Source organism: Leptidea sinapis, chromosome 1, assembly GCF_905404315.1.
Source record: "Leptidea sinapis chromosome 1, ilLepSina1.1, whole genome shotgun sequence".
NCBI classification, from domain to species: Eukaryota; Metazoa; Arthropoda; class Insecta; order Lepidoptera; family Pieridae; genus Leptidea; species Leptidea sinapis.
The window spans coordinates 13,379,413-13,451,501 of NC_066265.1; the positions used below are offsets into that span (position 1 = coordinate 13,379,413).

The 72,089-nt window shown below is 36.4% G+C and overlaps 3 protein-coding genes across 4 annotated transcripts in view; 1 reads left to right on the plus strand and 2 right to left on the minus strand.

Moving 5' to 3' along the window:
• The first annotated feature begins 5,308 nt into the window (after positions 1-5,308).
• On the plus strand, positions 5,309-19,551 carry LOC126966921 (splicing factor ESS-2 homolog). Of its 2 annotated transcripts, XM_050811224.1 has the most exons (9): positions 5,309-5,450; positions 5,548-5,813; positions 6,001-6,154; positions 7,077-7,208; positions 9,841-10,034; positions 12,732-12,905; positions 15,514-15,707; positions 17,136-17,267; positions 19,230-19,551. In XM_050811224.1, the coding sequence occupies exons 2-9, from the start codon at positions 5,658-5,660 to the stop codon at positions 19,522-19,524; spliced, it is 1,431 nt and encodes a 476-aa protein (XP_050667181.1). In that variant the 5' UTR covers positions 5,309-5,450; positions 5,548-5,657; the 3' UTR covers positions 19,525-19,551. The 2 variants fall into 2 exon arrangements, with proteins under 2 accessions (XP_050667181.1, XP_050667171.1); XM_050811214.1 differs by having other exon boundaries at positions 5,315-5,813.
• Positions 19,552-21,196: 1,645 nt separating this feature from the next.
• Positions 21,197-34,906, minus strand: LOC126966975 (uncharacterized). The gene is made up of 6 exons (XM_050811295.1): positions 34,805-34,906; positions 33,952-34,075; positions 31,787-31,993; positions 26,785-27,021; positions 26,186-26,472; positions 21,197-25,268 (listed from the first exon to the last, which is right to left on the minus strand). The coding sequence occupies exons 1-6, from the start codon at positions 34,818-34,820 to the stop codon at positions 24,865-24,867; spliced, it is 1,275 nt and encodes a 424-aa protein (XP_050667252.1). The 5' UTR covers positions 34,821-34,906; the 3' UTR covers positions 21,197-24,864.
• Positions 34,907-62,084: 27,178 nt separating this feature from the next.
• LOC126966982 (uncharacterized) overlaps positions 62,085-72,089 on the minus strand; it is a 17,079-nt gene continuing 7,074 nt past the window's right edge. The window contains exons 2-6 of the mRNA XM_050811300.1: positions 70,634-70,757; positions 69,391-69,597; positions 67,168-67,404; positions 65,295-65,581; positions 62,085-64,059 (exon numbers count right to left, since the gene is read on the minus strand). Of these exons, the coding sequence (XP_050667257.1) occupies positions 63,656-64,059; positions 65,295-65,581; positions 67,168-67,404; positions 69,391-69,597; positions 70,634-70,757 (1,259 nt within the window). The 3' untranslated portion in view covers positions 62,085-63,655. The remainder of the gene's footprint in view (positions 64,060-65,294; positions 65,582-67,167; positions 67,405-69,390; positions 69,598-70,633; positions 70,758-72,089) is intronic.

A 72,089-nucleotide genomic window follows, 5' to 3' on the forward strand; every position in this document is an offset into this window, starting at 1 on the left:
CGCTAAAAGTATTTTACCAGAATGTTCTTGGGCTACGTACGAAAACAAGCGATCTTGATCGAACGGAAAAGATTTCAATAATGAGACCGAGATATGCTCTGCTTTTAGTCAACACTTCAAAAGTGTTTTTGAAAATCCCGCACATTCTTTCTTCTCCGAACTTCCATCGGGTTGCCTAAACAACGAACTTATATCGAAAATATCAGTAGATGCACATGAAATAAAACGCATTCTGAAATCACTCAAAATAAATAAGGGCGCGGGCAGTGATGGAATACCTCCAGTGTTTCTTAAAAATTGTGCCGATACTTTAGCTTTACCTTTATCAATTATATTTACCTTGTCTGTTAATCGTTACGGAGAGTTCCCTGTAAAATGGAAAGAGTCCCTCATTGTGCCAATATACAAAACTGGACAACGAAACCAGATCGTTAACTACAGACCTATATCAATCCTCAACTCGATGGCAAAAACTTTCGAGATTGTAATACAGAAGCGTATTACACCTCTCGTACATAAATTTATGCCACCAGAACAACATGGTTTCATGAAGAGGCGCTCTACTGTTACAAACTGTGCTTGTTAATTACACTGTCGATAAAATGAGTAAAGGAAAACAGGTGGATGTTATCTATACGGATTTTGAAAAGGCTTTTGACCGCGTGGATCACATTATTCTGCAAAAAAAAATATATGCGCTTGGTATAAGAGGTGATTTACATAGATGGCTTTACTCCTACATAATAAACAGAAGACAGGCTGTAGTTCTGGGTGGTGCCAAAAGTGATTTTATATATGCGTTATCTGGAGTTCCACAGGGATCTATTTTAGGACCATTGCTGTATAACGCATACTTATTTGACATATTTACCTGTTTTAAATACGCACGTTTCTTGATGTATGCAGATGATAAGAAAATTTACTATGCCATTGATTCAACTACAGACTGTCATCTCATACAAAAGGATTTGAATAATCTGGCAGTATATTACACGAAGAATCGCATATGTATAAATGGCAGCAAATGCCAAAAAATAACATTCACGAGGCAAAAATGTCCGATTAAATTTACGTACAAGATAGGGGACTCCTTAATAAAAGAAGTAAAGTCAGTTCGGGATCTTGGTGTTACACTGGACTCTAAATTAACTATGTCTGAACACATTGAAATTATAACTAATGGAGCTCTTAAACGACTCGGATTTATCAAACGTACATGTAGTTCTTTTACAAATATAACATGCATAAAAACTCTGTACTCAACATACGTAAGGAGTATCCTTGATAATGCATCATGTATTTGGTCACCTCACTATGCAGTTTATATGTATCTGTATAGAAGAAGTTTGTCAGAATCTTGTGCTTCAAGGATTACTCTCATTTCGACACCTATGACGATGTCTGTGTACGCTTTAGAATGGAACCTCTGTTTATACGGCGGAAAAAAAGCGATATACTGTTACTCTATATGTTATGGAATAACCTTATAGACTGTTCGGAATTATTAGAATCTATATATTATCTAAGCGTACCGGACTACAGAACCCGTCACACTTCCTTGTTTCACGTCCCCCAAGTAACTACAAATTATGCCCAGAGCAATATTTTAAAACGTATAACATACTTATATAATACCGAGTACGCAGGTACTGACATTTTTGCGTCTAAGCAACGCTTTTTACACGAAATCTCAATACTTAAAACACACGAAAATAAAATTGTATAACATAAACACGAAAACACTCAATCACCTACACCCTCACTCACCTACACTATACACACACACACACACACACACACACACCTCTTAAATAATATTATTATTAACGTATGTAATAATATTAGCATTAAATAACATATGTATACCTATTAAAGTTTTGTAACTATTATTCTTAATCCTAAATTGGCATATTTGTAAAATTATTTGTAAGTCTATTGTAATGGTATATAAAGCTGTTGGATTATTAGTAAATAAATAAATAAAAAAAAATACCAAATAATACCACGTATCTTCTCTTTTCATCAAATGGATAAAGATTACTAATATGGGCATCACATTTGGTGATAACATATATATACATAAGTGTATCCTGAAAATCACTGTTTTCCGATGGCAACACTGTGTAGAACGACATCGGCGCGGTATTTTGTGTTGATGAACAAGAACCTTCAATATTGAAAGATGAAGTTCGTGCTTCAGTCCTGCGTCTTAAGAGCAATAAGGCCGTGGGAGTTGATGACTTGCCTATAGAAGTTTTTAAGGCCATGGGAGAAACGGGGGTTGAGGTCTTACACACCATCTGCTGCAAAATTTGGGAAACAGGGTGTTGACCAATAGAATGGTCACATTCCTTATTCATTCCGCTGCATAAGAAAGGCTCTACGAAAAAATGCAATAACTATAGACTAATTTCTCTTTTATCCCATGCCAGCAAGGTACTGCTCCACATCTTGAATACAAGACTTTAGGTCTATTTGTCACATCAAATCGCACCCGAACAAGCTGGTTTCGTTAAAGGTAGAGGATCACGAGAGCAAATACTTGTGATCCGTCAAATCATAGAGAAAGCTAAGGAGTTCAATACCCCTCTATACATCTGTTTTGTTGATTTTCGGAAAGCATTTGATACTGTTAAATGAACAAAACTTTGGCACGTACTATCACAAATGGGAGTACCTCTGCATTTGATACAACTCGTCAAAAGATTATACATAGATGGTACAGCAGCTGTTCGGGTGGACGAAATAGACTCGAAAAATTTCAAAACAGAGGGTGGCGTTCGACAGGGGTGTATCCTTTCACCTTTACTATTTAACATTTACACCGAGCACATAATGCGGATTGTTCTCGAGGACTGCGTTAAAGGCATGTCTGTCGGAGGGCGCAAAATTTGTAATCTCAGATAAGCGGACGACACTACACTACTTGCCCAATCAAAGGAGGATATTGAAGAACTACTAACAAGTTTGGAAATAACCGGCCTTGAATTCGGACTGGCCATCAACAGAGTTATAACCAAGATGATGATAGTAGACCGCGTAAATAACAACAGGGTAGAATTTCAACACATTGCCAACTGTGAGGTGGTGCCAACCTACACCTATCTTGGTTCTACTATCTCCAATACCGGAGGTTGCGAGCTGAAAATCCGAAGGCGATGTGCTATAACCAGATCTGCGGTAGAGAAGCTCAATAAGATCTGGAAGGACAGAAGGATCACCAAAACCACCAAGGTTCGACTTATGAGGTGTCTTGTGTTTCCAATCTTCGTATACGGGGCTGAAACCTGGTCCCCTAGACTTCAAGACCGCCGCAAAATTGATGCCTTAGAGATGTGGTGTTGGAGACGACTCCTGAAGATCCCTTGGACGTCTTTCCGAACTAACAATTCCATCTTAAAAGAACTGAAGATAAAAGAAAGGCTATCGTCGACTGTGCAACTACGAATTCTGAAGTTCTTTGGTCACATCTCCAGAAATGAAGGATTGATTGAGCGGTTGATAGTGCAGGGCAAGGTGGAGGGGAAAAGAGCGAGAGGACGCTCACCCACGCGATGGACGGACCTTATCAAAACAGTGACCCAGACACCTGTTGTGGAGTGCTCCCGCAATGCTGCAAACCGTCAAAAGTGGAGGAGCATCGCGAGGGAGGCAGTGCAACCCATAACTGTGGAGACCAACGGTGACTAATGTTGCGTCATCTTGGCAACCACGACCACTCTGACAAGAGTGAACGATTGAGAAGAAGATCCTGATAATAAAAATCACCACATTAACATATATTTGCTGATTTTGATTCAGATAAACTTGAAACAGATAATTTAACTAACGTGGAAAAGAAATTAAAATCTTTGACCACTTGAGATACAGCACCATTTATCTCTTTTACACTAGTGTGTTATAGTGTATCACTTGCAATAATTGTCATTTCCTCGTAAAGTATTTCAAATAGCAATTATTTTATTATCTGTCGTCTTTAGCGTACTGCAAACCTTTGATTCCATCGCCATTTCTTCCAAATTCTTAGATTCTCCTTCAACTCCAAAAAAAACATAAAGTGATCTGTACAGATCGGCGGCAGGGATCACATCTATATAGAACAAATGTATAACGATATAGAACGATAGTAGACGCAGAAAGGATAAAGTATGTTTCACGCAGCATACAACGGCAATATTTGGTAATAGCATAAGTATTTAAAATATATATAAACTACCAGTATCACTAGCTGACCAAAACTTTAAACTATTTTTACTTTTTTAGGGCATTTTTAATGACGAAGTAATATTATTCAACTAGTTGACCAGGCAAACGTTGTTTTGCCTTATAAAGTATTTTAGTGTTCGGCCGGTTTTTCTCCGACATATTTTTTAAATCAGACTATCACGAAAAAGTCTTTTCATCTTTCGAGTTAATATTGACATTCACAAAAATGTGGCTTTCTATTGGTTACAGACATGATCAAATAAACTTCATTTAAATAGTTTTAATAATATAAATTATTTCACGACAAGTACCTAATAAATAATTAAATATTGTATTAATATAAATTATCGTATATTGGAGGATTGCTTCGTGAACATGGTGGTCGTGATTACTGTCACAATTAGTAATTGTATCCAACAAATACAAAGATTCATTAACTATAACAGGTCGAACTAGCGCCACAAGCAGCACTACTATAAACTGATAAACGATTTATTTAAGAGAGCATTAACATACATATATTGTAATTTAGAAACGTGTGAGCAAGCCACGCATGCATGGTACCTCCCTGCGATTTCTTTATAGTGATTGAAGATGCTACTTTTAATGGGTACTTCAGGCATTTGAAATTAATAACTAAATTTATAATAATTAAATTAATAACACGGTGCACGCGCAGTGCGCACGCCCTTTAAGTTATTAAATTTCATATGAGCACTATGCTCCCCTATCGTTACAAAATTAAAATTTGTTAAATAACAAGGAGTTCAAAACTTAAGAGGATATATTTAAAGGTAATGGGAAAAATATCATTACAATTAAATGTTATAGTTATAAGGAAAAATAAATGACTTGAAAATTATTTTGCTGTTTTATTATTTTATTCAATAGTTGGTAGCATAATTTTAGTAGGTATAATAAAAACAAGCTACTTATGGCGGTACTTCTATCTTTCCCATTTCAGTTGAGTTAATTATGTCCCTATTACTAGTATAGACAAAGGTATATACTCTGTGCTTGAAAGTCGTGGTCCGTCTTTTGTTTGTTGATAAGTTGATGACAGGAGTTTGACAATTCACATTAATTAAATTTGTCATTTTTCTTATATCAAAACATCACCTGATTACGATTGAGTTGATCTCGTTCAAAATTTAGAAGTTTACAAGTATAAAAATAAAATAAAGCATTATCTTTAAAATAAATTTGGATCTCAACTCTCAATTAGTGATCACTTCAATTTATAAGTAATTAAGTAGTAGTTTTATCCAGTAGTGTGCCTTTATCGTAACTGACTTGTGCTATGAATTGTCTTGTGGTTTGTGATGTTTTTACTAATTGCAGATAAATATTTCTGAATCTCATCTACTAGAAGCTTTAAAACCTACACCCCGAATAATTCTAAGCAATTATTTCGAGTAATATGTATTTATGATCTTATTCAATTTAAAACAATGGAGGAAAACGCAATAGCTCCGCGACCTGGAGAGGCTGCCTTAAAAAATATGCAATTACTAAAGACAGAAAGTTCTGTGTTTAAAGTTCCAAAAGTACCTAAGAAAAAACAGCCTAAGAAAACACAGGTGTTAGAAGAAGAAGAATATGTGGAAGTATGTACTAAACATCATAATTAATAAAACAATTCTATGTCTATGCCGTCTATATTTCGAGTTAGATAAGTTTTTTTACGTTGAAAGTAATATTTGATTTAATATTTTATAAAATATAGTCTTAGTTATTTTTTCCCACATTAAAATCATTAACTTAATGAAAAATTAAACAAATATATTGTTTTAGGGGATTGCGAAAATAATCCAAAGAGATTTCTTTCCTGATCTTGAGAGATTGAATGCCCAAAATGAATTCTTAGAAGCGACAGAAAATAAAGATTATTCAAGATTGAGAGAGATTGCTAGAAAATACAGCGGTATCAGGCCATCAACAGAACCATGTAGGTTGAATGTTTTCTATATCCTTGGTGTATGAATTGATATCTCTTTATAGGAATGTTAAGTTAGTAAAGTAGTCTGATTAGAAATCATATGACCATTTACAAATGTCAGGGTTATGAAGTTGCTCATTTCAGCCTTATCTCTGTAGTATTAACTTAGGGTCCTGTATCCTGTAGATCAGTCAGATGGTCAGAGAGATCCACAGTGTTCCGTAGCGTCATTCTGGTCAATGTGGAGTTTTCTTGGCTTTTGATAAGTAATACCATTATCTGATAAGTGGATGCTATATTTTTCAAGACATTCTAGTGAATTGACTATCTACCTGCTTTGTTAGGAATTCTTTTGCATGCATATTTTTCATAGACCTTCTTAATTTCTTAACCTTCCAAAATTGGCAGTGCCCCAGAGCATTAGATTTTGCAGATACACTAAAACCAAGAGTGCCTATTACACTATTCCCTGACCAAGTTCTGACCCTTATTTTGTTTATAAGATGGTTTATTTTACATGGTCTTGTTTCAATAGCTTTCAGATACATTCACTCAAATTATCCTAATTATGAGCAATCTATTAATACATGTTGACAGAACATGCCAAAATCACGCCATTCTGAGTCAAACTGCTCTCGATGAGTTTCCCAGAACTGAAAGATTCACCAATTTTGACAATTTTTTTTGTGTTTCTTTGGGTCCATGGTTGTCTTAGATTTCTGATTGATAATTATCGGCAACTGAGATTGAGTTCAAGGAAGACTTCATATTATTTTTGACTGTAAATTTAACTTTATTTACATTTTTTGCATATAACCTAAAAACTTCAATCCATCCTTAGCTATTTCTATGTTTGCTGTTAATTAGGAACTTCAATATCAGCTGGGCTGCTAGTATAGTACTGTATATTATTACATTGTAACTTTTGCAGATAATTCACCCGCAACATTTGATACACCTGGAGTTGATAGGCCTCCTTCACCTTCTGATAAAGACCAAGTACCGGATGCAGCACAACCAGCTAGAGAAAAAACTAAAGATGTGACAGACCAGCAAACATTAGGTTTGTAATAAGTATTATTTCATTATTTATTTGTACTGCCACTGTTAATAACTAGTATTTTTAATCCTCAATATTTGTTAATCAAATGGTTAGTGACCCTGACTACTAAGCTGGAGGTCCCGGGCTGGAATCCCGGTAGCTGCAATCATTTATATGATGAATATGGATGTTTATTACCAAGTCATGGATGTTTATTTGTATTTATGTATAAGCATATTGTATTAAATATATATACTGTGTCTAGTTTGGGGCAAGATGATTTGAGTAAGAGTGTGACAATATTATTATTATTATTTTGTGTGTATTCATATTTTACATTAATTTATGTAATTTTTTTGTATCTTGGAATACATTATATTTTGACCAATATATCTATGGGTCTTTAGTGTAAACTCAGTGTAGAATGCATGGCACTCCAAACAAGTATTTCAGGGATTGCTTTTGTGTTGCCCAAGTAGTGTGGCTATCTTATTATCTATTCTATTCTTTATATTGTGGCTTTTGTGGAAAGGTCACCACAACTGAGTCAATGTCAGGTTGAGGGAGGCTACCAAGTAATGAGTAAAGGTATGTTGTTTAAGAGCATTCCAGTTCTAATGGTAATGATCAGTGTGTATATAATGCAATGGTTTTATAATTTTCTTTTAAATTCTGAAACAAATATACATGATGTTAGTAAATGTAGAAACAAAATAGGCACAGATATATTATGACGACCCCTATAGCCCAGTGGTTAGTGACTCTGCCTACTGAGCTAGAGGTCCCGGCTTCAAATTCTGGTAGGTGCAATATATTATGATGAATATGAATGTTTGTTTCCGAGTCATGTTTATTAGTATTTATTTATGTTGAAGTATGTTTATTGTATTAAATATATCATTGTCTTGTACCCATAGTACAGGCTATGCCTAGTTTGGCGCAAGATAATTTGTGTAAAAGTGTGTCTATATAAAAAAAATATAAATAAATATAATGTAATTATGATACATATTATATACTTATGTTGGTATTAAGACTGTTACTTAAAACTTTATCTTATTTTCCCTAATATATTTACATGAAAATATTTACAAATGGAGTAAAAATCAGGGAAAAGAGATACTTAAATGATGTAGGACTGGGAATTTCAGGAGGCTTAAAATTGTATTGGGAAGAATGTATTAAAGAGTTATAGACAACTAAAGAGTTTGGTCCACATTTCCCTCATCTAGGCCACAATCATACAGAAAGTGATCCCTAATCCTGAGTTTACAAGTAGTTCAGGGATTGCTTTTATGTTGCCCAAGTTCTATCTTATTATCAAATAATCTCACACCTGTCATTGAAATTGACTGTCAGCTGATGCTTGAAATTTTCTTCTGAATTTAAAAAGTTTAAACATGAATGCATTCGTTTTATGGTACGATAATTGTAGAAAAGTGAAAATGTAGATCAATATGTGTGCCAAAGAGAATATTTGACTATGAAAGTTACCAGATATAAAGGAATACCTCAGGGTTCTACTCTTGCTCCAGTACTGTATAATGTATTCACATCAGACCTAAATGTGTGTAGAAACATAGCGGAATGATATGTTAATGATATAGCATAGCTGGCTGTTGATAACAATCCCAATATTAATAGAGATATATATATATACTAGCTGACGGGCCAGACGTTGTTCTGTACATAATAAATACTGTTTTTTTATTAATTTGTCAATAATATATCATAACATCAAAAATTATTTCGTAAAATATGCTCCCTGTTGTTATAATGAAATTGTTTCACAGCGGAACTGTCAAACCGTTCGTCAGTAAATTCTCTCATAGAAAATATGTCCATACAAAACAAATATAAAAAAATTATGGGTCCCAAATCGAAATAAAAACTATCCTATCTCTCAAGTTGGACCAAACTGGAACATGAAGTAATCCCCGTTAAAATCCGTTCTTTAGTTTAGAAGTCCATCGCGGACAAACAACGTGTCACGTAATTTATATATATTAAGATATATATAGCCGGCATGGCTATATATAACTTGAAAATGATTTTTGTTTTCCGTTTTTTTTTAAATGTCGTTATTAGGCAGGTCCTGCCCTACACTTTCGACCCTATATAAAGAGCTCAGGTATGGTGGGAGTACTTCACAATGTGCAACCAACTCGTCCATGAGTAAAAAAAGGACTCCGTGTCACCTTACATAACAGTGAAGCACCAAAACGTGTAAATACATAGCCCCACGCACACACTAACACTAACACAAGCCGATCGGCCGCCATTATGAGATGTGCCATTGTCTGTGACAGATAAGTTTGCGTCGCAATAAAATATTTTAGAAATGCCCTCGTGCGTTGTGAAAAAGTGTAAGAGCAATACTATAAAAGTATTTGTGTTCATATATGATTATATAAGGCAGACAAAATTGTGTATCTGGTATCCCCTGTAACCGCACACACACTAGCATAAAGGTGCTTCACTTGCTAATATCACGGCGCGGAGTCCTTCTTTACTCGTCTGAGTGCAACCTTATGTTTTTCTGCTGCGCTCGAACAAATCCCAAAAACCTGGGCTCCCCTTCTAATAGTCCTTTGCGCGGCCCTAACTCACCCAGGATATATTTGGAATAACTTTTTAAACTCACTTATTGCAGATTCATTTCTCGCGAAGCATACAAGTGAAGATAACGCCAGCTATGATCGAGTGATAGCTCTTGAGAACAGAAAGAAAGCTAACAAGCTTGCGTCACAGTTCCAAGCGGAGATCACGGCGTGTCAGTTGGCGGACTCGGCCCTCGCGTTACCCTCCATTGAGGAACAAGCAGACCAGACGCAGAGGGCACTTGAGGTACGTGTACCAGAGCTGGTATAATCCCAGCGCTTTGACACTGACGCAGTTTTGTCATATTGCGTCAGTTTGCTTGATGCAGTCGTCAGTATGCAAATGGTGCTTTTGATTGGCGAGTTTTCATCGTGACGTCACGAACATGGCGGCATGTTTGCCCTGTGCTGCCCCGGGGCGTAAAAAGAATAGGGTAGTCCCAGGTCCAAGGGTGTCGTAAGAGGTGACTTCGCGCTCGGGCTGCCCCTCGTATTCTGGGGAGGGCACAGTACCGCGTATATCACAGGACAAACAGGGCAGCAACGCCGGTGCTAACGCGTTTATTCCGGCACTCTTATTCAAAAGGCGTAGTAGTCCCTGACTCATGGAAGTCAGCCCTTGTCCATCCGATCCCAAAAAAAGGAGACAGTTCGGATCCGGAAACTACAGGCCTATTGCTATTACCTCCCTACTCTCCAAAATCATGGAGAGCATAATTAACCGCCAGTTCTTGGTATACCTTGAGGGTCACCAGTTGATCAACGACCGGCAGTACGGCTTTCGCCATGGTCGGTCGACTGGCGATCTTCTGGTATACCTAACACATAGATGGGGGGCGGCTATTGAAAGCAAGGGGGAAGGCCTGGCAGTTGGTCTGGATATAGCGAAGGCCTTTGATCGTGTATGGCACAAGGCGCTCCTCGCAAAACTTCCATGATTTGGGCTTCCCGAGAGCTTATGCAAGTGGACCTCCAGCTTCCTCACTGGGCGCAGCATACAGGTCGTTGTCGACGGTTATTGCTCGAATCCCAAGCCCGTGAACGCTGGAGTGCCCCAAGGCTGTGTGCTATCTCCCACGCTGTTTCTTCTGCATATCAATGATATGTTGGACACCGCCAACATGCATTGCTATGCAGACGACAGCACTGGTGATGCCGTATACACGGGCCATGCAGGTCTCTCTAGGGAAAAAGTCGACCAGTGCCGGGAGAAACTTGTGTCTTCTATCGAGTCCTCTCTCGAGAAGGTCGCGGAATGGGGTAAGTTGAACCTTGTCCAATTTAACCCCCAGAAGACTCAAGTTTGCGCGTTTACCACTAAAAAAACCCCATTTGCCGTATCACCGCTCTTCGAGAACACTTCCCTTAAAGCCTCGCCTAGTATCGGAATACTGGGTCTCGAAATCTCGAGCAATTGCCAATTCCGTGGCCATCTGGAGGGCAAAGCTAAACTGGCTTCAAAGAAACTGGGCGTCATAAATAAAGCACGGCAATACTTCAAGCCGGCCCACATTCTAGCGCTCTACAAAGCGCAGGTCCGGCCTCACATGGAGTATTGCTGTCATCTCTGGTCTGGCGCACCCCAGTATAAGCTCGATCCATTTGACCGCGTGCAACGCAGAGCAGCTCGAATTGTCGGGGACCCAGTACTCTGTGAACGGCTGGATCACTTGGCGTTGCGTAGAGGCGTCGCTTCATTGTGTGTCTCTTACCGCATTTATCACGGGGAGTGTTCCGAAGAGCTGTTCAACCTGATTCCTGCCGCCGAATTTCACCTTCGCACGACACGCCACAAGTTACGATATCATCCCCACCATCTGGATGTGTGGCGGTCCTCCACAGTGCGGTTTTCAAGGAGCTTTCTTCCTCGTACTACGCAGCTGTGGAATGAGCTTCCTTGTGCGGTGTTTCCGGGACGATACGACATGGGTACCTTCAAGAAAAGCGCGTACACCTTCCTTAAAGGCCGGCAACGCTCTTGTGATTCCTCTGGTGTTGCAGGAGAGTGTGGGCGGCGGTGATCACTTAACACCAGGTGACCCGTACGCTCGTTTGTCCTCCTATTCCATAAAAAAAAATTTCCCCGTCTCACCGTGCGGGGGTTATTAACAGACATTTGAATTGAGTCAATGGCGGAACATTTGCTCAATTCAAATGGGAGGCTCATGCACAGTATGCCGGCTGTATTATGGGCAGCAGTATGGCGTAGCAAGATGTGATACGACACCAACCACCTGGATGTGTGGCGTTCCTCCTCATTGCGGTTCTCAGGGAATGTTTTGCCACTTGTAACCAAACTAGAGAATCAGCTTACCATAACAGTGGGTACCTTAAAAAAATCTTGTATACTTTTCCAAAAGGCGAGCAACGCTCCTGTGTTTCCCTTACTGTTGCAGGTGAATATGCGCGGCGGTGTTCACTTGACGTCAAGCGACACGCACGCTCGTCCCTTCCCCCCCTCTTTCTCTCAAAATTCCATCGCAAAACTTCAAAAAGAACCAATGGGAGGCTCCTTTGCACAGGAAGCCGGCTAGATTATGGGTACCACAACGGCACCTATTTCTGCCGTGAAGCAGTAATGTGTAAACATTACTGTGTTTCGGTCATAAGGGCGCCGTAGCTAGTGAAATTACTGGGCAAATGAGACTTAACATCTTATGTCTCAGGGTGACGAGCGCAATTGTGGTGTTGCTCACAATTTTTGGGTTTTTCAAGAATCCTGAGTGGCACTGCATTGTAATGGGTAGGGCGTATCAATTACCATCAGTTGAACGTCCTGCTCGTCTCGTCCCTTATTTTCATAAAAAAAAAGAATCCCGCTGAGTTTCTTGCGCCCGTTCTTCTCAGATCTGAGGCATACTTTTTCGAATGTGTGCTATTTTTCGACTTTCACTAAGTGATATTTGAATAAAAATATTTGAATTTGAAATATAATTAACTTCAGCTGGACACCTGGCGCTACCGTGCCAAGAACTATATAATGTACGTGCCTGATGGGGCGGAGTCCCAGGTACCCAGCGAAAAGCCCGAGTTGCAGTATCACAACACACGGCTCAGAGTGCAACCATTCGATTATGAGAAGAACAAGGAGGCTATCACTGCTATTGCCAAGTCACAGGTAACATATACCACCCACCATCAGGTGAGGCTTGATCTTCTCCACATTTTCTCATCAAAATAAATATAAAAATTGCGTGCGTACAAAGTACACTTGTCGGAAGTAAAACTTCTTTGCCAAACTAATTCTTAAATCTCGTTTATATTAATACTAATCTCTTCTCTAATCTAATGTTTTTTGTCTATATTCGAAATTATTAATGGTTTTTAATTAAAATTTAGAAAAGAGAACTTACAAAATATTTTTTTTTTATATTTGAAAAATACTATATTACGTTCTCAAATGACGAGTGGCAAATAAAAATGCCACATGTTATTTGTAAATATTAAAATATCCTAACCTTCAAACGAATTACAATAAAAAATTGTAAATTAACAATAAGATAACAAACAAAGATGATTTACAAATTTATCACAAAATGTTTATTAATAAATTTAACTATTTTATTTACACACTGTATACATACCTAGGTAACACTGAAAATGTTTTAAAAATGAAAAATGGCTTAATGTAGAAAGTTGCCAATACTTTTACTGTTTTTCGAAGTAGTCTCCCTTCCCCTCTACACATCGTCACATTCGTTGGAACCACTGAGAAAAGCAGTGGGCCCATTCTTTATTGGGGGTCTCTTCTATGGCATTTTCGTACGCTTTCACCGCATCTTCAGGGCTCGTAAAGCGAATACCTCGAGTTTTATCTTTAGTTCTTGGGAATAAATAAAAGTCGCAGGGCGCCAGGTCAGAACTGAATGGCGGATGACTCATTATCTCGACACCTGCCACAGTCAAATATTCAACAGTCCGTTTTGAGGAGTGCGCTGAAGCATTGTCGTGGTGAAGGAGGATCCTGCTTCGAGGGCGCTGCTGTCGAATTTTTTCCAAGACAACAGGCAAACAGCGATTGACATACCAGTTTGCAGTAACTTTCCTTCCATCTTCTAGCACAACTGTCGCGAAATGACCTTTCCGACCAAAGAATGTGGCAATCATCTTTTTTCCTTGACTTCTTCCTTTCTTAACCTTAGTTGGCCGATCCTCGACAGGAAACACCCACTGAGCTGATTGTCTTTTGGTTTCGGGTTCGTAGCAATATATACAGCTTATATCACCTGTGACGATGTCAAATACAGCATTTGAGTCACGGCCGTTGAACTTATCTAACATTTGGCGACACCAGTCCATGCGAAGGTGTTTCTGGTCGTCGGTTAAGGTATGCGGAATCCATCTTCCTGACGCCTAAATGTTCGTGAATTTTTTTTTTGTTATCTTCAGTAGTCGCTGTTAAAGAACGTCCCTCACGTGGATCATCATTGAGATTGCTACGTCCACGCTTAAACTCGTTAAATCGATTGTAAATAGTGGCACGAGATGGGGCTTCATTAAAAAATGCTAATCGCAGCCTATCATAGCTTTTTTATTGAGTAAGCCCACAACGAAAGTCATAATAAATCATTGACCGAAAATTTTCTCGCGTTAGGTTCATTTTCAAGTGTAACAAGAGTTTTAGATTTGCCGCCAATTCACAAAAACATATGACATAGGAATGTAATATACTACATCAGGTTACCAAAGAGTTCTAAAATTGAAATTCAAAAAAGTTTTCATTAGCAATGTTTCTAACTGGCCACTTCTAAATATTTTCAGTGTTACCCACGTACTAATGATAATGTAATTAAATAAAAAAGATCTGCGTTAACTGTAGTACGACATGATGTTATGCGACAGAATTGCCCTCTAAAACTCTAGTATTTAACTGCTAAACGAATGCATTAACCAATAGCGTGTATTTTTTCTCTATCTCCCTTTCTCTCTCGCTCTCTCCCTACTCTCGCTGCATGGCTATGTGCTTCATGTTACGTTAGCCCTTTCTCACTCGCTCTCAATCGGTTTCAATCGCTCTGTCCCTTTTTCGTGTCACTTTATTGCGTTTCATCCATATAAATAAAGAAGATTCACCTTAAAAAATTTAACAATATTTTTACAGAGTCTTGAATCCCTCAGTCGCGTATGTGAATAAGACAAAGCGAAATACATCAAATTTAAACACTGACTAAGAAAACCTGTCATATGAATCTTCATTCTTCACTAAATATGGTAATCATTAAATTTAAAACGTTTAAAGAACATCTTTTGCACTTTCACAATCAACTGTTAGTTAAAAATTGTAACATAACCTTATTTTTACTGAAACTAATCGCCTCTCAGATTGTCAAAACTTACAGAATTTTCAGCTGTCAAGTCTCATTCTATTAATTCACATCAATTTTTTCTCACCAATTTGTTATGTTTTTAAAGTGATAACCCTCGCTTCTGGGATTAATACACAAATAAAATTTGAAAACTAAATTTTTAGTAACGATGCGGGACTCGAATCCACGCCCTCTCGCGTTCGGTGCGCGTGTCCAACTGAGCCACAACCTGAGAGTTGAACAAAGCATACAAGATTTTATGACGATACGTCACTCGAACGGTAAGCTCAGTTGGGAGAGCACTCGCAGCGGTCGTGGGTTCGAGTCTCGCATCGTTCATAAAATTTATTTGTGAATTTTATCTCATTGCATTTGGGCCAAAATTATGATGTAATCGTTTCCGTCTCCTTTGTGTCTCAGGATGCATGTGTCAAGGGTAAAATTGGCGTGGACGGTGTGAGTATATCTGGGGAGAAGACGAACGCGGAGTACCTACTGGTAGCCACGCCCTCTCCGCGGCCAGGGGACGGTCCTGACCAGTCGCCGCTGATGACGTGGGGAGAGATCGAGGGCACACCCTTCCGACTGGATGGGGGTGATACTCCTTTACCTGCGTGAGTATTTTTAAATGCAAGACTACGCATTTCCGTTATAATTAGACGTAATTCCAGAAAAATGTTCCAAGTCACAATCATGTCAAAATTGAGTTAAGAACATAAAACTGGTCCGTGCACGGACTAGTAAAAAAATAAGGACTCCGTGTCACCTTACATAACAGTGTAGCACCAAAACAAGCCGATTAACGTGTAAATACATAGCCCCACGCACACACTTACACTACTACAGGCCGATAGGCGGCCATTACGAGAATTGCCATCGTCTGTGACAGATCAGTTTGCGTCTCAATAAAATATTTTAAAAATGCCATCGTGCGTTGTGAAAAAGTGTAAAAACGATACTATATAAGTATTTGTGGCCATATATGATTATTTAAGGGAGAAAAAATTGTGTAAGTAGTATTCCCCGTAACATAACGGTGCTTCACTTGCTAATATCACGCCGCGGAGTCCTTCTTTTTTTTTTTACTCGTCCGTAGTTAAATGACATCATGACTGAGTAGCCCAAACCCACATGTATGGAATACACTTATACTTATTAAACTTTTTTCTTTTAAACACGAATTCCTTTAAAAGTGATGTTTATGGCTTGGAACGTTTTACAGGAACTACGACCAATTATTTCTAGACATGTTAAGACTACTGCTCACCTCCGAAACTCACATATCCATACCGTCGACGCATAACATCTTAATGCATTTTTTGAATAAAACTAGACAACTTTTAAATAATCTTTATCAATAAATAGTGGCATTAAAATTTCTTAATGTCTGAAATTAGACAATTGTACGTCAAACAATGTGTAATTGTATTGTTTTAAGTATTTTTTTAAAGTAAAAATTTTTGGAAGTCCTAATAAAATATAAATAAATAAATAAAGTCTTCATGTCAGAAATTTCATACATATTTTTTTATTGAGTTGTGACTTATGTAACTAATATAATATCTCAAAACTATATTTATGCGTCAGCGGTTTCGATATTGTCAAAACTGATACAGCCTTTGGTAGTATTGTACTTCCGTTATTGAATGACTTAAGTATTGCTTGGCTCATACCTATCGCTCTAACGACAAATGAAAATGAAAACACTTCCCTTGTTATATTTGACGACCCCTATAGCCCAGTGGCTAGTGACCCTGCCTACTGAGCTAGAGGTCCCGGGTTCGAATCCCGGTAGCTGTAAACTTTTATATGATGAATATGAATGTTTGTTTCCGAGTCATGGATGTTTATAAGTATTTATGTATGTTAAAGTAAGTATATTATATTAAAAATATAATTGTCTTGTACCCATAGCCTAGTTTGGATCGAGATAATTTGTGTAAAAGTGTGTCAGTATTTCTTTCTTTTCTTCTCTTTCTTCGTGTTATCTTTTCCTATATTTCTACTCCCAACATTAATATGTTTTTTTTTTGTTTTTTTAGGGTCGGGGCTGGCGCAGCGTACCGCATGTTGGAGGGGAGTGCGAGGGAGAGGATCGCGCTACAACTGGCGGAGAGAGTTGCCAAGAGAAGAAGACCCACCACGCCCTTGCGGAGGTCCACTACACCACAAAGGTAAGCTTGATGTCATAGTATAGTGCTCGTGACCAATTCCAGCCGGTGTCAATGAACAGAAATAAAATAAGGTGTCACTGGCTGGAAGGTTACTGGGTGGGACGTTCTCAGATTGGATCCAGTGCAAGTGCTTTCATTGTTCAATGCAATATCAATGAAGTGGACTGTAGCTTTGATAATGCTAATGAAAATAAGGGAGGAGACGAGCAGGACGTTCAGCTGTTGGAAATTGATTCGCCCTGCCCATTACAATGCAGTGCCGCTCAGGATTCTTGAAATACCCAAAAATAACTGAGCAGCACTACAACTGCGCTTGTCACCTTGAGACATAAGATGTAAAGTCTCATTTGCTCAATAATTTCGAGACACATTAATGCTTACACATTACTGCTTCACGGAAGAAATAGGCGCCGTTGTGGTATCAATAATCTAGCCGGCTTCCTGTGCAAAGGAGCCACCCAATGGTAAACTCCAACTATTCCGCTTATGGTCTTGGAGACCGAACAAAATCACTAAAAAAACTGATAAGCATTTAAAAATGAAGTTAAACTGTGTCAAGTCAACAAATGCCATAAATCAAACAAGTTAATTTTGCGTGCAAGGCCATTATGCGGTAAATCTCTCGTGTGTACTATGATTGTCTAGGTTTTTGTTAATGTCGGTTTTATTACAGGCTAATGATATTCCTTAAATGGTGGTTTCGTAATATCGAATCATATAGACAGACAATGTCGGTAAACATAAAGTGGGCCACCTATACGTTCCGTCAATAGTTCAATTTTGATTGAGCCCATTGTTTAAAAAAATGGCAGTTGTAAAGACCCGATAGAAGTGATACATTGGAACTTTTAGTATTAAAATTTGAAATTTCATAATGTTTAGAAGTAATAAATTATCAATATCAATTTATTTGTAAAACTTGTTGTCAATTATATAATAATCAAACAAAAACACTATTTCAATAATACACATTAAACTTTTCACTTAATGTATTCAATTTCACTTATAAGATACACACAGCACTAATTTTGCACAATACGTCCGCTGTATAGCTACAGATATACTGCTTTAAGTATTTCGGTGACGCGAACTCAAGAGATTTCACCTATTGAAAAAGTATCTATCTACTTATATATATATTTATTTTTAAATTATTTATTTATCGCGTGCGCCAGTCATGAGCCTGTAAGTGGCGCGAACCCATAAAATTTTCCCCTTCCAAAAAGTGCCCCACGCGGCTAAAGAAAATTTTACTTCAATAATTATAATTATGTTGTATCTTTTGACGACCTGTATAGCCGAGTGGTTAGCGATCCTACCTAATAAGCTAGAGGTCCCGGGTTCGAATCCCGGTAGGTGCAAGCATGATGAATATGGATGTTTGTTTCCGCGTCATGGATGTTTAAATGTATTTATGTATGTTTATATGAAATTATCTAATATCTTTAAATGAGCAATTCTTGTATATATATATATATATATATATATATTCTGAATCTCGGAAACGGCTCCAACGATTTTAATAAAATTTAGTATAGAGGTAGTTTCGGGGGCGAGAAATCGATCTAGCTAGGTTTCAATTTAAAAAAATGTAGTTTTATCCGTGTTTTAATGAGAAACAGCTACAATAACATTAGAATACAAAGGTAAATTTCGCTACTAGATACAAGACTATAATAGATCATTGGGTGATCCGGAAAGCAGAAGACCCCGGTTCGAATCCAGATGTCCTATTAGTTTTTTTTTGTTCAAGTTTTGTACATTCTTAAAAATCCGAGCAAGGCTCGGTCGTCCGGATATTGTATGTTTAAGTAAGTATATTGTATTAAATATATCATTGTCTTGTAAGTGGTTACAAGCCTATATAGCCTGTGTGTGGACACAGGCTTTATGCTTAACTTGGGGCAAGATAATTTGTGTGAAAAGTGTGTCAATATTATTATTATTATTATTATCTTACAGCTTCAGAACAAATACGGAGCGGCTAGCGAGCATGTCACCAGCGGCGAGAAAGCTGGCGGCACAACATCTGCTGTCACCACGACTGAAATTGACACCCAATGACATGGGGATATCTCACCCCACGCCGAAGCAGGCAACACCCAGACTTACCCCGCGGCCGCCGCTAGTGGCAACACCGAAGACCGCAGACGCTGGCAACATTGCAGCAGAAAAGAATAATATCACAGATAATCTGCTACAGATCAGTGTTGCGAAACGGACGCGGCTTAAGGCACAGGATTTTTTTGTTTCATAGCAGTGAAATAAATATTTTGTACCTAAATGTTGTTTTATATCTGTATCTAATTACTTACAAAGTAAATTACTACAGACAAAGGTAAAATATAAAATAAAAACAAAAAAATGTGTGCTAGGACACATAGTAGAAAAGACACTCCAACGGACAAAGCTTAAAAACATTGCATTATATCAAAGATTCCCGTCAATATTTAAAAACAAATGTTTCGAAGAAGAATAAAAAAAAAATTATAGGCACTTTAAAAAAGGTTACTTTTTGAAAAAAATAACTATTTCTGATATTGAATATTTAGATGAAAATATTTTTTTAAAGTTCTGCTGTTCATTGCATTCATTCCTTACGAGGTGCATGTGATAATTTAGTACTTTATATTCTTTTAGTAAGTAAGTCGCGTGTAAAGCAATTTATAAATTAATATATAAATGGCTCAACATTTTTGTTATTGTTTGGATTAAACCATACTTTTTACGTCGTTTCAATGTGTCAGTGTGCTTCGTGAGATACTTTGCATGTTGGAGAGGTAATTAATAAAGACAATATCTTAATATATATAAATTACGTGACACGTTGTTTGTCCGCGATGGACTCCTAAACTAATGAACGGATTTTAATGGGGTTTACTTCAAAGAGTGCAGTTTAGTCCAACTTGAGAGATAGGATAGTTTTTATTTCGATTTGGGACCTATAATTATTTTTATTTTCAATATTTGTTTTGTATGGACATTCTTTCTATGAGAAAATTTATTGACGCACGGTTTGACAGTTCTGCTGTGAGACAATTTCATTACAACAACAGGGAGCATATTTTACGAAATAATTATTGATGTTATGAAATGTTATTGACTAGTATTTTATTTATTACGTCTGTCGAGTCAGCTAGTATTTATATAATATCAACTTTAATTATTTTAAACAGTCTTACCACAACTAATAAATTTATACAATTACGTAAACACTATTTCTCCATAGTATAATATTACCTACTTAGACAGTCATGTAAATAAATTGCTTCCTAACATGCAATCTATTTTCAATTACCATTTAAGTATTTCTGTTCTAACTGTAGAATTACATGTTGTCAATGACAATACGCCAATTATTCTAGACTCTACAGTGGCAATCATGGTTGTAGTCTGTTTAATGAACATAATTGCAAAAAAAAAACTAATTACAGATATTAATAATAGAATAATTACAAATAATTATGGTAAATCCATGCAGTCTCAAATCTAGAGAAAATACTTTACTAGGTGAACAAATTATAAGTCATAGATAATTTATACGTCTAGATAGAGTCTCTTGCTGTTTGATAACCGATAAATATAGGCCAGGAATATTAGTTAAGTGTGCGTGACAAGCTTCGTCTAAAACTCGCGATTTGTATGACCTTTCTTAGTGTGCGTGAATTGCTCAAAATAGAGGTTAGTTCTAAACTCAACATTTTTTAACGTTTTCACAGCATAGTCTATCGAAATGTATAAATGATCTAAGATACATAAATAAATAAACTACACATTGTCTATTGTGAAATATTTTGTTGCGACCCGTTTTGTTATATATTTACATACTTAGGTAGTTAATATATTTTAAATTAATGAGATTTTACCAGCTTGACAACTTATGATGTAGTATGGTTGCAACAGAAATATGTGGAGAGGTAAAAAAATACTTAACATTTTTGGGGATTTTATTTTTAACATTCTAAATGGAAACTTAAAATGTAAATATAATGTAATGTACTGAGTGGCACTACATTGTAGTGGGCAGGACGTATCAATTACCATCAGCTGAACGTACAGCTCGTCTCGCCCCTTATTATCATAAAAAAAAAAGAAAACAATTGGGCAAAAGTTGTGTAACAAACCAGATGTTTTGAATGGTAACCAAATGAACTTAAAAAACAAAGGAGCATTTGATTGGTGAACTTATATTACGTAAGATATTACACACTAAAAAAATGCGCTCCAATTCAATAAGAGGAATTTGATTTTTGGCAAACCTCAGCATCATTAATCCTCTACGATTAGCGATAATACTTCACTCTTTCTTAAGTGAATATAATATAAAATAAATAGTTTATATACAACTAAAAACAACGTTTTTAATGAAAACTAAACTGAAAAGTAGAAAATAATTCTTAATAAGCATAAACTACGAATGGTGTGATTAAGTAACAAAAAAAATGTATTTTATCGTAAAAAAGGCAAGGGTAGTTGATGTGACTTTGCTTTATAAATGTTTTATTCACAAATATTGGTTGAAGAAGAGTCATTTTGAAAATATCTTGAAATACACCCCAAGCGTGTTTTCTAACTATTATTTATTTTTGGTTTTTTCGTCTTTACCTATCTTGAGAACCCCTGACTTATTTATTCTATCAGTAAACTAAGCTCATCGCCCTGACCTCGGTCCAATAGCGTATAGCAAGCATCAGCTGCGCGGCGAAGCGGCTCAAACGATCAAGGCGGGCGATGTTTATTATAATAATAATAATCATTTATTTCTGATTCATTCATGAGATTACATCCATATTTGTTAGTGCAATTTGCAAATTTACAAAATAGTACTAGTAATAACTTATTAAATCATCATTAAATAATATATCAATAACTCAATATTAAATCACATATTAACAATAAATCATTATTAAATCACATATTTAGAAAATAAATAAAATAAAAGAACAGGCTGGGCCGGGTGGACTTCCCGATGATAACGGTATATTACTATACGACTGCGTGCAGCCGTATCCAACGATCCAGCATCGGGGAGTCCCACCGGTCCGACAGCGTACGCAGTATGGTGTTGGGACTTTCGCGCATGCGGCGCATGGTGGAAGCGTACCGCTTGCGCATGATGGCCGCTAAGCCATCTGTGTGAGCTGCCGCGAACATAGCGGAGGCGCTGCAGTGGCGCGGCAGTCCCATCAGCACCCGGAATGCGTTATTGTATTGAACACGCAGATCGCTGTATGACCGCAGTGTGTAGTTAACCCATAGGCTGCAGGTGTAAAATGACTGACAGCACGATTTAAAAAGCGCAACTTTAACAGTCTCCGTGCATCGTGAAAACCTGCAGGTCAACATGTTGCATCGGACAGACAGCGCTCTCTTTCAATATCCATATTGTCATTGAGATCCTCGGTAACCCAGTGACTTAATTTAGAGCTCTGTACCACATAAGCTGAATGTCGGAACGAATGTGTATCGCTTTTTATCCGGCCAGAAGAACAATATTTCACTCTTTTTCGCGTTGTATTTGAGCCCATGTGCCACCGCATAGCACTCACAAATTCTCAGTAGCCAATCGATGGGCTCGGCAGCACCATATCCTCTTCGTAGCTGATATTGTTCACGCACACTCCATCAATCTGACACCCGATGCCGGAGCTGCTGAGCTCATCGATCAGTCGGTTGACATACAGGCTGAAGAGCTTGGGAGAGGTCAGCCCCCCCTGCTTCACCCAGCATTCCAGCCCGTACTCCTCCGAGGCAGAGCCTGCCCATCTTACGTAGTTCTTTTCCTTATTATACCAATGCATAAATAATTGCACTATTTCCCTGGGTATAGAAGTTTCATTGTACGATACAAAATCGAAAGCTTTTGATAAATCAAAGTAGCATGCGTATACTGGGATCTTTCTACTAGTGTAATACCGTACAGTCTGCTTAAGGACCAGGATAGCACTCTCGGTGTAAAGCCCGGGCCTGAAACCGAACTGCGCGTCGTTTAACGAGACGTATTTATCCAGATGCTTACCGAGCATGCTGTCCAGCACTTTAGCGACCACTGTGGCCAAATAGATCGGTCTATAGTTGTTTACATCTGATGCATCACCAGTTTTATTTTTGATTATTGGTACAACTATAGTGCGCATCAGATTATCAGGCAGATGGGAGTGACCTAAACACAGGGTTATTATTAATACAAAACTTTCGTTTTTCCCGCTGCTCCCGCGCCCTTCATGGTACATGAATGAAATGAGTGTGTGGGGGGGAAAAATTAAAATGGCCGCAGGGAGTCCTAACCTCATATTATATACCTTTATAGTTGGGTACGTTATAATTGTTTTTTACTTTTTTAATGTGCTTATTTCCTGAAAATTTATATTTATTTGTTCTCACTACTTGATGCCAATATACGCCTCAAGATATAGTACAGGATATTTTTAACACCCTGAATTTAGAATTAATAAACATACACCAAACCTTGAGCAGTGTGCAATGTTTCAAATTAATTCGAGGTGTTGAAGGGGTAGAAAATCAGTTCAAAGATTCCGTTACATACAAACAGACATAGATACCAAGCTATTATAAGTGGAACAAAAATTATATAAGTAATAATGTCAGAAGTTATAGGTACTTCTTTTGGCGCGTTAGGCAAATATTATTAAAGTAAACTTTTACGATGCGTTCGCACACTGTCACGCAAATTCAACAACCTGACGTTAGTTGATCTAAATACTATATTTGTATCATACATCTGCTACCATAAGCCTATTTTAACTCATAATATGTCTACAGAACCACATCTTATCGAGGAGAGCTATACATCTTTCAAGTTCGATAGAAAAAAAATAATTGAAATAAATGTTTTCGCGCAAACATATCAATAGTTATTTATGCAACTGTTGTGTAATAAGGGGTATTAAAACACGAATGTGGATTTATCACATGAGTGTTTTGATACCTAATTATCAACAGTTGCATACAAGACTTTATCTACACCCAGAATATGAATCCTCTAATAGCTTCTGTAACAGTTAGCTTACTGCTAACACTAAAACACCAGTCCTAGTAGTAACCTAATATCATTCATTACTGATTATATACATATAAACTAAGTATTGAAACAATTATTTATTTTAGTAGTAATTTACATTTTGTATAGTGCAATAATTAAAATTCACTAGAATATAATGTCCTTTTGCAGCGTTAAAAATGAATCGCTAATTTTTTGTAAACAAAACAATAAAAATATCGAAGCAAAATGGCGGGGATTCAAATAACCTACTTTTTTTTACTACGACGTACCGGTAGTGTGGAACGCGCGTAAACGGAAATGTTCTTTTTTTGAAATTTATACAGATACCACGCATCGAGCAATAAGAATGTGGCTGTCTGTTGAAACTCTTTGCGCATGAAGGGATCAAAAAAAACATAGGAGTGTTGTTATGAAATTCAGTACAACATTACAACACTCGTTTGGATGACGTAATGGTTATTAGAACATTGGGTGTTTTAATGTTTTCAATAAGCTAACTGTTTCAGAATCTTTAATAGAGAATTTAAAGCATGGGTGTAGATAAAGAAATTAACAGCTGATCTAATGGAAATACTACCAAAGAAAGGATAAAATTTCTTTATAAAACGGTTTCCTTTGTCTTGGCTTAGTATACTCAGAGTTAGGCTTAGGAACCGTGTCATCGACAGGATCCTCCTTAAATATATTGACATACGAAGCGGTGATCCCAAACTTAAAGAATGCTAGGTATGGTAAATATTTCATCAGAAATAGAGCCTGGAAGAAATTTAAATTGATAAACCATCGGAAGATGAACGAAGTGTACAAAGATCCAAGTATGTAATTAAATGTCAGCTTATATCGGCCGGTTAGGTCAAGTCGCTGGTACTCAGGTATCGACTCTATGGTTTCGTAGTCCTGGAGATAGATCAGTCGCGGTGTACGCGGGGATATTTCAATGGCTGGTTTTGATAGCAGCAGCTCCGCTGTGTCTACGCCTAATATAAGAAAGAAAACATTATTTTTTACAACAGACGTAATATTTCTGCTAATTTTGAAGGAAATAAGTAGTTTTATCTACATCCATGCTTTAAATCCTCTATTAAAGATTTTAAAACGGTTAGCTAATGTCTTAATAACCTAATGGTTATGGATGATGATGATAATGGATGATCTAATGATCATCCAAACGAGTGTTGTAATGAAATTCAGTACAACATTACAATACTCGTTTGGGTGATGTAAATTTTACTAGGACTGGCTTTTTTAATGTTACCAGTAAGCTAACTGTTTCAGAATCTTTTATAGAGGATTCATATTATGGGTGTAGATAAAGTCTTGCATGCAACTGTTGATAATTAGGAATAAAAACACTCATGTGATGCTATTTTAACCCACATTCGTGTTTTAATACCCCTTTTTACACAACAGTTGCATAAATAACTATAAATTAAATATCGGACTTCACCCCTTATCAGTGGCCAGCTGTAATTCGACTTGCGAGAAAAATTTGAGGTTGATAATAAAAGTTTCACTTTAACAATAAAATTGACCATATTTGACCAAAATGAATTAATGAGTTTTGATTGCTTGACTGAGATACGTAACATACGCCTAAGGCCGGTGCCATGACACGACGAACGGCGTCAAAATAACTCTAAGAAACGAAAGACTAAGAGTGAGGCGAGTGAAAGAGATGGGATGCTAGCCTTATTTAGGTGTTGTTCGCTGTATTTGAACAGGACCTAAAAGACCAGCAACGCATGCGTTTTTTCCATTCCTCCTTATGGGCGATGAATGACCATCAAGTAATCCTCTCGTTTGTCTTCTTCCATAAAGAATACAGATGCTGCTTGACAGTAAGTGGGCGACTACTTATCACCATAAAGAAAAAAATAGGAGATTATGAACCTACCAATATCATTAGATCTTCCCTTCAGCTTGGCTCTAAGGGTATCTTGTAATTCAGCTCGCTCGCCCTCCGAGTAGATATAGCCGGGCACTCCTGCGAGGTACTTAGTCCAGTACAGCAGCGCCTCCACATCGATGGTGGGGTTCACGTACCGCATACTATCCAGCATTGTGCGGGTCATATGCTCGAAGCCCTCCGGGACCACGTCGAGACACGGCGTAAATACTCGCTCCAGGATAATCTTACACACAGCCCTGGTTTCTTCGAAGTTCTTCCGGCAAATGTTGTATCTACAAATTTGTCATAATTGTACTTGCACTCAATGCTATTTTATATTAAAGAAACAGCCATATGTAATTGGCGCGTACAGCTTACCACTTAAATATATACAGATATTATAATATGACGCTTTTGACACTGATGCTAACCGCTGACTATCGTATTTCTTCTAATTGTATTGTAGGCGTGTTTTCACAAGAATGGCGATTACACAACATCCTGATTTCTAAAACAAGATTTTTCTAAAATAATCTTTTTTTAACCATCTTATATCATTGAGACATCTTGTAATAATTAGTATTAAGCAAGTTGATAAGACTTACTTATCTTCCAAGCCAATAACGTATCCTATTGTTCTCCAGAAGTGATTATAAGCTTCCCAGTCTCCAGGTTCCAACTGTCTTATTCCGAACTTGTCTGGCTTCAGCATGGCGAACCCAAAGAAGCCGAATTGTGTGAGAGCCAAGTCTCTCTGAGAGATTATTCCTTGGCCCTTCATCTTTGATGCGATACTCGCCTTTAAGTGGCGACTACGAACTGTCATTAAGGACCTCCATGACCTGAGAAACAATACTTTTATTTAAACTTCCGTCAAGGGATAATAAGGTTTTATTTTAATTTATTTGGAGAGGGTGGCCATTTGTCTAGTCTAATGAGTCCTACTAACACTGCGTCCAGAATCGAATAAATTGTAATTCAATGGAAATAATAAGGTTAGTTAGACTTTTACCTTCAATTGTAGGTACGAACTACTCTTATTAAAAGAACGACCCTTCTCCTGAGAATTGGAGTGGAATTATGAAAAATACATACACATATATAGCAGAAGCATCAGGCTCCGAACCATTTACTTTGAACTTGACGAACTTACATACAACTGCTTAACACGTGGCGTGCAGGTAGTTGCAGAGGTCTATGACGTCATAGTCTACATTGCCTAAACTCGGTAGGCCGTATACATCACGCTAGTCATGCGCGGCCGCTCTTAACATACTGGCTGTTTTAGAGCCAAATGATTCTGTTTTTCGCGATGGCATGTACATTGGGCAAGGAGAAGGCACTGGTGTGGCATTCAATTTGTGTCGACATTTTGTCGTTCTCATATAAAAAAGACAGCAAACGTCACAAATATCGTCCGTTTTAGTGAGTCTTACATATATTTTGTGCCGTTTAGCCTGGGGGACCAGAATCGTGAAAATGCACAAAGTACTGTCTACGGGTGTGAATTTAGCTACTTGAAACCCAAGCGCTGGCAGCTATTTCAGTCAACGGTCTAGCTATCCAACGCGGATTTGCTGCCAGTACTCTTGGTACACTTTCTCGAAGGGATTTTAATTTTACTTCACAAAATCATAATAAGTATCGTCAATATAGTAAAAAGCATTGTTATGTTCTAATTAAATTTATTAGAACCGTTCTACCCTTAATATATTTATGGGAGATATTTACGGATCCGGTTTTCCATTCGTAGTTCCCACTATGTGCGAAATCTTAAGTTTGTAGCTCCAGCCGCAGGATATACAGTACTAAGAGCGACTTAGACTGTGCGTTGATGAATCATTCCGTTTAATAAATATTATTCATACAGGATGTCGCACACGGAGGGGAAGGAGGTACTTGATCGTAGAACAAAAACATTTGTATTTTGGTGACCTGGCAAACGTTTTGCCTCATAAAGAAGTTTCTCGCGCTCGCTCATTTATAACTATATTGGACCTAACTATGGATAGATAAGATCTTGATAGCAATGTATCCGTAACTAGAGATACGTTATTGAAAATGGCCGTTAATGAATTGTCATATGTAATGAAATGTCATTGACTGTAATATACAGTCAATTGATGGTCATTCAGGTTTACGCTCCGACTTCGACACACTCAGATGGCGAGGTGGAGGCCATGTATGAGGACATCTCAACAGCCATTCACACTCGGAAGACCCACTTCAACGTTGTCATGGGAGACTTCAATGCAAAACTCGGCAAACGTAGCGGCGATGAGTTGAGAGTGGGGCAATTAGGTTATGGAAATCGGAACGCCCGAGGCCAGATGCTGGCTGACTTCATGGAGAAGGAGGATCTCTATATGATGAACTCCTTCTTCATGAAGCCAGAACAACGCAAATGGACTTGGATCAACCCCGATGGTGCCACCAAAAGTGAGATTGACTTCATTATGTCGATCAAAAGACATATATTCAATGATGTCCAACTGGGAGTGATCACCGCATAGTAAGAGGCACATTGAATATCAATCCAAAACTTGAGCGGTCTCGACTGGTGAAGTCTACGCTCCGACCCGCACCCATCCAGATCCAAAACCCCGAAAACTCAACTCGAATTGCAAAACCGCTTCGAATGCCTCGGTGACTGCGTAGACGTGGACGGGTATAATAACAGGTTCGTGGCAGCTGTTCAAACGGCTGAGTCTAAGTTCTTCAAGGCCAGCCGTTCAAAAAGAACAGTAAAAATCTCAGACCATACCCACAAATTGATGGATGTAAGACGCCAAATGGCCCTTCAGTCCCCGGACGTTGCCTCCCAGTATAGGCAGCTAAATAGACAGATCTCAAAGTCATTGACTCGCGATATACGCCGCCACAATACAGATTGTGTGAAGGCGGCCCTATGGCCTATCTATAGCGTAACAAAGTTTCAAAAGTATTCGCACGAGATTTGTCTATGTGGCAGAGCCAACTGACAAAGCTGAAGACCGGTGACGGCAGGGTCGTTTTGTCTAAACCCGAACTTTTGAGGGAATTCGAGAAGTTCTACGGACAGTTATACACAACCGCACGGGCACCTGTTACCAACAAGGCTGAAGACCCAAGAGCCAAATTAAGCCAACACTATACCGAAGATATCCCAGACATCAGCCTGTCCGAGATTATTATGGCCCGTAAACAGCTTAAAAACAACAAGGCGCCGGGTGATGATGGAATTACAGCTGAGCTTCCGAGAGCTGGTGGTACTCCTGTACTTAAGACCCTCCAGGAACTCTTCAATTCCGTCATCCTCGAAGGCAAAACGCCGCAAGCATCGCTCAGAAGTATAGTGGTGCTGTTCTTCAAAAATGGCGATAAAATGCTTTTGAAGAACTATAGGCCCATATCACTTCTGAGCCATGTATATAAGCTGTTTTCTAGGGTTATCACGAATCGTCTCGTGCGCAGGCTTGACAACTTCCAGCCTCCCGACAATCCGGATTCCGAAAAGGCTTTAGTACCATAGACCACATACATACGCTGCGGCAGGTTATACAGAATACAGAGTAGTGTGTGTTGCCAGTGATGACTTACGGTACGCAGACGTGGTCGCTAACTATGGGCCTTTTGAGAAAGAGTCGGAGTTTTTTCGGAGTTTCCCTGCGAGATCGAATCAGGAATGAGGAGATCCGTAGGAGAACCGACATAGTCCAAACGGGAAGACGCAGTGTTGGTAGGCCCCCCACAAGATGGATCGACGATCTGGTCAAGATCGCTAGAATACGTTGGATGAGGGCAGCGCAGGACGGATCGTCGTGGAAATACTTTGGGGGAGGCCTTTGTCCAGCAGTGGACGTCTTCCGGCTGATGGTGATGATGATGTATATTTGTTCATAGGTATTTCTAAGTAAAATAAAATATAGTTTCCGGCTAAGTAATCACATATTTTATATTAAAATCTTTTCCTAAACACGCTGCATCTTCTGGTATAAGCACAGAGTAGGGATGGATACTTATAAGGATTGTTCCAATCGGTTAAGTTTTTCGCAGTACAACCGAACAAATAAACGGCTCTCCATTTATTAGTGTAGATTTTCAAAGTAAAAGAGTGCGTTAAATATCAAAGTTTTGTTTAATGATTGGTATAGTTGACTGCCGTCTATTATACAGGCGTTGCCTAGGTGATAGCTAGGTAATTTGTGTGAATTAATGATGATTTCTACTCTCCCAATCTTAAACCTAATATTATTTATCGTCAACTTTACAAAGTATGGATTGAACGTAACGTTACGATAATTGGAGTCCCTAAAACAATCGATAAGATTGGAGGTGAAGTAAATTTCCACAGTGAATGTTCGTGTTTCAATTGATGATTGGTCTCAATCCTCAAGGATAGTAGTTTGTACTAAGGCTAATAGAGTTAATTTAGAATCACCTTAATTTTTGAAGTAAAACTTCTTTAGGCGCGATTTTGGGGTTACTTAGAATTTTCTTCTGATTGAAGTAACGCTCAGTAAAAAAGTAAATTGAAACAATTTTTTAAGCCGTTATAATTTTGTGGTTTAAAAAAAACATTTCACTATGCTCAGTAATATTTTTTGAAAATCTACAAGTGTTTTGCTTATTTATTACTACTTTTGTAATAAATAATATATAAGTTATCAGAATTTTTCGTTAATTTTTTTTTGGTTTCTTCGTCCATTATAAGGATAGGCAAAGGGTTCGAGCACATACAGCCATATTCGTTCATATTCAATAACAACGTTATATTAATATGTGCTATTAAAACCTTCAATTTCTTATCAAGTTTTTTTATTTAATGAGTGAATATTTTAAGATGTGCGAATGGTATTAATGAGTTATAAACAAAATATAAAACTAAAATAATAATCAGTTAAAATATAAAATGGCGGAATCCCAGGAACATTTTACTCTTTCATCAAAAAATAAGCATAAAAGAGAAAATCAAGAACCTGACAATGACTTCACCTGTAAAAAGTGTAAGTGTTTATTTTCTGATGAATACTAATGATATTAGCTACTATTTACTATTAAATATAACATTAATCATTTTTGGTACAATATATAAAATCTCAATTGATTAAATAATATTATTTATAAAGGCATTCTTTTATTTTAGGTAGAAAAAATGCCAACTTTGCTCAAAAGATGAAGTTATATCGTTAGCGTTTCCGAGAAAAAAAATAGCAAAAAATCTAACAAAGCTTCTCAGTAATACGTGAGTACTACTACTAGTGAATACTTGGTAACAAGGCTTTATTTAATGTAATATATTATGTATCTGTTAATTATTCCTTAAGTTAATTATTAATAAGTTTTACTTCAATCGCGCGTAAAGATTACAGGCACACACTTTTTTTTAATGCTGTTACATTTAAATGCAGTGTATAATTACTTGTAACAATATTTATGGCAATATTAGTTCGTCTTTCAATTGATGATTCGCCTCAATCCTCAAGGATAGTAGTTGTACTAAGGCTAATAGAGTTAATTTAGAATCACGTTCATATTTTTTAATGCTGGTGCAATGATATGCAGACTATCTTTTCTTATAACAATATTTCTAGCTAGACTAGGAACTTATTATAAAAAAGGACTCACACAGTTCCAGGTTTCAGGTCATGTTCAAACCACGAGATTGTATGAAGTACAGTGGAGAGGTAGCGTTTATATGAAGTGAAGATCGAGTTTGACCGGCGAGAGCTTATCAGCACACGCAGGATGGAAGGCACGGAAAACACGGCCACCAGACCCACCAGCATCGAAGAACTGAACTGGAAGCAGTTGTTCCAGTAGAAGTGACGCCCTCTGGAAATTACGACAGTATTTAAACAGTCTTAAAATCCTCGCCTATTACTAATAAGTACTATCTCCACAACAACATATTGCAAACAGAAAAACTGTATCAAAATTGAGTCATTTATTTGGGAGTAGAATGGTCATAGTATACGTAATAATGTCATCATACGTAAGTTATAACTCCCTAACTAGCGTCGGGTATTAAAATACTTTTTGAATAGAATTTATGTAATACATTGTACTTCCTGGACGATACCACATGGGAAGGCTCTAAAAAAGCACGTATTTTCCAGAAACATTGACAAGTAAAGTTGTTACAAAATGTAAGAGTAGACATTCTTGAGTACAATAAGTTAAACGATACCAATTCAGAACTTGATATATTCGGTGGAGGGCTGGTCAGATTTAAAGAAAGTGTTGTTAAACACTTAGCTGGTACTCAATCTGCATTTGTCAAATAAGTAGTTTTTCTTTTTTTGTCGTCTTCATTATTTTAATAAGTTAAAGTTATAATTTGTGCTTTCATTTTTTATTTTGTTTTTATTATAGCTTAGATAATATTAGTTCTATTTTTCAGAAGTAATTAGGGAGGATTTTTTGTAATTTTTATGTTCACCATAATTGTCGTATAGGTACTTTAGAACTACTAATTGTAACATTAGATTAAGAAAATTGTATTGTATATGATGTGGTGTACTTTAATAAATAAATAAATAGGCACTTGTTTCGTCGTTTTGTTTAATAGTGTTAATAATTTAAATTTAAATCTATTTAACACTGTCTCCTCTCTTATTTCTTTTGGTAATTTATTATATAGTTTTACACACATAGCATGACAGTTTTTTTGGTACAAAGTGGTCCTAATGTGGGGTTACCGAAGTCTAGTCGGATCACGCGATGGAAACAAAGAAAAGTCGCCCAGCCGAGTGAATAAATTTGAATTTTTCTAAACAAATAAACTAGCCTCTAGTACATAAGTTTCGGTAACCGTCAGTATGTTAAAAATTAATAAAAAAAAAAGGATTGTGTGGTTTATGAAACCACGGTAAAAAAGAAACTTTTTTTCACATTATAGACATTTAACTAAAATTTTTTGGAATAATATTCCATTAAGGGTATAAATATCGCTTTATCAATCTTAATTTTATACTTGGAAAATTGGAATGATAATGGGAAATAATAAGTAGACTAAGCAAGTAAAAGTTTCACTTTCATAAGTAACAACATTTACATTAGACACTGACAAAAACAAACAAAATAGCGTGGAGCACTGGCACAAATAAGTAATCGCCACCCGACCGTCGCGTGACATGCAACACACAGACGAAAAAGTTTGAGACGATTTAATAAAAGTTTCACTTTAAAATATTGGTCTGCAGCTATCGAAGGATACCAGCCACAGCTCTTATGAATCTTTTTTGAGCCAGTAGTATTTTGTTTATGTGTGTGTCTTCTACCGCATGTATTTTCACTTCATGAAAGGCCATTAAGACAGTGTCGGCAGTGGTGATCAGTTATGATCAGATTACTTTTTTATTCTACTTCTCCGATAAATTTTTTTTTTCATTGTGTGTCTTCTACCGCATTTATCACGGGGAGTGTTCCGAAGAGCTGTTTAACTTGATTCCTGCCGCCGAATTCCACCTTCGCACGACACGCCACAAGATAGGATATCATCCCCACCATCTGGATGTATGGCGGTCCTCCACAGTGCGGTTTTCAAGGAGCTTTCTTCCTCGTAATACTAAGCTGTGGAATGAGCTTCCTTGTGCGGTGTTTGCGGGACGATACGACATGGGTACCTTCAAAAAAAAGCGCGTACACCTTCCTTAAAGGCCGGCAACGCTCTTGTGATTCCTCTGGTGTTGCAGGAGATTGTGGGCGGCGGTGATCACTTAACACCAGGTGACCCGTACGCTCGTTTGTCCTCTTATTCCATAAAATAAAGTTATAAAACAAACTCTTACTTATTGTACAGTTTCTCATCGTACCACTCTGGTATCCTCATGGTGATATCTTCGGGTTTCTGGGTGTCTGAAGGTTGTTCCGTCGCATCTTTCTGGTTCAAAAGACCATCAATAAATTCATCCACTGAAAACATCAATACACAATTTTATGAAGGGGTAACACTTCCTCTTTTCATCTAATACCTGTCTAATACCGATTATAACGCTAAAGATGGCATTATTTACATCGTAAACTGTTTTTATTTTATTTTATTTGGAAATTATTTAATTACTGATTATTTTTATTGTGAAAACGCCAGTAACACTTTACGCATCTTGAACTTTCGCGATAAATCCTTTATCCCGAACCGGAGCTCTATGATCTACGATTCGGGATTGAGGTTCACGGATTTTGGACTATAATATGTCTCCGATCCAATTTACTCAACTTGTGAACCTGCCTCGCCGCACCATCGGAACCGATCAGCTAAGCTTGTATGCCAGAAACCATATACACAGCCACGAAGATAACCACATAGATAATAGAAGGCAAACACAATAGACTTGAACAAGTATTACGTATTGAGACGTTTCTGGAATACGGACAGGTAAACACTCGCAATGAAGTCGTTCGGGACTCGTCTTTACAAAGAACTAGTTGATGATGAAGCTGAAGCGTATTTTGAACAATTTGATGCAAATCAGTTAGACCTATCGTATTCACGGTGTGATACAACTTTGTTTTTCTCTCCTGTTGTCTCTCAAAAACTCATTTTATATTTTATTCGCAACTGGCACCGTCTATCCTTCTCTTATAATTTTATTGCTATCCCAATTGACTCTGAAGAAAGGATGAAGGGAATTAAACGGCGACCTTGCAAATTTTCCATATCGCGCGATCTACACACAAGAATCCACTCCGCGTACGCCACGTGACTGAAGTGGCTTCGTTATGACCTCAAAATCGACAATGAATGCAATAAACAGATCGCTTGAGGCTAGGGGGGAGCGCTATAAATCGTGCGGTCGGATAAAGCCTCGTCCACATACAAAGAAGGACGGCGAATAAATACCAGAAAAAGGGCATTACGCGTCCGCTTAAAAGTGGAGCCGGAAGAATGTGAGGCATATTACTATTGAGCTCCTAGCAGTGGTTTTCCTGGTATGGACCCAATGGGAACACTTAATGGGATATTCCATATATTAAGGGCATAATAAACATCACAAGATATTCGTCCACGAAAATCAAAAAACAAAAAGAGCATCACAACATTGTTGTCACACGACCTCATTCGGCGACAACTTATACGACGTCTTATTTTGTTATTAGGAAATTTCAATTTCATTTTATTTATTTATTGGTAATCAACAGCGTTACAGTAAACGTTAATAAACAATAATATATAACATAATTCTTAAGGCCATTATAGATTACTCATATTGACAATATTATTTTACAATAGTTTTACAACATGATATATTACAGAACAACTGCCTCTTGTGTTTCTTATTTACTGTGTGTATGTTTTTGTGTTGGTGTGAAAGCGTATGTGTGTGGGTGTGAAAGGGTATGTGTGTGGTTAGTAGATAACAATATGTATATATTTTAAACAAATGAGTAAGGCACTGCTTTAGACTGGTGTAATTTAATAATTTCACGCTTCAATTTATCCTTTTCTAACATGAAGATATCTAGAATATCATAGTTATTATTGTAATTATTTTGAATCCTGCAAATAATCGAGTTTTTATAATAGTTCGTTTTGGTACGTGGTGCAACCAGGAGTTTCGTATGACGTGTTCTATATTGTGGTACATTAAACGATAGGGCACTTAATAATTCAGAACAGTTTGTATTGCCTGGCAATAAAGAATGTAGAAACATTACATCTTGTTGGTTTCGGCGGAGTTCCAGTGGGTCTATATTAAAAAATCTACATGCTTCATCGTATGACGTGTAGGGATGATATGCTTTGTAACATAAATATTTTAGGAATTTTTTTTGTATGGTTTCAATTTTTTGTATGTTAGTTGTATAGTGTGGAGACCAGATATTGGATGCATATTCTAGTAGACTTCTAACAAGTGCGAAATATAAAATTTATATGCATTTGATATTATAAAAAGTTTTACAGGAACGTTTAACAAAGCCCAATTGCTTAAGGGCCTTATCTTTAATTATGTCCATATGATGAGTTAAAGTCATTTTATAATCTAAGTATATTCCCAAATCTCTTACTGTTGTAGCTGATTTTATTAAGTGATTATCTATTTTATACTCATATTTATATATTTGTTTTTTACGTGTAAAATATACGTGCAAGCATTTATCTGCATTTATCGATATTCTATTTAGTTTATGATACTCTGACAAATTATTTAAGTCTCCCTGTAATCGAACGCAGTCATTAAGGCAACCAACTTTTATGAAAATTTTTTTGTCATCGGCAAATAGTAAATATTTTGAATTTTTTATCCACAAATCAATATCGAATAGGTAAGCGTTATACAAGAGAGGCCCTAAAATAGATCCTTGTGGTACACCCGACAGAATTTCTGTATAACTACTCTTGAGACAACCTGTAACTACTGCTTGCCTTTGTTTGGTAATGTACGATTTTATCCATCTATAGAGATCTCCCCGAATTCCTAGAGCATGCAGTTTGTGAAGAAGTATTATATGATCCACGCGGTCAAATGCTTTTTGGAAATCTGTATAAATTACATCTACTTGGTATCCATCATCCATACTGTTTAAAATGAAATCGGAAAAAAGAGCCAAGTTTGTTACTGTCGAGCATTTTGGTATAAATCCATGTTGTGCTGAGGGAATTTGTTTCATAATAATTGGATTGATTTTATTAAATACTAATTTTTCAAATAGCTTTCCAAATGAATTCAGTATTGAAATAGGACGATACTGTTTAATTTTATTTCTGGGGCCGTTTTTATAGATATGGATAGGGGATAAGGGCCTCCTTCCAAATAGTCGGGAATATTCCAAATGTATTAAGAGATAAATTGAAAATATGGGTCAGAGGTACAGTCAGAGTTTTTGAACACTTTTGTAAAAATATATTCGGCAATCCATCACTCTCTGGGCCTTTACTTACGTCTAATGTATTTAGTATCTTGTAAACTTCTTCTTTAGTTACATTTATACCATTGCAAATATCATCAGATTCTGGTAAGAGCGGGAGATTGTATCTTGTCGCGGGACTTTGAAACACACTTTCAAAAAACTTACTGAAACCTTCACATGCATCCTGTTCTGTTGAAAAAACTTGACTTCCTAGGCTAATTGGATTAGGATATCCCAAATTGTTCTGTCTTGAATTCCTTATATGCGTCCATAAATGTTTTGGATTTTTTATGACATTATTTTGTAAGTGCTCTATGTGAGAATCGTAACATTTTCTAATAACTTGTTTTTCACGAGCTCGCAGTAAAGAAAATTCATCGTAATCTCTTGGATTTTTATAAGTTTTCCATCTTTTATGAGCCTTCTTTTTATCTTTTATTATATGAATGAGTGATTTTGAATACCAAAGAGGATATTTCTGCAATATTTTTTTACTTTTTGGCACAAATTCCTCTATTATTTTAAACAATGTTGTATAAAATGTTTTAACAATATCGTCAATATTTACACCTCTAAGAACCAGATGCCAATTGATTTCGATTAAAGCTTTGTTAATTTCGTCATAGCTAGCCCGGAAAAATTGTGTTTTTCAGGATGTGTTTTCGGAAAATTGCGTAGCATCAGTTCGGATGCGTCGATTTCTAAACATGGATGATATTTATCTACAGATTTACTAAAGATATTGTGTTAGATTTAGTAACACTTAAGAAAAAATTACTGTATATTAAATCTAATATATTATTACTATGATTGCAAGTAAGGTTATATTGTTTGAGTCCTGAAACATTTATTTGTTCTATAAAGAGCTCAGATACCTTTTGTAGTTCTGTACTTCCTTTCCTTAATATAGAAGGTCCAGAGTTGGTGGACCATTCTATGTTTGGTAGATTGAAATCTCCTGTTATTAAAAAATTGTCATCTGTGTTAGATGTTATGGCTTTTGCGACTGACATTGAAAACGCTTCAAGGCGTTTAGGTTGCATTAAGTGCGGAGGAATATAGGCAATTATTATATAAAGATTTTTCTTACCTTTGGTCCTAAAAGATGTGTGTGGGACTGTAATCCATAAAGATTCTACTCCGCTACTTTCCCAGTCGTGTCTCTCAAACGCTTGCAATTTAGATGATATACATACCATAACACCGCCTCCATGCCTTTTGTTTGATGTATTGGTGGAACGGTCACAGCGAAATATATCATAGTAGCTATTGCCTAGTTCTCCGTTGTAAAATTCACTATTTAGCCACGTTTCTGTAACCAGAACTATGTCAAAATTTTGCAGTGATAAATTTCCCTTAAACTGGTCTAATTTTGTGCGAAGGCCACGAACATTTTGATAGAAAATATTAAGTATACTAGTCCCCATTATTATGAAATGTATAAATGCAGAGTAAAGTACAGACTTTTAAGTATTCTTCAATTGTGAAATAAATTGGTAGTAATTTTATAAAAAAAGGCCTTTTTTCCAAATAAAATAAAAATTGTGTACAGTGAGGTGACAAATTTTGAAGTGTGATGTGTACTTGATTAGTAGGTAATTGTGTGTTAATAATATGTGTGAGGCTGAATATAAAAAAACAATAAAAGTAAAACAACCAACGACAACCACACAATCTTCGCTAAATCTTTCATTGAATTGATGGATATAACAGGCTGTTGTTCGCTTCTTCTTAAAAAAATGTTGCAGTTTCTTATCCATATAAATTTATATCCCTTTTCCAAGGCTAGTTTCTTAGCTTCATTAAAAATATTTTTGTTTACAGCAGTAAGATGTTCGTTAACGAAGAATTTTTGTGAGCTGCCACTTATTCCTATATCAGAAGTCTGTATGCCTCTTTTTCTACGTAGCCCTGATAGGATATGATCCTTTAAGTCACGGTTGCTTAATTTGACAACTATCGGTTTAGGTCTTCCCGATATATGTTGTCTCGGTTGTACTCTGTGTATAAATTCAATTTGTTCACTAGTAAGAGCTACGCCTGCATGAAGCGCAATTTTTCTTATAATATCCGGTAAAGATTCGTTAGATTTTTCAGGTAAACCCACAATTTCCAAATTGTTTAAACGTCCCCATTGCTGTTGTTTTCCCATCTGTGATTTTATTTCCTCAATTTGCTGCACATTATTTTTAATTTCTGATTTAAGTTTGCATATAAGCTGCATAGCATCTTCCAAATCATTTTGTAACCCAGCCTGAGATTCTTTCATTCGTTACATATCAACTAGCAGCGATTTTATCTGTTTCTTTAATTCAGAGGCTATTGATTTATTGAGATCAGCCTTAATCTCATCATTTAATTCTTTAAATATAGCCTCAAAGGTTGAGTTAATCCCGTCGCGAATCAGTTCCACCATCTCTTCCCTAGTTATACATTTCTCACACCGATCTGTAGGCACTTTCTTAGTAGGATTACGTAATGTTACGTTTTGAGACATAGTTCAACGAACTGGTGTGATATTGTTAACCCCTGGGAAAAGTCTTAGTACAGCAAATAATGTCTGGTTGGACACGAGCACTAGCTTCGGCAAACCAAGAATTCCAAAGTAATATAAAATAAATAAAAATTTAGATAAAAAAAAACTGTATTTCACTTGGGATTAGAACTGGGGTCGTCACTGTATCAGTCCACCGTCTTATTACAGAGCTACGCGGTATTTGAGTCACGGTCTGAAATATGTAAATTTTAAAGTTCAAGCAGTTCAGGTGTCTCAACGTAAAGTTTAATTGTAGTTTTAAAAGTACCCTCACGCATAAAAAGAAAAAATGTATTTTTGTAATACCCAACACAATTATACACAATACAGTTACAGTTAGATTAGATTGAACACAGTGCCTTCACTGTAATACGCTGCAGTTTATAAAGTGTAACTATCCTTATAGTTACACTTTATAAACTGCAGCGTGTTGATTCAATTGTTTCTCTGTACACTGTTTTAAATATTCTTGTTCTTGTTTTTGTGTTGTTGTGTTCTGCTTATTATTCAATAGACGCGATAGTACAGTAAAATGTTCACAGTGATTTGTGCCGGATCCACTGGAAATTTTAGTGCAACACCAATTTATCTTCGAATTAGGATACTAATTAACTTTTTAAACACTGAGGTAATATTAATTTCACTATATTTATAATTTAATACTTTAATTTTAACGGAGGCTAACGTACACAAAAAAACCAAGATGGACATTATTTTAAAACTTATATTGGAATGAAGGGGAATAATTTTGGTATCGCTTTGAACAGACAGATTTGAACACTCCATGCAAAGGTTTACATAAATTGCACCGGAACGTAATAATTTTTTTTCAATTAATTATAAACAATTAAAAATTGATGAAATTTAAATAAAATCACGTGACTATAAACGCGCCATGATTGGTCAACAACGAATAACAGTACAGCGTTTACAGCTATTACACGTGACTAGACAATAATATTGAAAATTTATTGCTAATATACTAGTTGTTAGTTGGTTCCGATTAACTATGTGTGATAAAAGAATTATTAAGTCAAAGTCTGATAATATTTCTGATGTTGATATATTTATGATCACCGATTTTTTTTTTAATGACGTTCGGTTTAATTCTGCTGAAGTTCGAGGTGCCAAGGCATCAAGGTAAAAAATAATATAATAAATAAAAATATTTAAGTATTTATTCTCCTATATATATTACGATACTTAGGACGACTATTTACTTGTACAGCAACAGTCCGGTGGTTAATATTAGTTTGTGTTTCAACAGTGACCTTATGGCCAGGTGTTACAATTGAAGGAGCAAAATCTACTCCAATATTTTCAACAGTATTGGCTGATACGGCATCAATGTTTGGTTCTGGAGGATTACCAATTTCCATATTTTCTGAAGATTCATTTAAATTTCTTGAATGATTTGTTGTATCCGTCGTTTTTCTGCAGCTGGTCTAAGAACCGTTGTAGTGCCTTGTCTTTTACGATTAGGTTGACAGTCAAAATTGTGTGGTACCACATCAATTTTAATCTTTGGTTTACCTCCCATCGTTGTATAATTTTCCATGTCATCTTTCAGCTGGAAAAAAAAACAGAAATCATAAGAATTATTTATATGTTATAATAACAACAGAAAAACCACCACAACATAAAATTTAATCTAATAGTCAAATACATAACCTCGAACGTTATAAAATTATAAATATATCAAATTGAATCCCAATCATTAGATAAAGATACATGAATACAATAAAAAAAAAATAATGCTATGATTTTAAAGATTATGATTTGGAGTCCAGTTAAAAAAATATATTCACTGAACTTTACTTAAATATATAATATTTATTTGATTTGTATACTTAGATAAATAATAATTAATTACAATAATATTTAGTTGACAAAAGTGACGTGTTTCTTGAGTGCTCCCTAACACTTTAATAATTGTATTTAATTATTTTGAGTAGTGTGAGGATGTTTACGGTGTAATACTAAATACTAAATTTTGAAGTTAAATTTAAAGTGTGTGACAATCCAGTTTATAGAATCCTTATTTCATCGAGTAATATTAGTATTAATATTTCAATATTGTGTTTCGAGTGTCATGGTGTCAGTGAGCGGTTGTCTCCGTAAAAGTTGAAGTCAAAAGATAAGTAAAAATTATAAATCAAGTCTGTTTTACATTAGTTTTATAAGGAAGTTTGGTATCGATGCTTCAAATACAGGCGTTACTCCACAGAAATTAACCGTTTCATCCGGCACTAAATACCTCTGAATTCCGAGTGCACTCTTCGACGTTTCATTAGGTTTCATTAGATTACTGTTACAACACGGTGATATTGATAACTATCATAATAATTCAACAAACACAAGGGCTATTCATTACAACGTGGAACCAACAGTGACGGTATCATTTATCTAAATTCAACCATTGTGATTTTGCGCTCAAAGACACTAAGTAAATTTGTGTTAGTGTAAAATAACTTGCGACGGTAGTTCAAAATCCGTGCTTAATCTTTATGACGTCTGAGCCTATATTTGACGTGGGCTTGTGAACTTAGATTCACACATTTCAATCCGGTTATAAATTATTGAATAGCTTTGTCGTTTGACATCGGACTAGCGTGTTGATGAATACGGTTCGAATCTTATTTTTTTTTTTTTTTTTCATTTTTATCTACTAAACGTGTTTTTATTTATATGTTTTGGCCAATTTTAATTTTATTGTTGTTTATTTCATTGGCATTTTATTTGAATCCTTATAGGTACATAATTTATTTTGTATTCTAATTTTTATTAAGGCTTTTTTGTAAATAATAATTTTACATAATATTTATGTAAAATAATTTTAATAATTTTACATATAATTGATTGAGAATAGATCATAATATTTTCCTATTGTAAATAATATTATAGCAGGATGTATACCAGATCGAAACGAAGGAATATCTGCGCAACATGCACACACACTATAAAAGTGAAAGAATATTTGGAATGTACTAATTGCAATAACACGTTTGACTTAAAATGTGCTAGCATTACTTTAAAAAGATACAAGTCAGTGTCGACCGATAAGAGACTCAAATGGAAATGTCATAAATGTAGGAAAAGCTCTACACAGGAAATAAAAAATCTTTCAAATACTGAACAGCTGACACAAAGTATCTCGTTAGATAAAACCATTTCAAATATTAGTAATTTATCCAGCAAGAATATTCTCACACTACATAATCAATCAATAGAAAATATAACATTTTGTAGTTCAATGGAAGACCTACATAATTCTACATTCAGAGATGTCAGCACATGTAGTTTACCAGATCTTGGTACTGTCGAAAGCTCACAGGTTTTAGATCTTAAACAGGACTTAGCAACCCTATCTGGGCAATTAGAAAGTGCTCATGAAGAAATTGCCAAACTAAATATAGAAAACACAAAACAAAGAAAGTTAATTGAAGAAAATGAAAAACAAATAAAATTACTTAAAACATTGCTAGGCGACGGTAATTCTTCAATCAACTCCACACCGCTACGAACAAAGACAAAGAAATCTGAACGCACACCGTCAGTAAAATCCTCTATACAAAACAATATAATATCTCATAAAGCAATAGAACAAATACCAATTAATTTAGAAAATGCACCAGCAGTACCACTAAATTCTGAATTGAATGAAAAACTCGCTAAAAAAAGTACCAATATTCAAAGAAAATCAGGAAGAAAAATTTACATTATAGGAAGTCAACAATCTAAAAATTTATCCTCAGCGCTCATTCAGTCGAGAAGAACCAATCCGTATGAAAAATATACAATTGAAGCGTTCATCAAACCCGATGCAACGACAGGGGACATCCTCAAATCTTGTGAGTTGTATGATTTTTCCTGTAACGACAAATTAATATAAACTGTAGGTGAAAATGACTGTGATCCAATTAAAATATCATCTGACTTATATGCAAAAATAAATTCTCTACCACAAGTCCATATTATTGTAACTAGTGTGACTTTCAGTAGGCATTTGAATGAACTGAAACTTAATGACATGTTGCGATTGATATGTAACAAGTTTCCTAATTGTACGTTTCTTAATCTCGATGAAAATATTTATCGAAATAACACGCCGTATTATAATATGTGCCATAAAATAAATCTCGTAATTGACCAAATAGACTACAATAAAAGGTTTTTGAATTTCAAAAAACAAAGACACATAAATCGTTCCACATTAAAAGGAACGATACCATATTATTTTAAGAAAGTGACTCATGACGTAACTTCAAAAAATGATCAAACTTTAACTTCATCTCAGGATGCACCAAAGAAGGGAACAATTCCTTTTTATTTTAAACCAAATAAAGTTGATGACAGCAAAAATGGGGAAAAACTGTTTTTTCGTGCCAAAAATTTATAATTCAACATGCATTTGTAAAGTTCTTCACCAAAATGTTGCTGGCTTTCTAGCAAAGAAAGACTTAATAGAAATCATGGTTAAAGATCTGCAAAATACAGATAAAATTGACATACTATGCTTCACGGAAACATTCATTCCAAAAGGGCATGAAAGTAATATAAAACTAAATGGGTATCTGTTAGCATCAAATTACAGTAGAATAAAAAGAAGGGGTGGTGTTTGTATATTAACATCACAAGGGATAGGATCAAAAAATTTAGAATACCTTCATACTTTGTGTGAACCGAAAGCATTTGAATGTTGTGGGATAGACAGAGTGGACAAAAATTTGTTTATCATTTGTATCTACAGGACACCTGATTCTGATGTAAGTATAGTTTTTGAAAAACTAAGAACCGTGCTTCAGAAATACTGTAAAAAGAATAAAAAAATTATTATATCAGGTGATTTTAATATTAATACACTGAATTGTAATAAAATCTCTCAACAGTTACAGCAAATCGTGCAAAACTTTAACTTTAGATTACACATTAATCTACCAACGAGAAATAGCACATGCATTGATCATATAATGAGTAATATTGATGGGGCTATAGGTTCTTTACATAATTACGATATTTCTGACCATAACACAGCACAAATTCTAAGTTTCGAAAGTGTTAACATTAAAAATAAAATATCTATGTTTATGTACAAACGTAATTATAGTAATTATAATATTGAGATATTCAAAAATTACTTAAAAAGCTTGTCGTTCAATGAAGTCTATGAAGAAATAAATTTCAATAACGCTTTTAGCAAATTTCATTCCTTAGTAACTCTATTATATAGACTTTGTTTTCCGAGAATAAAAATTAAAAATATGGAATCCAATGGAAAGCCCAAATGGATAACTAAAGGTATTCGAATAAGCTGTAAAATAAAAAGAGTATTAAGATATAGAAAATGTAGAAAAAAAGACGATAGCAATAAGAATAATTATTTGAAATATGCAAGAACACTTAAATAGTGTATTGCCACATCAAAAAAATTGAGTAATACCCATTATATAGCAAACAGTAAAAACATATGCTATGCGACGTGGAGAATTATTAAAAATGAAACAAAAAGTAACAATAGTGACACTTATATAGAATTAGTTATAGTAAATAATAATGAGATTAATAACACTAAAAATATAGCAAACAGTTTTAATGATTATTGGATAAATTTGACTAACAGCAGTGATAAATATCTGACAAAGCGAAAGTTGAAACCTTGTATAAATCAAAATAAAACTGGAAGTAGTATTTTTCTCAATCCAGTAACGGAAAACGAAACATTAAAATAATACAATTGTTGCGGAATACTAAAGCAGTAGGCTATGATGAAATTCTCACAAAAATTATTAAAATATGCAAAGATGAACTAGTACCAGTTATAACATACCTAATCAATTTGTCGTTTGAAACTGGTGAATTCCCAGATGCACTAAAATTATCGGTGGTCAAGCTACTACATAAAAAAGACGATAAAAAGCAACTTAATAACTACCGCCCAATTGCACTCGTATCTATTTTTTCAAAAGTCTTTGAGAAAGCAATGTATGGCCGTATAACAAATTTTATTACAAAAAATAATATAATAAACAAGCAACAATTTGGCTTTCAAAAAAACAAGTCGACAACATTAGCTGCATTTAAACTGGTTATCAAAATAGCAGAAAATATAGATTCAAAAAAACCAACGTGTGTAATATTTTTTGATATGAGCAAGGCTTTTGACTTCGTATCACACACCATCTTGTTGGATAAGTTGGAGCAAAATGGCGTTAGAGGACCAGCTCTTAACTGGATTGAGTCCTACTTAAAAGACCGTAAGCAATGTGTGGAGATCAATTCTATCGACGAAAAGGCTACCATAATTGCCCAGCAATCAAACTTTAAATTAAATAGATTTGGTGTTCCGCAAGGAAGCGTCCTTGGACCATTATTATTTTTAATTTATATTAAAGACCTGCCTAGTGTGACAAAAAATGACTGTTATTTATTCGCCGATGACATATCAATAATTATGACATGTAATAATAAAAATGAGATTGATATTTATGAAAGTGAAATTAACAATGAAATTAATACAGTGGTAAATTGGCTAGAGGATAATAATCTTCAAGTTAATATTAAAAAAACCTCATTTATGCAATTTAGTTTAAGTAACCGCTCTAATAACTATAGCCTTAAGATAAATTATACAAATACCCAAATAGAAGAAGCTTTGCATGTTAAATTTTTAGGAGTACTTCTAGATAAAAATCTAAAATGGAAAGAGCATGTAGACATGGTATGCCAAAAAATTGATAGATATGTTTATGTGTTATATAGATTGCGTAAAACGGCTTTACCAAGTACAGTCCTGGCAGCTTATCATGGTTATGTCGCATCAGTACTTCGATATGGACTCATCTTGTGGGGAAACTCAGCGAGGCTAATAGAGCTTTCATAGCCCAAAAGAGATGCTTAAGAGCTATGACAGGAGCTTTTTACTTAGATTCGTTTGAACCACTGTTCAAAGAATTACGTATTCTTCCATTTCCCTGTATGTATATGTACGAAATATGTATCTTTGTCAAACAACATGACCATTTATTTACAAAAGCAAGGGATATTTATCCGAGAAATACAAGAAACGGTGACAGACTGGTGATTGCACACAAATATCATAATGCATCCTACGGAAAATGTAGCTATGTCATGTGTATAAAATATTTAATAAACTCCCTCCAAGCGTACGCGTATTACCCGTCCAACGATTTAAAAAGGATCTTTTTACATGGCTTATAGATAAATGTTTTTATTCCATAAATGAAATGTTGACACATTAGGTTAAATTAAATTGACTTTAAAATATATATGAATTCTAGTCTTTAAATAATGACATTTAAAAATAATAATTATAATTTAAATTAACCTAAGTGCTTAAAATATAGAGTTTGTTAATCAATTATAATAATAACTAGAATTTTGTTAATAATAATTTTGCATGCCAGAAATGGCCGATAACATTGATACATTAAAACTATTTACACCCATTGTTACATGTTTTCTAGCAAAATAAAGAATTTATTTATTTATTAAGAAATACTTACATCGAAATGATCTTCACAACAAAAAAAAAACGATTTTGTTTTGGGATTATTACGTACTGGATTCAAAAATTTATTTTTATTTAGAAATAACTTTTGAATTATTACGAAAAAAAATATAGTTTTGCTACGAAACTTATATATGATCTTTCCATTGACCACAAAAAAAAATTTTTTTCAAAAACCCAATTCCCGTTAAGTTTCTAGCGTTCTCCTCAGGTGCGAGGCGTATCTTTTTAAATGGTAGACTCTGACTTTCAACAACTAATACAAATTTCCAACATTAAATGAAAGTATTTAAAGAATTGCTTATTGCGCTTATCAACAAAATAGAGCCAAATGTGCGCCCAGCAGTTGTTTTAGAATATCTCTCTGCAGAAAATGCATCTATGCTGAAACATTAACCACAAACAAACAATTATACGCACACTGTTTCTCTTACGTTCTTTCGCCGTCGTTCGGCGTATGTGGAACAGGCATTTTTGTTTTGTAACCTTATTCGAGTATTTTCTGCATGGAAAAAAACAATGATATTTTGAAGACAATGAACTCACAATCGCTTTGGGAAAATAATATAATAAATAAACTCCTCACAAAGGAATTCGGTCAAATGTACGAATACAAAATTTTCCAGCTTCACAATTGGATGCGTATTAACGCAAGCTGGCTTTACTGTATTCAAGTTCGCCTGACGCCTTGATGAATGCTTTCATCATATATGAGCACAGAGATGATATAGAGTATAGACCGTATCAAATGAAAGGGTTTGCCGAGAAGATTGCCAATAATAATAATAATAAATTCTTTATTTCGACCAACAAAGGATCATAATGTGTTAGTAACAAAATACCTTAAAACCTAGTGTTAGTACAAGACATCTTAAAATCTAAATCTTCCTAATCTAGGACAGGACCGACTTGTCAGCACATGTATCACACAGCAGTGGTTCAGGTGCTGACAATCGAACCTGTAAGAAAATGCCCTCAGAATACTCAACAGGGACGTACACCGCTTACGCATAGTCGCGTAAAAACAATCTACGCGTGACTCAGCAAACATTCCCGACGCGCTGCAGGATCGTGGCAGCCCCAATAACATTCTGAACGCATTATTATACTGAACACGCAGGGCATTGTACTGCTTCTGCGCATAGTCGACCCTTTTTTTTTTTTAACTAAAACTTTTGACTAAAACCTCCTCTGTGCTGTTAGCAGCCCTGGCTTTCACAGCGAAGTAGGACGTGGACCGTGGAGGCCGCAAAGACTACGCAACAGTCGCGGGGCGTCTCCTAAGGAGACTCGAACCTCAGACCGGCTGTGTGCTTGTGGGAAGGAGAGAGAATGAAAATGAAGATGAAAGATGAAAAGGTGATAAGAACACACTCGCCGGCGAGTGTGTTGATGTTTTGTGTAATGTATGTAAGTGTGTTTGTATGTGTTTATGATTGTATGTATGTGTGTTTGTATGTATGTACGTAGTGTAAATGTTTGTGTGCATGTATGTTTGTGTTTGTGTCTGTTTGTGGAGTGTGTTTGTGATTGTGTAAGTGGTGTATGTCAGTCCGTCAGTCAGTCCGTGTGTGAGTGAGTGTAGTGAAGCGATTACAGGACGAGGACTAACGTCTCGTCGGGTATCAAAACAATGTGTGGTGTATCTAGGGTGCGGGCCGCTGGCCATCGTCAGAGCGACGAGTGCCAGTGGTTTGCGGTGGTTGGCCACGCCTACGCCTGCGAAGGCGGTGTGTGCGTGTCTGTGTCGGTGTTTGTGTGGGTGTCGCGTTCGCGATGGTGATGTCGTCATACGGGTATACCGTTACGTGTCTGGGACGTCTTATTGGGTTGAGACTATGGTGAAGGGGGGTGTACCTGCATGCCTTCCTTACCAAGATGTTGGGATGGTTAGGCGCCTTGTCAAAGAAGCGTCGCGAGATCTCTTTAAAGTGATGAGCTATCGTCGGAAGCTCTAGGTCGCGGTGAAGGTCAACGTTTCGGATGGACCACGGGGCTCCGGTTGCCATGCGCGTGAATTTATTTTGAACTACTTGCAAACGACGTAAGTAGCTCGGTCGGGTGTGCGCGAAAACGACGCTTGCGTATGACAGTATGGGCCGTACGATGATTTGTACAGCGTCACTTTGTGTTTGAGCGGAAGTTTGCTTCGCCCACACACAAGTGTATAAAGGCGACTGAGGACAAATCGGGCTCTATTGCATACCGAATCAATATGTTTCTTGAAGTTCATATTGCTGTTGAACGTGACTCCTAAGTATTTGTAAACCTTCACCCACGGTATGGGTGTTTCGTACAATTTAATGACGTCGGTCGGTCGTTTTTTAGCGCGGCTGCTATTCGCGTTACCGAAGAGTACCGCTGCACTCTTGCTGGGGTTCACTTCAATCCGCCATTTTCTGAACCAGTTGCCTAGTTCATCGACGGTGGCTTGAAGCACTTTAATGTTCCTGCTCAAGGTTGAGCGGTTCAATAGAGCGGAGCCAAAGTAGAGTGCCGTATCGTCAGCGTACTGAGCGAGCTGGACACTCGGAAACTTGGGAATGTCGCTCGTGAAGAGCGAGAAAAGAGTGGGAGAGAGGACTGAACCCTGTGGCACGCCAGACCTGATGGGTCTGGGTGAGGATAGGGTGCCCTCTACTCGATATCGGAAGGAGCGATCAGTAAGGTAGGCTCGTATGATGCGCACGAGCCTGTCTGTCACTCCCAGTTGATACAGCTTGAATACTAAGCCGTTGTGCCATACCTTGTCGAATGCCTTCGCGACATCGAAAAACACGGCTGCCGTGGTAGCGTGAAGTTGACGCCGTACGAGAATGTACTCGGTGAGTCGGTGAGCCTGCTGGGGACCCGAGTGAGCGGTTCTGAATCCGAACTGTGTGTCGGGTATCAGGTTGGGCTCCGCGATGTAATGATTAAGACGCGCGAGAATTAATCTTTCGTGAAGTTTCCCGATTGAGTTGGTTAAGCTAATAGGCCTATAGCTATAACCCAATAAACCTAAAGCTAATAGGATTAGCTTTAGGTTTATTGGGTTTTGGGATACCGATAACAATGGAATCCTTCCATTGTTCGGGGAACGCGCTATTAGACAATAGAATATTAAAAATGGTAACCAGTCGAGGGTAGGATTTTAAGAACCCTATTGTTTATAGTGTCAGGTCCCGGGGCCTTCTTGAAGTGAAGCTCCTTAATGATTAGCTTCACCTCTTCGTAAGAGGTGGGTTTTATTACTTCGCCTGAAGGGCTCAGAGCGGAGCGACGTTCAACTTCACGATCAACTTCGTCAACGTGTGTCGGGTCGGCTGCTGCATTTGGAGAGCACTGACTCTCGAGACTATTGGCGAGGCATTCAGCCTTCTCATCGTCATCGAGCGCCGGCTGCAGTCCCGGTCTGTCCAAAGGAGGCATGACAGTGGGCGGCACCTGTTTGAACGCGCGAGGCAGCTTCCAGAAAGCCACATGTGATGGCTTAAGGTTGCCGAGCAAGCGGTCCCAACGTTCGCCGCGGAGTTCCGCGATACGTTCCCGTACCACCCGCTGTAGGTAGCGGAGGTGGCGCCTATTCTCGACCGACGGATACCTATCGTTAAGTCTAGTGGCTCTGTGCTTCTGTGTGAGTAAGTTCCTGACCTCTGGAGGCAGGTTTAGGCGATGCGGTTGCATCGTCGGAACCTGCCTGAAGCAGGCCTTGATCCTATTCTGTATATGTGACGTCACATGAGAGATAGCACTGTGAGCCGTGTCGACCAAGCCGATGACGTCCGGTATAAGGTCAAGGTTATAGTCGACCCACAGACTGCTCGTGTAAAATGAGGTGCAGTATGCTTTGAAGAGTGTAATTTTTACTGGCCCAGTACAGCGAGCAAATCTGCGGATGATCATATTCACCCTAACAGACAACGCTCTGCGCTCTCTCTCGATACCTGCATCATCCTTTAAGTCAAAGGTAACCACATGCCCTAGGTATTTAAATTGATCCACTCTCTTCAGTGGTGTCCCATACAATTTGATTGTCGGAATAAGGGATGGGAGTGGTTTCCCCTTCGCCTGAAACACCATGCACTCGCTCTTATTTACATTATAGATCAGACCATGACTGCGGGCATAGTTTTCACATATCCCCATCAGTTTCCTCAAGCCACAGACAGACAAACTCAACAGCACGATGTCATCTGCGTAACTAATATTATTTAAACAGACTCTGTCAATATGACAACCGACACGTGCTGAGATCGTCTATCAGTCCATAGATGTAAGGGTTGAAGAGTTTAGGCGAGGTTAGACCGCCCTGCCTCATCCCACACTCCAACCTATACGGTCTAGAAAAGCCTTCCGATCATCGCACGACATTGATCTGGTTCCGATACCAAGACGTGAAGGTTTTTATGAGCTCGTCAGGCATACCCGTGTTCCTTAGTTTTTGCCACATGATATCATAACTAACCAGATCAAATGCCTGGGACAGATCGAGAAAGTAAACATATACCGGCGTTTGTCGCTCTGAGTAATACCTGACGGTTTGCTTCAAACACAAAATGGCAGACTCCGTGGACAGGCCGGGTCTAAAACCAAACTGATTGTCGTGTAAGTTGAGGTAATTATTTCGATGTTTGAAAATTAATAAAAGGATCTACTTATTTTTTTATATTTAGGAAACAAACAGTTTTAAAAACCTTTACAAAAATACATATAAAATTGTACACACACCAATAAAGTTTCCATTAATATACATATCATGTGAGCAGTCAAAAAAGAGGATAAACAAAATAAAAAACTTACAAAACTTTAGAAGAAAAAAAAAACAAACGAATATTGCTAACTTAAATGAAATTAATTAAACAAGTACTCTCTAATATCCTTCTTAAACTGTTTGATCGAACAAGTATAAATATAAATCAATATTATTAAATTTTATATTATACTATTTTTATATTTACAAGCCCGATATATAAAAGTATTTTGAACTTATTTAGTACTTGTTGGTGGAACATAAAACAATGACTTATTTCTAGTGCCAACGTTAGGACATCTGAAGTAAATATTACTTCACAAAAATGGAGAGTCTATAAGATTGTTAAGAATTTTGTATGTTAGGTATTGTATAATATATATTTTATAATGAGCGGCCAGTGTTTTTCTCACTAACAGAATATTCTTCGTTCTATTATCGGGTTTTTATTTTAAATCTCCAAGATATAAAAAAATAATGTCGATTCCAAAGTGCTTTGTTTAATACCTTGTCCAGATATAAATAACAGCGACGAACGAAACTAACTCGCATCATCACTCGCCACGACAGACGTACTCTTTCTATTTTATTATTTATATATAGCTTTTTTGCCGAAATCGTTAAATATAGACCCGCTATAAAATAAGAAATCAATAAAGATTGTTTGCATTTGATGAAGACGAATTTAAATGACATGAGCGTGCATTAATTGATCAAAGGCATCATAGCGAAGCTGCTATATCCAGGCTGCAGGCATTATCCCATGCTATCGATGGCCGTGGTGAATTATGGTGAAAGCCAGGCTGTTGGTCTTTGATGAACTGGTGATCCTCAAGGGTTGCCAAGAACGGACAATTCATTATACTGTGCGAGAGCAGAAAGCTAATAAGAAAAGTATATTTGTTAGCTATTTGAAGAAGTTCACACATACATACATACATATAATCACGCCTCTTTCCCGTAGGGGTAGGCACAGACCACTTCCTTCCACTTGCTACGATCCTTACATACTTGTTTCGCTTCGTCCACTTTCATACATGCTCTTCTAGGTCTACCCCTTCCAACACTTTCATTAACACTGGCCTTTTAGACTTTTTTCGTCAATCGTTCTTCATTCATTCTCTCGACATGGCCAAACCATCTCAGCATACCTTTCTCAATTTTGGTCACAACATCTTCTTTCAGGCCACAACGTTTCCTTATCTCACTATTTTTTATCCTGTCACTCAGTTTAACTCCTATAATACTTCTCAACGCTCTCATCTCAACTGCATTTATTCTGCTTTCATGTTTCTTCTGCCATACCCAACTTTTACTTCCGTACATGAGTGTTGGAACCAACACCCCCTCATGCACAGCCAAACGAGCCTTGTTAGACACCTTCTGCGTGTACATAAAGGAGTGCAAAGCTCCATTCACCATGTTTCCTGCATTCACTCTTCTTTCAATATCACTCTCATACTTTTGCAAGAAGTCACCTTTTTAAATGCCAAATAAAAGTGAAAGCACCTACGTAAACTCAGGCGCATACGTTTTAAGCAACAAAGAAGCCTAAACTAAGAATTTACTAACGTACAGTACAGATCGTCTGAGAGCCCGATAATACTCAACCAATTTCTATTTACCAATGTATGCGTTATTTAGTGGTTTGATTCTCAAAAAACTATAATATTGCAACATCACTTCGAAAGCGTCATGAAGCTACGTTCGTCATCTATTCATCTACATAAGTGAATTTGCCAGAAACTGTCATAACCATAATGTTAACACCAGGAACAGACATAAACTGATGATGCCTACTACTCGGCTAAGTCGAGTTAGTAAGTCTTTTGTGGGGCGATGTATATACTTTTACAACAAGATACCAGAAAATGTTCAAAACAAAAGTACTTATTACGTTATTCAAAAGAATTGTTCAAAAAACGTTTGTGTGGTAAAGGTTACTATAACATATATGACTTTCTTAATGATACCACAGATTGGGAATGGAGTGATCGCCCTCAGGCTATTAAATAATAAGTTTAATTGTACAATATTACTTTGTAAACATATTTATTCGATGAGAAAAAAAAGACCTGAGTTTGTTGTGTCCATTCTTCTCAGGTCTGAGGCATTCATTTTGGAATGGGTGGTAGTTTTTTGACTTTCAATAAGTGATGTCACATCCTATTTTGAATACAAATATTTGAATTTGAATTTGTGAAGGAGCTTTGACATGGGGAGAAGAACTGGTAAGAATCTCCCAGCCCATCTTTTAAATCATACAACAACAGTGAAACAACATCAACTAAAAACTGAGCGGTGTCCATTTTCGCATCGTAGTTGATTGTATTCTTGATTATATAATTATTTTCACAAATATTACTTTACTTTAAGCGATTTTGTTATGTTTTAATTTAAGGTTTTTAATAAAACTTTTTCAAATAAGAAATATGCCTATGTCTAGTTAGGACTTTTCAATTTACTAAATCGTAACCCTAATAGTACAAGATCCCACCGCTCGATTCTGTAAGTACCTACATACGTATTTTTTTGATAAAACTAATTTTAAATGAACGTTTAGGGAGTATGCAATGTATTTGCCATATTGCCTATAAAAAAATTGCCGCAATTAGTTACCTGTAATTTATTAAAGTAGGTAAGTACTTATAATTATGTAATTCTGGTGTAAATTGCAACTATAAGTATATGTTTTTTTGAAGAAAATTATGTAAAGAATTGAAAAAATATAAATGTTAATACCACGACCCATAAGTCATCTGTAAAAGCCATTCCTGTCAATACTTATGTATTAGGGATAGGTAAAGTCACTTTTATCAATCCCTACTCTGTGCCTATAGTTTCCTATAGTACAAATGATTATTTGTTATGTTTTAAAGTGATAACCCTCATGTCTGGGATTAATTAATAAAATTTCAAATTTTATTAATTTCAAATTTCAAATTTTATCAATTATGTGGGACTTTGACCCGCGACCTCTGCGCGTTCCGTGCGCATCGTTCATACATTTTGTTTTCAAATTTTATTTGTGTAACAAATGATTAATGATGATTCTACCCAGTGTACTCACTCATAATATTATGCACTTAACGTTGCGAGCGCAGGCGGGGGTATTGACCGTTTATTGCATTGCAAAGGACCCACAATAACATAATTTAAAAATTAAGGAAGCATCGTATAGGTACAAGTTTATATTAATTATAAACTTAATTTAAATTTGAATTGCAGAAAAAGATATAAAGCATTCCTTAAAAATAAAAAAATATTCATATTAAAATAGCAAACAATATTGTTTTAAGAAAAGTACCTATTTTGGATCCTTCTATTATTTTTTCATCTTTCGTTATCAACTATTTTAATTATTATAATTTTTTGATGGACAAAGAGTTGACTAACCTATATTATCTTCTCACTTTTACTTATTATCAGTCTTATGGTAACTGCGTCGATCAGTCCCTGCAAGCTAGTCCGAAGTATTTTGAATATTGTCTTTATCAATCCATTCGATATAAAAAGTGAAGACAGAAATAATTTTCGGCAAAATATTAACTAATTAATTAAAAATTCTTAGTTTATCTCTGAGAAGTTTCACTCATATTATCAAACAGTCTATTAAAGTTGTACTACAGTCTATTAAAGTTTAGTAACAGATTTATTTTCAAAAATCAAATATTTATTATATGGTTTTAAGATTGTCTTTAGATGGCTTTTGTTGTACAATGATTAAAAAACTTTTTATAAAGTATTTTTTTTATTCTTATGATAGGTAATTTATTAGGTAACTGTGGAAATGTGACTAAACTTTCATATCTTTCGGGGTTATAAGGATAATGCACACTAGAGACGAACATGGTACCACCTCTTTCACTGCTATTATCCTTAGATAACATAATATACGTCTAGATTGAGCTTCAAGCTGATGACAACAGACCAGGCTTATTACTTTAGTGTGCATGACAAATACTTTACTGTTATTCACTTTGTGTGCGTGCGTTTGCTGAAAATAGAGGTTAACAGTTCGCCGCTATCTTTGCTGTTACAGTCTATCTAGACATATAAATTATCTAAGCTTTTAGCAATTTGACATATCTTTTCGGATCCACAGTAATTGTGTTAAAGTTTAACTTTTTTATTACAGACATAAAGTCATGTACAAATTAGCCACGTGAAGGACGGTATATAATTAACTTTTTCTAGTCTAAACTAGTATTAATAGAAGTCATTATGTTCAAATGAGTATGAGTTAATGTCTTCGGAATATTATTAATTCGTGGTAATGTATTATTAAGTCATATTTTTGTACTTTAAATCAACGAGTATTTTTTTTAGTATAATTTTAATTATAAATAGTAACCAGTATTTGAAAACAGCAACTGTTACTTCGAATCGGTCTTAAAATTATATGTTTAATCATGATATTATGTTTGCGTGTAATTTTTAGAATTTTTTTTTTTACAAGTAGCATTCCGTCAAAATAATTGAGTGGGAGGCTCCTTTGCACAGGATGCCGGCTAGATTATGTGTACCACAAGCGCACCTATTTCTGCCGTGAAGCGTGTGCAAGCGTAATGTGTAAGCATTATTGTGTTTCGGTCTGAAGGGCGCCGTAGCTAGTGAAATTACTGGGCAAATGAGACTTAATATCTTATGTCTAAGGATGACGTGCAAAGTTTTAGTGCGCTCAGAATTTTTGGGGTTTTTCAAGAATTCTGAGCGGCACTGCAATGTAATGGGCAAGGCGTATCAATTACTCTCACCCCCAAAATAAATAAATTGCAGAATCTTAAGCGTCTCTCGAGTTCCAATTAGTTGTGACGTTTTAGTCTCTTAACAATATATTACTAAGGAGTTACTGGTCTGGTTAACTCTCGTGACAGCAATCGTCATGCTCGATTAATGCCACTGCTTGTGGCGGCGACGTGGGGCGGGTCATTCCCTTCCCTAACCTTCCTTAGGTCGAGGGAGGGGATGGTCCATGCGTCATGCTCGTGAACGTGCGCTACTAGTGGCGGCTGGGCATTCTGCTTCATGTTTTTTTTTCTTTTTTGCTGTAATATAATATATTTTTTATAATCCTACTAATATTATATATGTGAAAGTTTATATGTCTGGATGTATGTTTGTACTTCTTTAACGCAATAACTACTGAATAGATTTTGATGAAACATTACAATAATATAGTTTACACACCAGAATAACACATAGGCTATAATTTATAAAAATATTGTTGCTATATTATATTAATTCGAAAAATGAAAAGACTTTTTCGTGGTCATGGTTGTCGGCTTTAAAAAGTAAGTCTGAGAAAAAACGGTCGAACACTAAATATAATTTATATGGCAAAACAACGTTTGCCGGGTCAGCTAGTAGCTAATAAAATGCCTTTATTTTATTTACGGTATGTATGGACTCAATAACTATGTTTTTACTTATTAATTTGCATTTTTTTACTTACTCGTGTAAGACATTTAGTAATTGACGTTTGTGTATTTTTGTTGCATCACTTTGCATGTTCACATCTTACTTTTATTCACATAATTCGCTCTTTTTCTACATTTTTATTCGTATAGTTGCTAAGAAAGTTTACACTTCTTAAGTATTATCAAAGTTAAAAGGATATAGTTAAAATTAAACGGATTCATATTATATCAAAAAGGTATAATTCAATAACAGTTTTTCTTTTACAAACTATATATGTAATATAAACGTAAATATAATTGTTTGACACAGTACAACAACTACCTAAATATTATAAACTAATTCATTCATATAATTACGAAGGCACTGTTGTAAATATACGGAATATTACCTACTCAAACAGTCAAGTTAATGTAAATATATTTTCAATTGCAAAAGATTGATATCATGTATAATTAATTAAAATTACATGTTGTCAAGTTATGTAATACGTTTATAATAATTATTCTCAACAATAACAATGACAGGCTTGATGAAGTTTAATTAATTAATTCATAAAACAATAAAAAATATAATTAAGTACATAAAATACCCAACAACATAACCATAATGCATAAAAATATTCCTCACATGCACAGGTTAAAAATCTGATGAAAATTGATCAAAATTAATACTTCGGCACGCCAAAATAATAATTATAACTTGCTGTTTTTTGCTAACATTATTTACGTAGAGAGATACGGTTCAATAGAGTTTAATATTTTAAATTGGCACCGAATTTCAACGCTTAACATAACTAAAGACAATGAATTATATATATTGTGGTGTGAAGCCATATTTATGTTATTCAAAATCACATGAACCTCTTAATTTTCTTGATTTTGCACCAACCTTACTGGGCTAATACAGATTAATTTCATTTATATTTCTAAATGTTAGGACCAAACTTAGATAATTTATATGTCTAGATAGTCTCTTGCTGTTAGACTAAGGATAAAAGCAGGCCAGGAATATTAGTTTAGTGTGCGTGAATTGCTCAAAATAGAAGTTAGTTCTAAACACGGACGAGTAAAAAATAAAGGACTCCGCGCCGTGATATGAACAAGTGAAGCACCTTTATGCTAGTGTGTCGGTTACGGGGGATACCGGTTACACAATTTTTTTCCCTTAAATATATATGTAGTATATGGCCACAAATACTTTTATAGTATTATTATTACTATAGTATTGTTTTTACATTTTTTCACAAGGCACGACGGCATTTTTAAAATATTTTATTGCGACAAATACGATGGCAAATCTCATAATGGCGGGCGATCGCCTTGTATTAGTGTGTGTGCGTGGGGCTATTTATTTACACGTTTACCGGCTTCTTTTGGTGCTTCACTGTTATTTAAGGTGACACGGAGTCCTTCTTTCTTTACTCGTCCGTGGTTCTAAAGTCTATTTTTTTTTCGATGAATGCACAGCTGTCATAGTCTATCCAGACGTATAAATGATGTAATGTACCAAACTCAAACAACATATAGTCTATATTCTCTGAATTTCTATCACAGTGAGTCAGAAGGTAATGTGGTTCCTATATATTATGTTAACTAATAATAAATATAAAATAGGTATATTATGTCAACTAATAATTTTGTAACATAATGCTAAAAATTAACTCAACGATAGTAGAGATCTACCATACTATCGTTGACTTGATTCCTAGGTAAATACGTTTAATATAAATAGATAATAATTAATTTAAGTGACAACCCGTTTTGTTTTAATACGTTTATTTTAAATAAATTGGGTTTCAACAATCTTGATCATATCTTAGTAATATGATTCATAAGGATTACGTAATAACAATGCATAACAAATTTTATAACATCAAACTATAAATTTATTATTGTTGAAATTGTAGTCTGGTATATTTTTCCAGTGGCCTTGCAACAAACTTATGAAGTGTGGCGCGAAAGTGTTTCTACACAGAGAGGTCATTGACATAGTGACGCTACCTAGATAGCAATAGCTATAGCACGAACGAAGAGAAAGTATACCTATATCATTTACCGAACGGAGGACACCGTACTTTGCGTTGTCAAATGGTGAAATACGATCATTAAGTAGGTAACTACATAAAAGATTTTTTACCAACTGGATGCGGTGCCATATTTTTTTTGAATTTCTTTTGGCGCGGGAAATATTATCACAGTGAATTTTTACATTGCGCGCGCAGACTGTTATCCAAATTCGACACCCTGACGTTAGTATAGACCATTTATAACATTCTTCAGCTACCATAAGCCTCTTGTATATCATTATTCTTCAAACAATAATATGTGGAATTCCCCGTAATTTATATGCCTTTCTATGCAATATTGGTGTCACATCTCGGGCGTAGGTACTTCCTGAAAGGTACCTATCCTAATTCAAGAAACAAATTTTCCATCAATATTTTATAAGGTAAATGTATTCTGCGCACTATTATTAGCAATAATGTATAACCTATGGTGTCCATTGAAGGGCGGCGACCGCGCCGCTTCGCACCGCTGTGCATTGAATTCGCGTGTAACTGCATCAGATTATTTATGGTCTATTTTACGCCGTACACTGCGTCACAATGCTTACTATATAAATGTACTGTTGTGGTCTCTTTCACACGTCGATGCTGGCGAGTTGACGCCGCACGCGGCATCAGTAATATCTTGGATTCTTGCATCTGCAGTGTATGTAAGTGTATAAAAGTGACAAAAATCATAAAAACAATATTTATAAGCATCAATGTTGGGAAAAAATTAGTTTTTTTTTCTTAATTTTCTACTTATACGGTCTTCTTGTGCATCTCCTTCTAGTAACAAATATACCATTAAAAGTTTCATTAAATCCATTGCGAAAACATTATCGCACGTGACCACTCGCGAGTAGCCACTGGCCCATTGAGCCACCTTCGTCACGCCAGACGTATTGACCGCCGACGATGTGCGTTGGACGTAGACCATAGCCTAACCCCTTTACTACAACAAACAACGGCAAGCCTTTCTTCTTTTTCACTCGCCACGCCACACATACTCTTTCTCTTTCGCTCCATATCTTTTTTCGCCGAATTCGATAAATTATGTGAACCCGACGAGGACGTAGCAGTAACGAATTTTTGCTCATTAATAACGGGTAAAGTTTTATTAGAATATAATATATTAAATAAAAACAGTGAAAAATTCGTCTTAATTTCTTAAAATTATAATATGTTGGTACATAGGCTGCACTAAAAGTATCGGGAATGGAATATTTCCACTGTTTCTGTCACATTAAAATCTTTTTAATTGAAAACTCCTTGCATTTTAAAAATCGAATACCAATATTTATTTATTTAAAAAAAGATTCTCGGTCTTGTCACAACTTGTTTAGTCGTTGAGAAAATGGAATTGACTCGAGAAAATTCTAGAGCGATGATTTATTATGACTTTCGAAGTGGTTTAACACAAAAACAGTGTGTTGACCGGATGATTTCTGCATTTGGTGATGGAGCCCCATCCAAAACCACAATTTATCGCTGGTTTGCTGAATTTCAACGTGGACGTGTCAAGCTCAGTGATGATCCCCGTCAAGGTCGTCCAAAAACCACACAAGGTCACCAAAGAAAACGTTGATGCTGTGCGTAAGCTGATTGAGGAAGATCGACATGTGACATACCGCGAAATTCAGGCAACTTTAGACATTGGCATGAGTCAAATACAAATAATCTTGCATGAACAATTAGGTGTAAAAAAGTTGTTTTCCCGATGGATACCGCATTTGCTCTGTGAAGAGCAAAAAGCGGCTCGCGTTACTTGGTGCGACAGAACTCTCGAAAGATTCCACGCAGGATCCTCAAATGCTGTATATAACACCGTATCAGGTGACGAATCCTGGATATACGCATATGAACCCGAAACAAAAAACCAGTCACGAGTTTGGGTGTTCGAAAATGAGTTAAAGCCAACAAAAATTGTTAGTGTTGCAAAAAAATGGTGGCCACGTTTGTCTCCAAAACAAGCCATGTTGCGACTATTCCTCTTGAGGGACAAAGAACGGTTAATGCAGAATGCTATGCTAGCATTTGTTTGCCACAGGTCGTTTCTGAACTCCGTAAAGAGAACTGTAACCGCCGCATCATCCTCCATCACGACACTGCGAGTTCTCACACCGCGCACAGAACAAAAGAGTTTTTAGAGCAAGAAAACATAGAATTAGTAGATCATCCGCCGTACAGCCCTGACCTAAGCCCTAATGATTTCTATACTTTCCCTAAAATAAAGAATAAATTGCGTGGTCAGAGATTTTCATCACCTGAAGAAGCTGTGGAAGCCTACAAAACGGCCATTTTGGAGACCCCAACTTCCGAATGGTATGGTTGCTTCAATGATTGGTTCCATCGTATGGAAAAATGTGTCAAATTTCGCGGAGAATACTTCGAAAAGCAATAAATACATTTTTAAATAGTAATGTTGTGTCACTCCCTTGATTCCCGAAATTTTCAGTGCCGCCCTCGTACATACATACTTAAACAAATATTGTCTTTTAATTAATGTTTTTGGAAAACACTCTTATAATTAAGTTAATGTTGTGTATAAGTATGTGTAGTTAAGATATAGCATATGTTATTCTACAAATAAATTAAATAACTGTTGATAATGTATAATTTAGTGTTAATTAGGTAATTTCAGGGATTAACAACTCCCAAAATGACTACAATTATTCTATTCAACATGGTATAGGCACATAATACAATATTTTAAGAAAATTTTCAAGGAGGCGCTTGATAAGGAGGATTTTTTATTTTAAATATAGGTATATAGATTGACCATGAGTGTCACTGACTTAGAAAACGTGCAAGACTCCCCTGGATGCGGTCATGAATGATGAAATAATATGTAGAAAAAAACATAGCCAGTTAAATATAATACGAATGACTAGGCTGTGTTGCTTTATATTAGTCGTTACAGTTTAGGTTTGAATCAAATTTAACGCTGATTTTAACATAAACTTCGAAATATGTTGCACCATCTTATTCCTTGGTATAGTTAAAGATAAAAAGTGAAATATCAAGTCAATACCGTAAATCTATTTGAAACCTTCGGCAGATCGCTATTAAGCTATGTAACATTAACAATAGCTTTAACCAGCGAAGATTGGACGGTTAGAGTTAACAGTTACAGTTATAACGTCATCTTAAATTTGTCAAATCGTGCAACCCATTTTTTGCCCGGTATTTGTTATTGCTAAAGTTATTTGGTACAACCCAGTCTAAACTGTTTAAATCTTACCTTTTTTATGATAATAACGAATGAGACGAGCAGGACGTTCAGCTGATGGTAGTTGATACGCTCTGCCCATTATAATGCACTGCCGCTCAGGATTCTTGAAAGACCCAAATATTCTGAGCGGCACTACAACCTTGAGACATAAGACGTTAAGACTCATTTGCCCAGTAATCTCACTAGCTACGGCGCCCTTCAGACCGAAACACAGTAATGCTTAAACATTACTGCTTCACGGCACAAAAAGGCGCCGTTGTGGTACCCATAATCTAGCCGACTTCCTGTGCAAAGGAGCCTCCCACTGGTAAAAACTAACATATAAACTTTAACCACGTACAAACATTATGCGATGATCTGTCAAAGAAATAAATACCTGCTACCCGGTTAAATTATCTCTGGGCCAGACGTTGATGACGTCACATCGTCGCTTTGTTACGGTGTGCAAAACAAGCATCACTAAGATGTTATTATTAAATAATATATAAACAAACAATCTATTTTATCTGTATTATTGATTGATGTAAAGGTGGTCTGAAGCTGATTATTATTATAGTTTTTAATAATAGGTTAAATACAAAATGTAAGTATTTATTTTTCTGACAGACATATTAAGGCTACACAGAACTATGACGTAGTATTTACATCCTCTTTGCACAGAACAACTGAAACTATAGTAATACCAACTTAACTGTGAAGTGGCAAAAATAGGAACTACGGTCGCCATTTTGAAATGTCATTCGACTGTCAGTGTCTATTACTTTCGAGTGTTCCGTGTGTTTTATTGCGATACTTCTGAATTTTAAGCGTTAAATATGCCCCGACTTTTGTGCACCTTGGAATTAATTAGCAACATTGAAACGACGATAGCGACACCCATCAGTTCTTATTATCTTATCTCTTAGCTTATCTGATTAAGTTGGTGACACTGTACAGAACTATTAACAACTAAAGTCAAAACGTTAACGTAACGTTTACTGACTCAACAGCGCGAGGGGGTGAAAGAGGAAAGGGAGGCGGTTTCACGTTCCAGCGAGGTCCACAGATAATGTAGCTGTGACTACACAGCCACATTATCTGTGGACCTCGCTGTATCTACTAAGATACAATTTGCTTGTGTCAAACTAAATGCTGTTGAAAAGAAATATTACCAAACAATAGATAACATTTGTTTATACAGCGGTTGCTTTTGCCTAGGCTTCGTATACTCGGAGTTAGGCTTCGGTACAGTGTCATCAACAGGATCCTCCTTAAAAATATTGACATACGATGCGGTGATCCCAAACTTAAAGAATGCTAGGTATGGTAAATATTTCATCAAAAACACAGCCAGGTAAAAGTTTAAGTTGAAGATCCACCGGAAGATGAACGAAGTGTACAAAGATGCAAGTATGTAATTGAATGTCAGCTTATATCGGCCGTTCAGGTCAAGTCTCTGGTACTCAGGTATCGATTCTATGGTTTCGTAGTCCTGGAGATAGATCAGTCGCGGTGTACGCGGAGATACTTCGATGGCTGGTTTTGATGGCAGCAGCTCCGCTGTGTCTACGCCTAAGGCACGAAAGAAGACATTATTCCCACAATTCAAATCAGTTATTTGTTAGTACTGTAGGTAGACATTCTTATTAATGATTTGCTGTGTTTATATTACGTGTGCATGCAGACACGTGTCTGCGTATTGCACGGATCATGCCCGGTTAAAACATAAAGTTAGTTAACATTGCGCGCCGGGTTTGAGCGCTCGCCATGATTGTTTATTTCATTTCACAACCCATAAAGGCATAACCTCCAAAGTACTGTAAATATATCCAAATGTCTAAAGTGTTGTTTGATAGTTTGGAATGGTATCTGACTTGCGGAAAGTATGTTGAAAGAAACATATTTAATTCTTAGTATTTGGTTTTTCACTATATTTCCCACATAACTGTACCTATTGAAAAATTTAGATATGTGGGTGTGTCGTTTCTTAATTATTGCAAACTCATTCACTTTATACTCTTTATCGTTCGTTGTTCTACGTCACTTTTTAAGTTTTTCTCTGAAAAATACACGTCTACTCGCGACCAATATTTTGTTTGTCAAAATGTTGGGTCTGCCGATGAAAAATAAAACTCTCAGTACTTTAGTCTTGGTATCTTATTTGGTATTCAGGTGCAGTAGGTTTTGATGGCAGATGTAATGAAATAAATTGGTTATTTATGTTGAAATAGGTAACCAAGTAGTTAGAGACAAATTTTTTGTCAGCCACTTTCGTTGAAGCACAAATAGTTATTTGCCGAGTATTTTTTGTGTTTTAATCATAATCCGAAACAATATTCTGGTCTATGTAGTAACAATGTCTGAGAAACATTACAAGAAATAGGAAAAACATTAATTGTCACCTTCACGGAGCTGTTGTGGTTAGCGCGGCATCTAGTGGCACCAATCAATTATAATCTAGAACTCACCCATCAACGTAAGCTATGATGGTAGGAACAGTGTTCGACGGTTGAAATAACTGTATTAGTTTAATACCGTGGTAGGCCAGGGCAGTAGTGACACCATACCTATTTTTGCCGCAAAAAGCAGCTTTTTACAGTTATTGGAAGTCTTTCGCTGCTGGTGTAGTGACAGTCGCAAGAGGCATTCCATCTTTTGATTTTAATGTGTGCCAAAGGTCGATTTGTGCCATTGTAATGAACAGATGATGCTGCTGATAATAATGGCAATAATACTGAATGTTAAATAATACTTAAAGCCCACTTCACGTGGAAAATAAGAAAGAAAAAACGTGTTTATGAACTTACCAACATCATAAGACTTTCCCTTTAGCTTGGCTTTAAGGGCATCTTGCAATTCAGCTCGCTCGCCCTCCGAATAGATATAGCCGGGCACTCCTGCGAGGTACTTAGTCCAGTATAGGAGTGCCTCCACATCGATGGTGGGGTTCACGCACCGCATAGCATCCAGCATACTGCGGGACATATGCTCGAAATACTCCGGGACCACGTCGAGACACGGCGTAAATACTCGATCGAGTATAATCTTACACACAGCCCTGGTCTCCTCGAAGTTCTTTCGGCAAATGTTGTATCTGAAAATTTGTCATGTTTACCTCCACTCAGTGTAATGCGTTTTGTCAGATATTATCTTTTGTTCACACTTACGAATAAGTGTGTATATTATCCCATAATCTTAACCATGCCATATGCTTTAATGATTTTATTTTAGAAGTATATTGCGCGAAATATTTTATTCGGTTGTTTTGTGAGAATACCTGTACTTATTATAACTTCACGACTTGAATTTTACGTATCACATCAGGATATCTTTAAAAAAAATCAATATTCAAATATTTTCATTGAAAAAAGGTTTTAAAATTATATTGATTCGTCACGTGTGTCTGTCGGTCCGTCCGTATGTCACATCCGCTTTTTTCCGAAATTATAAGGACTATACTGTTGTATCTTGGTAAGTAGAATAATAGTAAGAATTATATTCTGTGAATCGCACTAAGATTTTCACACAAAAATAGAAAAAAAGCAATAAATTTCGGGGGGATCCCCATACTTAGAACTGAGACCCAAAAAACAAAAGAATTCAATCAAACCCAAACGCGAGGGTTTGGATTTATGGATAGATCTGCAAAAATGATACTGAGGTTTCTAATATCATTTTTTTCTAAACTAAATAGTAGCGGGAGACACTTCCAAAGTGGTAAAACGAGTCCCCCCCTCCCCCCGTAACTTCTAAAGTAAGAGAAAGATAAAACTAAAAAAATATGATGTACATGGTATTATGCAAACTTCCACCGAGAATTGGTTTGAACGAGATCTCGTAACTAGTTTTTTAATACGTCATAAATCGTATTATCAATTACTTCATTTGAAAAAATACACTATTATTAAAACATCGATCACAGTTACAACGAGCTACAAAAACTTTTATATTATGTTACTTGCTGCTACGGAACCCTTCATGTGCGAATCCGACACGCACTTGGCCGCTTTTATTTTTGATTTGATACATTTATTTTTAAGTGCTAGATTTGTTCAATCTGTACTTTAAACGGTAGCCACGGTCGCTAATGTGATAGCAATCCATCACATAATATTTCTTTCCAATTCATTTTCCAAAAATTCGTTAAGATTTGTTATGTTTTAGATAAGAAAATAGCTCAGAATAACCCTCATACTTCAGTTTTACTTAATCTTGTTGATAAAAGGCACAAAAAGGCATAAAAGGCATTTATTTTCTTAAAATTGATTCCGTTAGAATTCTTTTTGATGTCATTTCTAATAACTACTAGATACTACTACCGCTTCGGAAACAAATGGCGCTCTGAGAGAGAAGAAGCGGCGCAAGAAACTCTCCCAGCATTCTTTTTTTGCGCTCTTTTCAATAAAAATATACAATATTGTACAGTCATTTCTATCGCTATAAAATAATCACAATCTAGTCCCAGGCTGTCCGATCATTTAGATTATTCAGCAGTGGAGTAATAGGATTTACGACAGAGCCATTTTTTTATAAGACATTTAAATTTATTCATAGATAATGCCTGAACAGTGGCTGGGACTTTATTATAGAAGTGTATACTTTTACGAGGAAGCCTACTAGAATTATAAGATATAATATTTACTTAAAAATCAATAAACGAGTATAACCGTTTGAACTTACTTGTCTTCCAAACCTATAGCGTATCCTATTGTTCTCCAGAAGTGATTATAAGCTTCCCAGTCTCCAGGTTCCAACTGTCTTATTCCGAACTTGTCTGGCTTCAGCATGGCGAACCCGAAGAAGCCGAACTGTGTGAGAGCCAAGTCTCTCTGAGAGATTATTCCTTGGCCCTTCATCTTTGATGCAACACTCGCCTTTATATGGCGACTACGAACACTCATTAAGGACCTCCACGATCTGTGAAAGATTATACTTTTATTTGCACATTACTTGAACATTAAATTTTAAAAATAAAGAAAACATGGGCAGTCATGCCACGCGTTAAAACAAAAAGCGATAAAATAGAGCAGGCCTTTATTTTTGATGACAAATATTAAGTGTTGAGGATCGACATTATCCTTACCACCACGAGCTTGACCTCTACGTGAATGGTTCGAAGACTAATTCAGCATATTCGTGTTCTTAGGTAAGCTTACTGTATAACAAGCAGAATTCATACACATGCTTTTGGATATTTTTGATAGCAAATCGGTACTACCATCCCTAATCCTAAACAGTTAGGTACTGAATGCCACTCAACTTTAAATGTGATAAAAATAACACCATAACTTGGAACTTGGATTGAGAGTCACAGTAAGGGAAGGCAAGTGGGAACGATACGGTAGATCAATTGGCTAGAAGGGGATCTGAGTACAACCGGAATCTTTCAACATCTGCCGCATAGTTGGTTCAGGAATCACATAAATCAAAAGATTTTTTTAAATGACAGTAAGGGACGAGACGAGCAGGGCGTTCAACTGATGGTAATTAATATGCACTGCCCATTACAATGTAGTGCCGCTCAGGATTTTCGAAAAACCTAATAATTCTGAGCGGCACTACAATTGCGCTCGTCTCCTTGAGACATAATATGTTAAGTCTCATTTGCCCACGGCGCCCTTCAGACCGAAACACAATAATGCTTACACATTACTGTTTCACGGCAGAAATAGGCGCCGTTGTGGTACCCATAATCTATTCGGCATCCTAAAGGAGCCTCCTACTGGTAAAGGGAAAGATGAAGGCACTCCAGAAACAAGCCAAGTTGCGTTTCTCCAGGGCAATTTTACAGCTTAGACAATGTCGACAAAGGCGAATATTAAGCGCAGCTACAGGCTATGGCAACTTTAACATGACATCTTTTTACTGTAGGTGTCACAGACAGCCTATGCAGAGACTGCCTAGGGGAAGAAGAAACAGCCGCCGGTGTTCTGCTGCAGTACAGACAGGTGGCAAACTTCAGGCTGGTCATGGCACTTACTAAGACTTCTTTGGTAGGTTTTTGGATGTCAGGCACTTCACGATTTTCGTGTAGCAATTAGTATTGACAACAGATTCTGTAGGTGAGGTTGTAGAAGGACACATTATTACGGAAAGGGGAAAAGCTGTTGCTTGCACGAGTGTACGCTACGAAAGCAGAATTGTTCATCGGAAATAAGTATCCTTCGCTCTCTGTCACCACACCCGACTGTGAAGCGTATAAGGCGACCTCGATATGTGCTTGTCGATGCCCATCACGACATCAATATCGCAAGCGCATAGTCTAACGTTTGGTAACTACACCGCCTTCAATGGTCAGAGGTTCTTTTTTAGACTGTTGATATATTAATATCAGTCTTGAATTGCCCTTTAGCGTACATCTAGGCTGAGGCTCCAATCCGCTGGCAACGCCCTGTTTCTTTACGCTAAAAACACTTAACGGTGCATATGCGCTTTCGTCTATTTATGCTGGATAGGATTTTTCAAGCTGCCAGCCGTAGGGTCAATACGAAAAATAAACAATCCACATTAATAATGTTTCGCTAAGGACTCTTTGAATGCTAGCTGGTATAAATCGTGCCATTTATGAAACGATTCTAAAATGGCGACCACAAATGATTCGCTCTCACTCGCACATGTAATAACATCTATCCCTGTTTCACTGTCAGAATAGTTTATTTATTGGCACTATATATATATACATATATTTAGAAATAGAAGCTTTCTTATTAAATAACTGAAATGCGATTTTGTCATGTAAAAGGTAGAGTAAAGACAGAATCTTTTAAATTTCAAATAACTTACCATCGCGGTTGTCAAAAACACAGAAGGAGTCTACAGTAATAAATGTTTTATGCAATAAAAAAAACATATGTTTTCTTTGTATATTAAGAGCAAGACCACGTGTTATAGAAATCGACTCACACAGTTCCAGGTTTCAGTTCGTGTTCCAACCAGGAGACTGCATACAGCGTAGTGGAGAGGTAGCGTCTGTATGAGGTGAAGACCGAGTTAGACCGGCGTGTGCCTATCAGCACCCGGAGGATGGAAGGCACGGAAAACACGGCCACCAGACCCACCAGCATGGAAGAGGTGAACTGGAAACAGTTGTTCCAGTAGAAGTGACGCCCTCTGGAATTTACGACAGCATTTAAATAATTATAAATTAAACATTTTAAAAATCTAAAAACAATGTCTGTCTGTTTTAACTAAGAGCCATTTCCAACGCACCGTATTTAAAACAGAAAAACAGCATCAACATTGTAAGCTACGGTTGACAGATAGACAGGTAACTCAAAACGCCCTTTTTTGCATCAGGTGTTAATATACTTTCCAATAATACATTGTTCACCTGCGCTCAGACGATGTCAAGGGTTAGTTTGTCTAAAAATACATCAAATAGCTCTCTGCATAAATTCTCCCTGGTATAATCGTTGTAAATAAGGCTCCCTACACTTTCGAGGAGATTTTAAAATAATATTTTAGTAAAGATAAATTCTCTAACTGCATGACACACATTTTTTATATAAATCGAAACTCAACATTATCGCAGATAGGCAAAATATTCAATACTTACACAAATGAAGAACGCGTGAGTGGTTTTCGTACATCTCTGGTACCATTCTTGTACCTACGTCATAATATAATTCGACCCAATTGTCATATCATTATGAAGGCGATTTCGGAGAAGGAAAAGTATAAACAGAATTAGTGTAATGAGTGATTTCAGGTCGATACGAAATGCGAAGGCTCCAATAAAAGGTTTTTTTAAATGAAAATAAGAGAGGAGACGAGCAGGACGTTCTGCTAATGGTAATTGATACGCCCTGCCCATTACAATGAAGTCCCGCCAAAAATTCTGAGCGGCACTACAACTGCACTCGTCACTTTGAGACGTAAGATGTTAAGTCTCATTTGCTCAGTAATTTCACTAACTACGGCGCCTTTCAGACTGAAACACAGTAATGCTCACACATTACTGCTTCACGGCAGAAATAGGCGCCGCTGTGGTACCCATAATCTAGCCGGCATCCTGTGCAAAGGAGCCTCCCACTTGTGAATAGGTTAGGTACACCTAAACGGGCGCCATCACTCCTGTGATCCCGGAGTTAGGAGTAAGTATTTTCCAAATTTTCCGTTTTAAAAGTTAAGTAAAACAAACTCTTACTTATTGTACAGTTTCTCATCGTACCACTCTGGTATCCTCATGGTGATATCCTCGGGTTTCTGGGTGTCTGAAGGTTGTTCTGTCGCATCTTTCTGGTACAAAAGACCGTCAATGAACTCGTCCACTGAAATTATTAAAATAATCTATTTACTATTTTATGCAGAGGCCTGACTAACGCTTAAATCCTAATGTCAATTTTATCGTTAAATGTTTTGTTACTATCACTATAAATCCAAGAGATAGGACTCGCCAATCCATTTTAGAGTGCCACTCCGTGAACTTATATCAGGACGTATATTCACGGATTATGGATTGTACCTTCTCTGCCCACCCGGCTTACCAGACTTGAGCCTGCCGTTCGGCTTCAGTGTATTTAAGTAACTATTCGCATTCAAACTTAACCAGCATTTTTTCGGGACTCAACAGGACTTTATTCAACAGGAGTTTATTTTTAAATAAAAATACGGAACGAGACGAGCAGGAAATTCAGATGGGGGAATGCAGCCTGCCGTGAGCGGCACTCAGGATTCTTGAAAAGCCCAAATATTCTGAGCGGTACTACAATTACGCTCATCAGCTTGAGAAATTAGATGTTAAGTCTCATTTGCCAAGTAATTTCACTAGCTACGGCGCCCTTAATACCGAAACACAGTAATGTTTACACATTACTGCTTCACGGCAGAAATAGGCGCCGTTGTGGTATCCATATTCTACCCGGTATCCTGTGCAAAGGAGCCTCCCATTGGTAAATTTGTTGACGATGAAGTTAAAGTTAAATTTGGACAATTGCTTGAAAATTTACTTGACTTATTTTATTCACTATCCGGTTATTTACCTCTGTACTTTAATTTATCTCTGCTGTTAAGTGACAAAGATCTATTTTTCTACAAATCTACAATTGGTATATCGTTTATGTCACATTCGTTTAACTGGTATCATTTGAGTGGACGCATTTTTAAACATTATAAAAGGATGTACGGCAACCTTCCATGATTTTTCAGTTTTTTGGTGAGGTTTTTTAGTCAGAGCTGCATTTGTCCTTATTGCACAGATGAGTGTCTCTCATCCATTAGCGCACAATGATATTTAAAAGTATAGATAGGTAACGTAGACAACATTCGGTGTTTGAAAATTATACACTAACGCACACATGAATAATTTAACATTTAATAAATGGCAGCGATCGGCGTTGTCATGGCAACATATTTATTTTGTTAGTTAAATAATGAAATCAAATAAAATTCATGATTTCTTAACTTTGGTACATAATTCTATGATTTTTTTTATGTCATCAGATGATCATCAGTGCATCTGCCCATAACACAAGACGGCATTTGAATGTACCTATATCAAATTGTAAGCAATTCTGACTCAATTTAGGAGATTGATTTTCGGCATGCTAGTGACATATCTACCTCTTTTAATACTATAATATCATTGTTAGCGCAAGGGTATT

What these genes read in the sequence shown, in the direction of transcription:
- LOC126966921 (XM_050811224.1), top strand. Translation starts at nt 5,658, where the DNA reads ATGGAGGAAAACGCAATAGCTCCGCGACCTGGAGAGGCTGCCTTAAAA. An exon ending in AAGAAGAAGAATATGTGGAA is followed by an intron (nt 5,814 to 6,000) that starts GTATGTACTAAA and finishes ATATTGTTTTAG; the next exon opens with GGGATTGCGAAAATAATCCA. An exon ending in GGTGATACTCCTTTACCTGC is followed by an intron (nt 15,708 to 17,135) that starts GTGAGTATTTTT and finishes TTGTTTTTTTAG; the next exon opens with GGTCGGGGCTGGCGCAGCGT.
- LOC126966975 (XM_050811295.1), bottom strand. An exon ending in GATGAGAAACTGTACAATAA is followed by an intron (nt 31,994 to 33,951) that starts GTAAGAGTTTGT and finishes CGTAATTTCCAG; the next exon opens with AGGGCGTCACTTCTACTGGA. An exon ending in GACCTGAAACCTGGAACTGT is followed by an intron (nt 27,022 to 31,786) that starts GTGAGTCCTTTT and finishes ATTGTTTCTCAG; the next exon opens with GTCATGGAGGTCCTTAATGA.